The sequence below is a fragment of the Haliotis cracherodii genome, unplaced genomic scaffold (genome assembly GCF_022045235.1).
Source record: "Haliotis cracherodii isolate W230 unplaced genomic scaffold, xgHalCrac1.p SCAF_7, whole genome shotgun sequence".
Lineage (NCBI taxonomy): Eukaryota > Metazoa > Mollusca > Gastropoda > Lepetellida > Haliotidae > Haliotis > Haliotis cracherodii.
In genome coordinates, this window is record NW_027266330.1 from 37,792,945 (window position 1) to 37,853,892 (window position 60,948).

At 42.9% G+C, this 60,948-nt stretch overlaps 1 protein-coding gene across 8 annotated transcripts; it reads left to right on the forward strand.

Moving 5' to 3' along the window:
- Positions 1-6,478: 6,478 nt before the first annotated feature.
- LOC139448276 (uncharacterized) lies at positions 6,479-60,692 on the forward strand. Of its 8 annotated transcripts, none has more exons than XM_071229817.1 (12): positions 6,479-6,677; positions 18,661-22,701; positions 24,074-24,181; positions 24,982-25,027; positions 25,909-26,007; positions 27,485-27,966; positions 28,410-28,571; positions 38,297-38,463; positions 48,329-48,474; positions 50,448-50,528; positions 56,529-56,664; positions 58,020-60,692. In XM_071229817.1, exons 2-12 carry the CDS (start codon positions 18,673-18,675, stop codon positions 59,143-59,145), a joined length of 6,582 nt encoding a protein of 2,193 aa, XP_071085918.1. In that variant the 5' UTR covers positions 6,479-6,677; positions 18,661-18,672; the 3' UTR covers positions 59,146-60,692. The 8 variants fall into 8 exon arrangements, with proteins under 8 accessions (XP_071085918.1, XP_071085917.1, XP_071085912.1 ...); XM_071229816.1 differs by lacking the exon at positions 6,479-6,677 and adding an exon at positions 6,866-7,044; XM_071229811.1 differs by lacking the exon at positions 6,479-6,677 and adding an exon at positions 7,154-7,258.
- The last annotated feature ends 256 nt before the right edge of the window (positions 60,693-60,948 follow it).

Here is a 60,948-nt window from a genome sequence, read left to right on the forward strand (position 1 = left end):
GATGCGATGCTACATGGTGGCCCAACTCGAGGTCATTGACGGGCGTTAACAGATGCAATGCTACATGGTGACCCAACTCGAGGTCATTGACGGGCATTAACGGATGCGATGCTACATGGTGACCCAACTCCAGGTCATTGACAGGGGTTAACGGATGCGATGCTACATGGTGACCGAACTCTAGGTCACTGACGGGCGTAAACGGATGCGATGCTACATGGCGACCCATATCTAGGTCACCGACAGGCGTTCACGTATGCAATGCTACATGGTGACCCATCTCTAGGTCATTGACGGGCGTTAAAGGATGCGATGCTACATGGTGACCCAACTCTAGGTCATTGACAGGCGTTAACTGATTCGATGCTCCTTAGTGACCCAACTCTAGGTCATTGACGGGCGTTAACAGATGCGATGCTACATGGTGACCCAACTCGAGGTCATTGACGGGCGTTAACAGATTCGATGCTCCTTAGTGACCCAACTCGAGGTCATTGACGGGCGTTAACGGATACGATGCTAGATGGTGACCCAACTCGAGGTCATTGACGGGCGTTAACGGATGCGATGCTACATGGTGACCCAACTCTAGGTCATTGACGGACGTAAACGGATGCGATGCTACATGGTGACCCAACTCGAGGTCATTGACGGGCGTTAACGGATGCGATGCTACATGGTGGCCCAACTCGAGGTCATTGACGGGCGTTAACGGATGCAATGCTACATGGTGACCCAACTCGAGGTCATTGACGGGCGTTAACGGATTCGATGCTCCTTAGTGACCCAACTCAAGGTCATTGACGGGCGTTAACGGATGCGATGCTACATGGTGACCCAACTCTAGGTCATTGACGGGCGTAAACGGATGCGATGCTACATGGTGACCCAACTCTAGGTCATTGTCGGGCGTTAACGAATGCGATGCTACATGGTGACCCAACTCTAGGTCATTGTCGGGCGTTAACGAATGCAATGCTACATGTTGACCCAACTCGAGGTCATTGACGGGCGTTAACGGATGCGATGCTACATGGTGACCCAACTCGAGGTCATTGACGGGCGTAAACGGATGCAATGCTACATGGTGACCCAACTCGAGGTCATTGTTGGGCGTTAACGGATGCCATGCTACATGGTGACCCAACTCGAGGTCATTGACGGGCGTTAACAGATGCGATGCTACATGGCAACCCAACTCGAGGTCATTGACGGGCGTTAACGGATGCGATGCTACATGGTGACCCAACTCGAGGTCATTGACGGGCGTTAACGGATGCGATGCTACATGGTGGCCCAACTCGAGGTCATTGACGGGCGTTAACGGATGCAATGCTACATGGTGACCCAACTCTAGGTCATTGACGGGCGTTAACGGATGCGATGCTACATGGTGACCCAACTTCAGGTCATTGACAGGCGTTAACGGATGCGATGCTACATGGTGACCCAACTCTAGGTCACTGACGGGCGTAAACGGATGCGATGCTACATGGCGACCCATATCTAGGTCACCGACAGGCGTTCACGTATGCAATGCTACATGGTGACCCATCTCTAGGTCACTTACGGGCGTTAAAGGATGCAATGCTACATGGTGACCCAACTCTAGGTCATTGACAGGCGTTAACGGATTCGATGCTCCTTAGTGACCCAACTCTAGGTCATTGACGGGCGTTAACGAATGCGATGCTACATGGTGACCCAACTCGAGGTCATTGACGGGCGTTAACGGATGCGATGCAACATGGTGACCAAACTCCAGGTCATTGACGGGCGTTAACGGATGCGATGCTACATGGTGACCCATTTCTAGGTCACTGACGGGCGTTAACGGATTCGATGCTCCTTAGTGACCCAACTCTAGGTCACTGACGGGCGTTAACGGATGCGATGCCACATGGTGACCCAACTCTAGGTCATTGACGGGCGTAAACGGATGCGATGCTACATGTTGACCCAACTCGAGGTCATTGACGGGCGTTAACGGATACGATGCTACATGGTGACCCAACTCGAGGTCATTGACGGGCGTTAACGGATGCGATGCTACATGGTGACCCAACTCGAGGTCATTGACGGGCGTTAACGGATACGATGCTACATGGTGACCCAACTCGAGGTCATTGACGGGCGTTAACGGATGCGATGCAACATGGTGACCAAACTCCAGGTCATTGACGGGCGTTAACGGATGCGATGCTACATGGTGACCCATTTCTAGGTCACTGACGGGCGTTAACGGATGCGATGCTACATGGTGACCCATATCTAGGTCACCAACAGTCGTTCACGTATGCAATGCTACATGGTGACCCATTTCTAGGTCACTTACGGGCGTTAACGGATGCGATGCTACATGGTGACCCAACTCTAGGTCATTGACTGGCGTTAATTAACTCAGCGTCATGTTGTAGTTAAATTTCTGTTCAAGTTCATTCAAACGAAAAACAGTCTAGAGTTGGATTGATCCAAAGTAGCTAATGCACACTGTGTAAGGTGACTTTAATTACTCGGGTTGTCGGTATTGGTTAATCGCATGTCAACGTGTACCGACGGCGTGTGACGTTGTTCAAAATATCAATCACTTGTATGTCCGTTCGGTTATTTGTTGGGCGATTCAGGCGAAAACTGTGCTCTTTTGATTAAAAGCACCAAACTTGGCACACTTATGCATTGAACCATTCCAAACATTGCTGGATATTGATCCACCTCTAAGATGGCGGCCAACATGACTGAAATATCTAATGATATCAGTCTATACTCAAGAAACCATAGGTATCTGATCAATTTATGCAGATATCCTTAGTAATGTATATATGCAGGCAGCTGTGATATAGCCCAGATGTTGCTGACTGTAGCTTTAAGCACAATTTACTCACACATTTGCAAGAAATGTAAAGGCTCTTGTGTATCAGCCTGACGGCGTTCATGCTTATGCTGTCAATCACTGCTTTGCTTACAAATACGGACGTAGTTATCACTAATATAAACATATGAACATGTTTTTGTCCAAATGTGCCAGGAATTTAACATGCAATCGGAACTTTTACCATTTCAAAGTTAACCAAATGCAATCCGTTGAATATTTACAAACATTGGGTCAGCTGCACTTGTATTTTCAATATATGATGTACAATTTATTTGAAAAACATATTTTAGATTTGGATATTGTTTAAAGCTAGGTTCTTCCTTTGCATAAGTTCTCTTTGTAGACACTTTAGTGGTGCTCTAATCCGTTTAGTTCCATGTCAGAACTGGGTGGGCTTCAGCAACCCATGCTTGTCATAAAAAGGTGACTAACATGATCGGATGGACGGGCAGATGCATGTCATCGTATCCCAATGGCGTGGGGCGATGTTCATGATGTCAATCACTGGATTGTCTGGTCCAGAAGCCATTATTTACTGCCGTCATTTGGTGAAATATTGTTGAGTGCAGTGTTGAACAACCACCAAACTGGTGCTCTGTGCACAAACGGAATTCAATTGTTACGTACTTATATGTAGGTCACGTGTTACTGTGGGACGTTCACCCCCTGGATATCGCTCGATGACTTCCTGTATAATGTAGTCAGGGAAGTCATCTATCGATTTCCCTGGTAGACATAAATGTATAATGTTTTATAAGGGTAATATGATAAATAGAGAATCTCACCCGAGTGTCTTTTGACATCAAATATATCAACACGAGTTGATAAAAGTGGGAAAACTCCGAGGCTTGCCGACCATTGTGACATCACTGGTTACCAGGACGTCACAATCAAATGACATCACTAATGGCTCTGCTACTGAAGCTGTTAGCATTACTTTTTACACTGAAGTCACTGCTAATTACTGTCTACAAATTGAAAAAGTTGGAAGAATGATATTGGATGATAAAGACAATCTCACCCTCATGTCTTTTGATATCAAATATATCAACACTCGTTGATAAAAGTGGCAAAAATCTTCGGCAAGCCTCGGAATTTTTCCATTTTTATCAACTCGTGTTGATATATTTGATATCAAAGGACACTCGGGTGAGATTCTCTATTTCACCCCACGAAGTATGTGGCTACTCCAGCACCATGACTAAGGAATATACATGGCTGGTGAATATGAGGAATATAAGGAATGTTTGAATTTATGAAACCAAAACCAATGAATTTATAAAAAAGCAAGCCAGCTCTGTTCCACATATGAAAAATAATGTGTTTATTGTGTAATAAAATTTTAACAGGCTATATGTTTTTTCAGTCTGACATCTGGCACAGTAGAACGACTGCGGCGATCCGACACGCCTTGGTAATCAGATCGTACCACGTTAAGGCTATCTGTATGTTTTCTATGATTCCCAGCTTAAGCCCGCCCTGAATGTTCCTTCCGACCCGAGAAAGTAAAAAAAGGTTAGCTTGGCTCCATTTTCCCCGCCGCTTTAGAAATTTGTGGCCCGCTGTGATACAAAAATACCGTAGCACACTAAGAAAAATAACCCAGGTCAGCTACATGTTTCTTCAGTTATATTTATTAAAAAATAATTTCCGAAGTTTTGTTGTTGTTGTTTAACGCCGCACTAAGCAATATTCCAGCTGTATGACGGCGGTCTGTAAACATTCAAGTCTAGACCAGACAATCCAGTGATTGATATCATGAGCATCGGTCCACGCTATTGCGATACGATGACATGAATCAACCAAGTTAGCTTACCTGACCTTCCGATCCCGTTCGTCGCCTTTTACAAGCTTAGTCGCTTTTTACGGCAAGCAAGGGTTGCTGAAAACCTATTCTACCCCGGATCTTCACGAGTCCGTTTCCGAAGTGAAGCGACTCGACCTACATCATAAATAAGATTAAAGACTATTTCCAAGTGTTCTAAACTTTAATATGTCATAAAACAATAAACATTTTTTTTTAATTTCGCCGGACCGCTCTTCTTTTGGTGGAGGGTTTAGATGAGAAACATATTAACACTATGGATGGCCTCACAAGGCGAGAAGACAGACACTCAACTCCATCACTGGGATCGAGATACAGATTAACACGAACTGACCGCAGGACAGGGATTTCCGTGTTACGGTTGGTTACGTGGACTCGACACTAAAGCGTAATGTTACGTGTGAGGGTCACGGCTACAGGGAGCCCCGTTACATCATTGAGAGAACAACAATAGCATGTTTCCTTTCCTCTATATATGCTTTGTTGGAGCGTTGTGATATTAATGACGGGGCTATCTGAGGGACAATGCGTGTATCAACCATAAACACGGGAAAAGTGTGCGTCTTTCAGAAAACAAACAACGAATTATGACCTCCCGTGATAACCATATATTCTACCGCATTAAAGCTATATTTGGACATTCAATGTATGTATGGCCAGGTCTCTGGCGTGAGTGACTGTAGTTTATAATCGTTTGACATGGGTTTGAATGTTAATGAGGCATTTATTCATATTAATAATTTATTCGAAATTGAAACTTTGTTTTAATGCAATTTTATTTTGCAAATTAAATGACATGTTATACGGGTGCCACTGGTAAGGCGGGATACGATTTCCATCTTTTCGCGGACACCTGGTGTCATCACAGTTTGATAGGGGCGGTCGGGTGGCCTAGTGGTTAAAGCGTTCGCTCGTCCGGCCGAATACACGGGTTCGATTCCGGGGTACAATGTGTGAAGCCCATTTCTGGTGTCCCCCGCCGTTATATTGCTGGAATATTGCTAAAATCGGTGTAAAACCATACTCACTCACTAACTCACTATTTTATAGCGATTTATAGACACATGCTTATGATGGATTAGGAACGGTACAAACGACTCTGTTTTGCTCAGAGATTTCTTATGAATATGAAAAGGGGTTTGTCGGTTATTATTATTATTATTATTATTATTATTATTATTATTATTATTATTATTTTCTGCGAAAAAATGCTAAGTTACATCTTCCTCAAGCCCAGTTAGCTCGTATTTTATGTCACGCAAAATAATTATTAATATTATCGAGTATGTAATTAATGGCAACGCATTATGTAATGAAAACTAAAGGTAATCATTTTAAATATATTTGTGCATCCAAGACTTTCGAAAATAAGAAAGTGATAAGACAGGATAAATTAAAACCCATTTTCGGTCAAGCAGAAAATGCTTCTCGCAGTAGGGCTTGATGCTAAATGTCAAGCATCAAATGAAAAAATGAGCCGTTATATCGTTTTGCTTCTTTGAAACGTAGCCGACAATGAGCCGTAAATATCACACATACAAAGTTCAAAAGCCAGAATTGGCTATCAAATATCATTTTAAATTCTTTAAATATTTAAATTCCTCTCCAAAATATTTATTCAATCATTAAGTGCCTCAGCAATCCCGCAACAGTAAATGCGATCAGTTCCGTTTTGCGTCACGAGAAATCGTCGGCTGGATCGGTTCTTTATCGATTAGCAAGAAAAACACAGAGCTGCAGAAGCGTCTCAGCATCCGATGTAAGTTAATCTATACACGCCGCCTAATGCCAGAGACTGGTGTCAACGTGCGTAATCTATTACGCCACTAGCACTGGTGATGTCAGCGTTTGTTAAAAGACCGAACGTGACCATACAGTAAATCTACCCAATGACATGGAGCCAAGTCAAGCCCGAATCCATTACCCAGATATGCACTCCACGAGCAGACGATCGGGGCTGTTTGGTCGTTACGTGTTAAGGTGAGTAACATTTTTTCATGCAATACCAATCAAAGATACGCTCCAGCCTCGCGTAATCAGACTAAATCATCACGGACCGTATATAAAGCCTCGGGGCCATTACGCTGCTTCGCATTCAGGTTCATTGACCGCATTACACGACAAATTCAGGGTCGCGCTTCGTCCGGAGGTGAATGTGTGTGTTTGGTGTTTCGCCAGCGAGCCTGCCCCGACACCACAAGTTATTATGGGCTCGTGGAGCCAGATTCGGGTCAAGCGAGATGGCTGCTTGTGAAACAAGGACTAAATGTGTGTGGAGTATGTACAGTCGGATGTCGTCTGCGCCGGGCGCCATGGCCCGTTGGTCGGTGTTTTGCAGTGAGTAAAGGTCAGTTCAACGCACAGCTTTTCCCATCTTCATGTTTGACCCCATTCTGCTGAATCATCTCGCTGCGAGAGACGAGGATACGACCGACCGCCTTGCTAGCATGCTTCTGTGTTTGTATTTGCGAGGCGGAAATAGCAGCAGACAGTGAATCGGGAGTTTACAGTTGAGAGTCTCGGCTCGCAGTTGTTGTGAGGATGACGACATACTCACCACGGTAAGCAATACATGCGCGTTGTCGTTGTCTACACCTTCTTGACGTATGTTTTCGTTGGACTTTGTAGTGAGTGCTATTCCGCGCTTCGTACACATCTATGGGCGTGTTTCTAAGAGTCATAGGAGCGAGGTGAAAATGAGGCCATGTGACGAATCGCTCGCCCACGATAATATTTGATGGTATTTTAAGTCATGCTCACGTACCACTAAACAGCCGTAGTGTATGTATGTCTATTAATGGCGTGCCTTCCTTCTACTGATATGAAGTCAACATGTCACTCTAGGAATATATTCCTCACAACTGGATATCATATCTGAGGTTAACGGACGTTCCCAATCTCATATTAATGTCCTGGGTATTCAAACCACTGCTACCAAAAGGTAAGTTTATTCATATCTTTGTAAATGTACTGATCAAGTGGTTCACCATGTGCCTAACACTTCTGTGACCGCCAAACCATCTTGTATATTATTCAAACATCCGGTAAAGATATCAAATTTACTCTGTTATGGGCAAGTGGCATTGTGACATCGCTACAGTCTTAACCATCCTTTTCAACCCCCTTTTCATTCTTATGATAAACCTATGGTTTCATTTATATATATGTATACAGTTTTTCTCATATAGTATCATTTCATAAATCTATATTTTTACAAGGAAATAATCTGTGCTAAAACTGATAATTTAAAACCATAAGAAATAAATCTGCGCAATATCATACTTCAATAACATAGCGGTGAATGTCAAGTGTAGAGGAGGAATCTCATTGTGTTGCCGTTATGATACTATTAAAACGAGAGCCATGTGTTTGTGAACAGGGTGTGCTCTTTGTTTGAAGGACATCGGCCATACCATGACAATTTACTGATATATGGGAGACACGTATGCATTTAACGGGATATTTATGATTTATGTGTCTGCGCGTCAACTGAAAGCGTGACTGTTTATTTCTTTGTCTGAAAGCGATGATGAGTAGCAAATATCAGTCTGTCTATGAATATTCTCCATACTCAAGCTGAACAAGCATTCAACAAAACATACACGTATGTACATATATCATTAATTCATTAATTCTCTACTTATATGTTTTGAATTAAATCACATCAATAATAAATTAGTGTCTTAACCCAAGTCTGTATGTCTATTTATTAATGTCGCCAATGCTTCACGTAGAACAGTTTCAACTTGATGTAATGCTAGTCTGTCTTACAGACCCTGATACAAATATATCAAAAACAGCCGATGCAAGTCTATAATGTTTGGCAAGTCTAGATAACTGCAGTAGCAGTATCTGAAAATGAAGAGAGTCTCTGGGCTCCTTTCTATTATAACTTTAAGTTAACAGCTGTTTTTTTTCTGTAAAGTATGTTCATTTCAGAGACTAGATGTAAGTCTAGTAATGTTCTACGCATGTTGTTATCGTACATGGGATTGTCAACTCTATGTCGACAGTTTCATGAGACGCGTGAAAGGAGGCGTTAAAGGGCGTAAGGGCGGTGGGGTAAAAGCGTACGTGTCCGCCCGTCACGCCGAGAACCCGAGTTCGATTCCCCACTTGGGAAGTCCAATTATGGTGTCCCCACCGTGATACTGCTAGAAGATTGCTAAAAGCGGCGTTAAACAACACTCACTCACAAACATACCATCAGTTTGATATGAGTGGGTGCATCCATGTTTGTTCACAAACGTAACATAAGTTTCATGTGGGTGTACCCATGTGGAGAATCCATACTTGTTTACAAACGTGACATCATATAAGAGTATGTGATAAATCTATAATTCAGCGGTCTTCATTTTCCGAATATCAAATATTTTATGGAATATGTATTGCCATTAGAGCGAACACCAGCACAAGCGGGCAAACGTGTCTTATAATAATATCTTGTAAAAGGTTATTCTGTAGTAATCAACGTATGACAAAACGGATTCTTCTCTAAATCAAATGCAAACGATATGTAATATTTAGACGCAATAGGTTTGTGTGTTTGTTTCTGTGCTTGTTTAACGCCACACTCAGAAATATTCCAGCTATGTGAGGGCGGTATGTAAATAATCGAGTCTTGGGCAGATGATCCAGTGATTGACATCATGAGCATCGATCTAGGCGATTGGGATACGATGACATGTATTAAACCAAATCAGCGAGTCTGACCACACGGTTCCGTTAGTTGTCTCTTATATTACGATAAGCATAGACGCCTCTTTACGGCAAGAATGAGTTGTTTAAGACCTATTCTCTACCCGGATGTTGTCGGGCCAGATGCTATAGTTGGCTAATTAAGTAAACGTGTCTGAAAAATACATTTACGTTACAACTAACAAATAAGCCGTACCAGAAATACGAATAAACACTAATAGTAATCTTTTCTATCAGAATTAAGAACACACAAGCAAGCTACATGCCTAACCTTTCCTAACTGTGAAATGTGACTGAAAGTGTCGAGAGTGACTCCTCTCCCTCTCTCTCTCCCTCCCTCTCCCCCCCCCCCCCCCCCCTCTCTATCTACCTCTCTCTCTGTCTCTCTCTCTGCATGCACACCCAGCTGCCAAGCGTTGCCATCGTACGATGTTGCGTGAGCCGACTGCCAGACATGCATGCCGGCAGTTAGTATCTTCAAACTTTATCTGGGGCGTTGTACAAGCTACACCGCTATACATGCAAGCAGGATTAAGGTAAAACACGTGGCATTATGCGTTGCGGTTACCGTGTTGCACAAGGCTCTCGCTCAACGTCCGGTTGCGTTTTGTAAATAGACGCTTCGCCTCCTTACCAGCGATGACGTAATGCCTCAGCCTCCGTATCAAGTAACCGCATCGCCTTGATTGCTTTAACCGCATGAATGGGAATCACATTGACTGATGTCAGTTGCATTAATCCCCTAACTTACATTCAGCCGGAGACAATCAGCGGTGATGGCGTTCATCTGCAGTGAAGTGTGAGTTAGATGCGGGAGCTGGGTCTGGCGGAACAGCTTACTAATGTTGACAACTGTAAAGAAGTTATCACTCTAAGACATAACTTGAGTTGTAAACCCTTGTAAATTACTTACAAAAAGGATTTTACAACTTTATCGAATCGTATTATGAATGCTTATATATTTGTGTTATTTCAACCCTAACCCGCTCGCCCGTATCTAGTTCTGATTCCTAAGGGCGAGTGTGACATACAAGGCTACTAGACCTCGGATCTATTTTAGTTATCCAACTCCGTGACTAGACCTGCAATAAGTGTCAGGTTTTTATTAGTCACGGTGGATTGGTTTGAGTAAATAATATATACAATGAACGTTGGAAAATTCACTTAAGCCTGCAACAATATATGGTAATTGTTCGGTAGACTTGCACAAGTCTCTAAGGCAAAAAGTATTAGTTTCAATCATAATTTCTAGATTATATAAATAATAAGAACAAGGTGTCCTTTATGAGAGACTGGCGTCTTATCTAGACTTGCCTATTTATAAAGATAGAATCACTACACACCCACGGACTTATCATTCAGTATAGCCTTGGAGCAAGGTTAATTGTTCACTATCAGGCTATGTTTACGGCTATGCGCTAGTCTGTCTCCCAGACCTTGGAGCAAAATATTATACCTATCTAACTCAAGTCAATAACTCAAGTCTAGATTGCCTCAGCTCTAAGCATTGTTCTGGGCTCCATTTGGATTTCACTTTTATTTTTGAGATATATATTTTTAAATACGATAACCTTCTGGGACTAAATCGTCAATTCTGGATAAATAAACATGTGTAACTTTTGAGAGACAGATATGCGTCTACGTGTCATAGGGTTCATATTCAGTGTCTCTATTACATTGATGTGATAAAAATATCAATACAAACATGAGCTATTGATAGGAAACCCGACGGATATATTTGTCAATGCGTGTACGCAAAGGCGGTGATCCTTAGAGAGGTGACGTGGAAAGTAGTGCTTTCTAATTGGTGTTGAGCGATGCGTGTTACATGCATATTGCTAGACCCATTCATCTGAGGTCTGTTTATGAGCGGGGTGGGTTTGGAACTGACGCATATGTACTCTCTCGAGACGTCATGAGTACATGTCATTACATAATTATCCGTTAACCATATTCCGTCATGCATGAGCCAGGCTTAGACAATGGTGCCTTACATTCACATGGCCAAAATAAGTGGTTTTATAGTCATGTTGGTCGTGGGAAGTTGATAATAACAACATGCTTGTCCTTCCATTGGATAACGATGGCGCATGTCTATCCACAGTGTTTATTTGCAAGAGTGAAAGTTTTGGATTTGACACCGCTTTGAAGAGTATTTCAGTTGGCAACCTTTCAGTTATATCAGGGATGTCACCTTAGTGTGGACTGTTTGTTGTTTAACGCCACACCCAGCAATATTCCAGCTGTATGACGGCGGTAAAAAAATCGAGACTGGACCAGACAACCCAGTGATTGATGTGAGCAGCGATCCACACAATTGGGATACGATGACATGCATCAACCAAGTCAGCGAGACTGACAACCCGATCCCGTTAGTCGCCTCTTACGGCAAGCATAGTCGCCTCTTACGGCAAGCATGGGATGCTAAAGACCTGTTCCAACCCGGATCTTCACCGGTCTCATCTTGTTGTAGAAAGACAAGTGATGCAGGTTTTAGACTTATATTTGTCGAAACATACGAGTAGGGCTGACATTAATCCGACTAAACTCGAGACCCAAGAGACTCAAATCAGCGAATTGCAGCGCCTGTGATCACCCCACCTCCCCTTAAATTCAATACGTTATTATGACAGTAAACTACGGTTATAACGAACGCGCTTATTTTTAGTACCAGCCGTTTGTTGTACATATGCTGTATATATGCTTTTAACAAACTACGGTTATAACGAACTAAAATTAGTACGAGTTCGTTATAACCGTAGTGTACTGTATCATCAAGTTGTTAAAATTTCAAGATCATCAAAAGTTTGATATACAAATTCTAGTTCCTACATCGTTGAAGTGATAAAATTCATGTTCCGGCGGGCCAGACCGGCGATAATTGCTGCAGTGGAAAGAGTGTTAAATATACATGACCCATGTGTCTTGACGGTGACCCATGTTGCAGTGAGATTGAACCAGGAAGTAAACGTAATGACGGTTAGAGGGACAGGCTGCTATTCTATCAGCAACGCATTACCGGGCCAGTGTGTACTACTAGGAAGTGGCGGGTTACAACACATGATACTGGGGATGTTAGTTAACGACACCGGAGGCAGTTGAACGTTGGCGTTACGACAGCCATGGTACCTCTTCATATAACGATCTTCAGGTCTACATGACTCCCGAAATCAAACTAATTGCAGATAATGGTTTACAGATGTTCTTTAGTGCATATCGTCTATGTTACTATTTTATAGACACAAAGAAAAAAGTTAAGCACCCCTTAAGCATCCCTAATGACCCCTAATGGTCGTACGAGCGTTGCCACTGAAACCCTAGCAACATCGCCTCGTAAAAACGAATGCGATTTGCAAGAAACTAAGAAAACATTAAATGTTATCCTGTTTTAATTTTTAATCATGATTCTAACAAAAACTTGGTGGCACTGTATCTGTGCAAAAATGGAGGCACAGTAAGTATATGGGCGCTGTCAGGAACACAATTCCACATCATGACTGATGATGAAAAATGTCATTTTCTTTCCAAAGATGACATTCATCACACAAGTCATCAATAGCGGGTAAGCCCGCCACGCGCCCGGATGACAGCTTCCAGCCTCCGTCTCATCCCTCTTGTAAGTGGCCTGATCTTCTGGATGGGCAGCAGCAGCCATTCGCGATGAAAAGCTGTCAGCAATTGGGCCAGAATCTGTAACGTTGGTTCCCGTGCATCTGCTTGATATATGCTCCAGTGGGTTCAGGTCAGGACTCGACAGGCCACTGCACTGTCGTCACAGCGTCATTCTGGAGAAAAGCTGTTTCTGCTCGGGAACAAGGTGGCCTAAAATCGTCAGTCCATGTATACAGATCAGGTGGACTTCATTCCTACCGATTTGAGTCGATTCCCCACAACGTAGAGCATCCACCCGGAGAGCGGAAGGTCCGGGGTTCGAACCCCGGCGGCGTCATACGAAAAGACGTTAAAAGATGGTACTTGTTGTTACCCTGTCTGGCGCTCGGCATTTACTGTGGCCTCGGAGTCAGTATACTTCGTCTGAGTGGGGTATTCATGTTAAACTTGCGGCATGGTATTTCAGTGAGCTAGCACTATAAATCGGCATCAGTCCGGACTTGTACAAGCAGCCACACACACACGTACATGCACATTGCTATATAAGTGCGATAATCTTGGACGCGACGTTAAACCCCATTTCGCCTCACCGATTCCTCACAGTTCTGGTTGACATCCGTATATTGGGTAACAGGGGCGGTCGGGTTGCTTAGTGGTTAAAGCGTTCGCTCGTCGCGCCGAAAACCCGGGTTCGATTCCCGACATGGGTACAATGTGTGAAGCCCATTTCTGGTGTCCCCCGCCCTGATATTGCTGGAATATTGCTAAAAGCGGCGTTAAACCATACTCACTCACTGACTATTGGGTAACCATTGGCGCTCTAGGTAACATGTTACACATGGTTGACGACGTACAAGCTGAAACAGGGCCAGGTCCTCACGCCCTGATGTTATGCGAGGTCTCCATGACCTGTACTGCAATAGCTTGCCCGTGATTTCGTACCAGTCTGCTGATTATGGCTACCCGAGTTGACGTCATATACTTGTGTAGGTCATGCCTGTCGAATGCACCTCTTATAACCTTCTTCGTGACATGTTCACAGATAATGCTTCAACAGTGCAAGACAGTGAGATTAAATACCAACAATTGCGGTGGACATTTTGAAAACTACATGGGTGGCATCCCGCACGTGCATGGCGTGCTGCAATGTGACGTCATTGTTGCCATTGTACTATCCTATCATTTCGATGGAACACCATTCGTGACATTTCATCACGAAATTTGCAGTTGTTGCAAATGGGGAGATTTCAGCATTAATCGTTTCCAGGGAAACGAATTGATTTTACGGTCCCAAGAGTTCATTATACCCGTTCTTGAATGTATGTTCGTTATATCCGGGGTTGAATTCATATTCGTTATATCTGGATTTTAATGTATGTTCGTTATATCCGGAGTTGAATAAATATTCGTTATAACATGATTTTAATGTATATTCGTTATATCCGGAGTTGAATATATATTCGTTATAACATGATTTGAATGGATATTCTTATATCCAGAGGTACATGTGCATTCGTTTATACCCGTTGCTGAATGTATATTTGTCATATCAGTTGCGGAATGTATATACGTTATATCCAGAGTTAAATTTATAATGGTTATGCGCAGAGATGAATATATAATCGTTATAGCCTCAAAAAGGGTATCAACACTAACCTGTTATTAATTGCCAGACTGCTTGTCTTACTTCGATTTATTCTAAATTAATCTGAAGGTTATCTCACTGATGTAACAAAGTTGCTGTTAGTACACACGTACAGACATCAACAGATTGTATGAATATGGGTTGACCCTTGCTACATGCCGCGCGGTTAAGTCTACTTTGGATTAAACGAAGTTAGAATAAACTGTTCCCCGGTTTCAACGGAACCATCTGAAAAGTTTACTTCATATCCAGACAATGTTTCACACTTGCGGCATCGACTCTGATATCTACCGTTGCAACTCACAGCATTTTATCGATGCGGTCAAAGACGAAATCGAGAATGGGAACATGGAGACAACCGTTCGAGTTAAAGGGAGTCAGTTCCGATAAAAAGCTAGCTACGTGTATATTTACTTCGATAGGTACGGTATTCGGTGATAGTGGTCGGTATTTCATCTCACGTGTACATCCAATCTGTCCTCTAACAGAGGTCGTGGTAGCCATGTAGTTAAAGCGTTTGCTAGCCTAGCTGATGATGCTGGTTCGATTCCCAAATGGGTGTAATTTGTGAAGTTCATTCAAGGTGTTCCCCAGCCCTGATAATACATGAAAATTGGTAAAACTATTCTCACTCGCTCTTTTAATAGCACACCTATTGACATCAGTTTATGCATATACTACTCAAAAGAAGTTAAGGAAAACCCACTTTTATCCTTGACTAGAGTTAATCTGTCAAGCATATGGCAATAACTATCGTCATATGAACAAACGGCGTTCTTCAGAATCATGGGAGTAGCATATACGTGTATGTCTATGCACTCATATTCACTCGAAACATCCCTCATTATCTATTTATGTTTACAGACAATAGCAACGATATATAAACAATACTTTCTTTAATCTCTTGGACATATATAAATATTGCCGCCAGAACATTCTCTGTACAGGAATGGCAAACTTTGACTGCAACCAGAGTGTGAAACGAACGTCCGCTGAACACCCGGCGGCAACAAAGCTGACAACATTATTATTAATAAATTCTGTTAACAGCGGTTCAGGAACAAAGGAATCGTAATAATGGGTCAACATTCATATATTGATAATAAATCCACACACCGCGGTCGTGCCAGTATCGTGCAGCATGGCAGTGAGCAATAATCAATTAAAAGACCAGACATATGAAATATACACATATATATATACACACACATATATATATATGGTGAGCCTGCGCCTCGAGTGGCTGCGAGAATGTGGGACACTCGCTGACCTCTGAAACGGAAACGACGCGGCAGAAAGATTACAGTGGTGTGTGTATTGTTGATAGACTGAGCAGGTTACTTATGCGTGGTAAGGGACACTGCACATTCTCGCGCGCCATGTCGCACGGACAACACGCTCCCTACGGTGGTTGACGCAGGTGAGCTGTATGACTATTTCTTACGAGCGTTCGTCCGCTTTCCCTTCTCAATTGACGGGAATGTGGTCGACTGTTTGTGGTTTGATAGGCGTTGGTCGCGGGTAGTGACGTATCGCCGTATTACGCGTCATCATAATCAGCATTTACTGGCGCTAGACTTGGAAGACATTCTCCGTGTCGTAATGGGTAGCTAGGGGATGTGATGGCGTATCATTGTGTTGAGTGATGGTATTTGACGTTGTGATAGCGAGTGAGGTTATTAATAGTGTCTGATGTCATTTGTAAACCGGAGTACATTCATTGTCATTATGAGGCTGTAAAGTTGAAGTTAATAAACATTAATATATTTACAGAACCGTGGTTTAATAAAGTTTGTGATGTGTGCCATTTTTATTAATAATTTAATGTTGAATCGGGTGTGTAAAGATACAAAACCATACGTCTATATGGGTGATTGTGCAGCAATATGGCTTGATGTTCGCCCGTCATGCTATATCCGGTGTCCATTCCCATATGAATATAAAATGTGAATCTATCCTCTCTCGTAATATTGCAGGTTTGAATCAATACTGAATCTATTATTTTTATATGTCTTTTTATTCGTCTTTTATAACCAGATCGTTTCGCGTAAAGCGTTTAAAAAATATACCAAATACACAGTACACACCTAATACGTTCCATCATTAAAACGTAATCATTGCTAATTTGCAATATAAATGACCAATTTCAATGACCTTCACCTTCTTGGCATGAAATGACGAGTTTCGATCATTTGTGAATAATGAATATTAATTAAACATTATATCCATCCAACGATGCGATCCGATCCCGTTTGATTATTCACGCCTCTTTAGTTCCATTTCTATCTTCACGCTGTACGAATGGTATGTCGTCTGTTGACAAAACCGTCACGTCTGCCCCCTACATCTATCGTCTGCTATCGGTCCCATGTGTAGGATGTGACGTAAGCGATGTAACGGTTCTCAAGCGAGAGTCGTCTGCTATTTGTTCATTCCCTCGATAGCGGCGATATGTTTTGACGTAATACAGTTCGCTTTGGGCCTCTAGCTAAGAACATTATGAGACTCCGAGCCGTTCTGTAGGCTTCTAGCCCAATCGATTTCCAAAAGGTCACGGCTAGCATTTTGTAGCACGAGTGTGAAGAGTCTTCCCCAGATGTATGCGATTTGGACACAGTGGGATGGCCGGATCTGTAATGAGAGGGCGACTAGGCTTGAAACGTGCTATGCGATAAGTTGGCGGAGAACTATTACTGTTCGAGTTGAGGCGTATTCAAGCCGTGTATAGTAACTGTTCCACACGGAGGAGTTTCAAGTTGTCGTCATAACCGCATTGCGTTGGTGGCGATATGGGAAATGTTTCCTTGTTGGACCAGTAAACATTCTTCTCGGTAAGGGATTAATTCCGAGTCGCTTTACAAGCCGGAACTATGTCAAACTTGAATCTTGAATATTCTTGAGCTACTTTCTGTGGCGTTATTATCCTTTGGCGTGATCTCGGTGAGTAGGCTGTGTTTTGAGTCCAGGTGTTTCGTGCGTTGTTCTGAATTATATGTTGTAAATTGTACTGATCAAACCTATTGATAATGATAACAAATTATCATTTTCAAATTTAACAAGTTTTTTTATATCAGAATTAAATAGCTGAAAATGGGTTAATTGTTAGATGAAAACGTGGTGCGGGTGTTGATATTCGACACACATAGATGATGTAGGATGTCAACTGAGGGCATGATGTGAATATTTCTGTTTTATTTGAATTTCAAGTAACTTCCGCATTGTTCAATTGACTTAACGGTCACGAACTGTATACATACATCCGACATTTGGGATCGTGCGAGATCGTTTATAGAATGTAAATAGTGTATGTATGTGCTGGGTGTGTCCGCGAACAGCTCTCTCTCTGTGTGTCTGTCTGTCTCTCTCTTTCTCTCTGTCTCTCTCTTTTTCTCTCTCTCTCTCTCTCTCTCTCTCTCTCTCTCTCTATATATATATATATATATATATTATATATGATATATGATGTATTTAGTTTTGTATCCGTAAGTAACACATCTCGTGCAGGACGCTCTAATAGTATGACGTATGAGAACTCAACGTAACAACTAGATCTACTTTGTGATATGAATCACAGCGTACATGGGAAAAACATTCACATGACGTCATTCATATGATTAACTCCCTGGTGTGAAACCCGGCAACTTCATTTGACCAAACTACGACCGGTTTCGATAACTGACGAAAACAACAGTGACAGCTGCGTTGGGTCTCAGTTGGAAGATCTTGAAATGTTAGAAGCAAGTGTGAAATACTGATTTGAAGGATGTGAGATAAGTTCTTTGACGTATGCAGAGCCATATAAGTTCGATGACTTCGAATCATATGGAAGGTATAGAGCGGTATCAGATTACGTAAATATGGCATGAGGATTTACCGATTTACAAAATGTCATTGAGAAAAGCAAATCTTTTTTAGAATCAATTTGATGATATTTCCTTATCTTCATGTGTTAGATTTATGATCGCGACAAAAACGTTCAAGGACTTACTATCAGTTTCCTTGTTGCAGATAAACGCCACGATGTATAACCACAAGGAACAAGGTAAAGGCATACCGCCATTAGCCATGGGGTTGGTGGATCAGCGGAAAGCTCAATACCCCGGATACCTTCCTGTACAACAGCCCCACCCCGAGACTGCTTCCTTGTCCAGGGGTACGCTTGTTCCCGGGGTGACTCAGTCTAAGATTGTCCCACCACTTGCTTATGCCACAACACAAGGACATAATTCCAGCCTGACGTCACAGAGCAGCTCATTGTATTACTATGGCAACAGTGTATCATCGGAGGCCAGTTCCCGATTCCCGCGATCCCATTCTGGACACTCGGGAACCGTGCAACCCCAAAGTCTTTCTGTGAATAGTGCCATCGCTGCGGAAAGTCAGAAACATGTGTCTTCGTATGCAGGCGGATCTATACAAAATGGTTTACCTTTGACAAGCAGGACTGACAGAGTGCCACCGTTGACGACAGTCGGATACCCATCTCTTAGTCAGCATCGTGTTCAGTCTTCTCAGCTCGGAGCCATCGACTCTGGACTTATTTCAGGATACCCTAGTTCAATACAAACTGGAATACCTCAAAGTGGCGTTCAGAATCGTGGGGGGCTAACTGGCGTGTTTAAGTTAAAACAGTCTCCTGACTATAGGCAGCATATGCACGAAGCTGCAGCTGTGGATAAACACAGCCCCGTTGCTAGCCCGAGGTCTTCTGTGTCAGTGTATCCGGGATCCGTGCCCATGGGCTATCAGACGGGTAGTAGCATACCCCAGTCGCCTAAACAAACTGGATATCCGCATTCTAGTGCAGTGACTCAGGCAAGTCAGACAATGAAAATGCCGATGCCTGTGCAATCTAGTTCCATGCAGAGCGCCATGCATGCCATGAGCAGACATTCCCCTATCAGACAGGGCTACCAGGGTCAGTCAAGCCAATACGGACCTCTACATAGTCCCGTCGGTTCACAACAACGTCAAGTATTAAGTGATAGTGTGTACGGAATCCCGAGATCCACTGTCCCAATGTCTTACAGTCAGACATCTGCAGCTTCTTCTGATGCCCTGAGACGGTCAAATCAAATTCCCAACCCACCCCAATCGTCTCAACATCATTATAATCCAAGCAGCCAACACGCCCCAGTACCACATAGTGTCGACAAGCGTCATAGTGTTTATTCTGTGCCAAGTAACCAGAGTGCTAGACAACTGACTTCATCCCAAGGTGTGAGTGTTCGTGGACATGAATACCCACCGAGAAGGACTGAGACCAAAGATCCACCAGTGAAGCATGTGATGCAGCCTGTTAAAAGTGGATCTATACAGACTGGTATGCCTTTGGATTTGACTAGTGTTGATAACAGTCTGAGTGCTGGGGCTGCTTCTGAAAGCCCCTTAGATTTGTCAGTTAAAACTAGAAAGCGCTGTGCGGATACTTCTTTAGACTATGGATTGTCTGAGACTGATAGTAGAGGAGTTCCTCCCATGAAGAAGCCGTGTGTCAAAACTGATATTCCCGTGGATCTACGGTCTAAAGAGGTTGGAAGTAAGGTCTTAATGACTGCGCCGGCACCTCAAAGACAAAAGTACACATATGATATTGAAACTGATCAAATGTTTGATATCAAGCTCCAGCAGAATATTTGCCAAAGTAATGTGTATATGAAAGGGAACAAGTATGCTTATCAGAGTCAAAGACACGTGCAGCCTAAAGTTGAACATAGTCAGCCAAAGACAGAGCAAATTCAGAATATGTACTATCCGGCACACGAGGCAATTGTTTCCCAGGTTGAAAGTTTCCAGAACCAAGGGCCAGTTAAATCTCCTCTTCGTCAGCAGCCAAAATATGAGGAACAAAAAACATGTTATCCCTCACCTCCTGAAATAAATGCATACCCCAGTCAGACTTCACAGAAGACGACAGTTCCACAACTCCACGTGTCTAGTCAAAGTGTTGTGTATTCCAAGGCTACTGGATCTTATGTTGACGCATCTGATTACAGAAGGGCCATGTCCTATAGCCAGAACACATCTTCATCATATGGATTAAAGAATGATATACATACTACGAACTCCTATCAAAAACCTGTCAGTAGCTATATTTCACCTCAGACCAGTCATCAAAGGCAATCAGGGACTCAGAGTAGTGCCAGTTCCAGTGCTAACCATAAACCGCAGCCGCATCATCAAATATATCCTACGATGCCGAAACAGCAACATCAGCAACAACAGCAACATCAGCAGCAACATCAACAACAGCTGCTTCATCAACGATCGTTGCAGCAACATCAGCTCATGCAACACCCAATGTCACATCATCATCATCAACAGCCGCAGCCGCCGCCGCCTCCTCAGCAGCAGCAGCAGCAACAACTGCAGCAACAGCAACAGAGACCTCCACAGAATCAGTATTACAGTAAACCAATAACAACTTCTCAAAGTACAATATCTGGCTCACTCTATAGTCAGAGCATGATCACAGCCAAGTCTGCGTATTATCCACAGAAGAAGGAAGAGCCGAGATCTGTGGACAATAGATACCATGAACCAATCCGATCTCATCCAAACGTTCCCCAGACTAAGCCTTCCTATGAAATGAAGCTACCCAGTAGTAATGGGTACATTGTTACAACTCATGACAAGAGGAATGTTCCCAAGACTCAGATTATAAGCACGACACTGTACAAGCCGCCAGTATCAGAACAACAGGAAGTGCAGAGACGCGAATCCTCTCAAATAACTCCCGAAATTCAAATCACCGGTGTAACAGCAGCCCCAGCACAGAAGTCCCAATCTCAACCTGCTGCCGAGACCCAGAAGGATGAACAGATGAATATGGCCAAGTACACTGAGCCGCTGACAATAGCTATACCGACATCCACCAGCAATAGTGACCAAAGCCAAAAACCTGCACCGAAATCCGTCCCTCGTCCTGGACCACACAAAATATTGTCCAAAAAGCATAGGATACTAAATGCTTTTGGCCAAGACGAAGATCAGAAACGCGTGGCAACGCACGTACCTAGCTCAATTCCACATCACGTTCATCGTACGATGGATGGTGTGTTCAAGATGCCAACGATTTCACCTTCAAGTCCAGCTTCTCCAAAAATGCCCATTCTTAGCCCACACGATAAGATCCCTCCTCCCGAGGACGCCTCCCTACACAATGAACCACCACAGCTCGATCCACCAGCAACCCCTGTTAAGAATAGGCTTGTTGCGGGCGCCGTTGGTGTCCGTGGTGAGAACATTCAGAGGGCACAGCAAGGAGATAAAGCTGTGAAGGATAAGGATGGAGCAAAGCTTCTTCTGAAACCACCTGCTCCTCCATCAGTTGAAGCAGCAGCTGATGGGCAGGTAAGGCCGGGTGAGAAATATGTACGGCCGGAGATTATGAGAAGGAATTCGTTGCCCGAGAGGCCATCAATGTATCAGAAAAATATCCCCGTTGCCAACGTTGCGCCCTTTGTTCATTCAAATAAGGACCAAATTGGAGCACATTCCGACTCGACCCAAGTTGTTCCAGAGGACAGTCTGAACACGGAATCCTCTTCTAGTCAAGGAGAACGTCAGGACAAAGAGGATTCCACCACAAGGAATGGAAACAAACATCCGCAATCAAAATCCACTCCGACAAAGAAACAAAAGCAGGAAACTACAAAGGCATCGCAAAAGAAATCTAGTCAATATATCAGGAAGATTGCCAAGTTGAGTAAAACGACCCCCCGAAAGAGGGAACTCAAGTTTCTGGCAGCTCCCCTGAAGTACAAGCTTTTGAAGGCTACGACGGAAATTCAGGAAATGGAAGAAGCATCCTTAGCTAGGAACTATAAGAAGCAGGGTCTACGTCCACGACAGAAGCAGGTTCCTGTGAAGAAACCACCAAAGGCTAAGCGTAAGCCTGTGCGGATGACGAAGAAAGAGAAACTGGAAGAAGCAGGAGACTCAGAAGGATTTGAGGTGGAGAAACATAACACACAGAAGGTAGTGATAGCAGAACCGGCCAAAAAGAAAGAGACTACCACCGTTACAAGGCAGGACAGACCACTGCGGGTAAGCATTACATTCAATTAGATCAGTTATGAATGGGGGTTCGGTGAGTGGGTATTGTTTTACGCCGATGTTATCAATATTGCAGCAATATCACGACATCAGAAATAGGCATCACACATTGTACCCTTGTGGGGAATCGGCCAGGGTCTTCGGCGTGACGAGCGAACGCTTTAACCACTAGGCTACCCCACCGACCAGATACGAATGGTTTCATTCCTTTACTCGAGTGGACATCTCGTCTTTGGCGTAAAAACAAAACATTGGCAGGGCTGTATCTTTAAGGCGTGTGTGAATCCTCGGATTGTTGCGTCTCTATGAGGTTTAAAATTAACAGCAGCGAACACGTACACCTGGGTTTCCCGAATGTGGTAGACATCTGTAACATGCATTCCTTCATAAGCTAGCTGGCCGTGATGCAACTGAAATGTTACCCAGCCTTATTATTCATTCATTCCCTCTTCCGTACAACAGTCAAGGGTGATCACATGATGAATGGTATGCTTACTGCTTATGATATACTCAGGGCGGTCGGCTGACCTTGTGGTTCTCTCGTCACGCAAAAGGTCCGGGTTCTATTCCCGACATGGGTGCAATGGGTGAAGCCCATTTCAGGTGTCCCCAGCCGTGACATTGCTGGAATATTGCTACTCCCTTACTTATGCTGTTCTCTACTATCGACTGGCAGTCAGTCTTAAGTTGCTGAAACTCGTTTCCCATTTTGCGTACGTTCTAGTCCTCTATAATGACCCTTCGTGTGTCGGCACCATCTTTGGCGTCACCGAAATTATCAACATTTACCTCAGCCTTGGCTACAATACCGTGAGTGAGTGAGTGAGTGAGTGAGTGATTGAGAGTGATTCAAATTCACTCACTATGCCAAATCATAAACACGATTAACCCAAATTCTTGTAAATAATGTTAACCCGATCATCTCAAAATACAAATGCCTGCAACGTATTTACGCACAGGTCAGTTGTATTTAAGATAAAATGATAAAAGTAAAGTTATCACGACGATATTTACAGCCATTGGTTTGTCTCTGAATTATTATATCACAACTCTCTGTTTAAAAAAACCCTTAGTTTCTGCGTCATAAAACAATATTCACTTACAATTACTCGGTTAGAATTCCTGAGGCTGACGTTAATACCATTGACTTCGCAAAGACTATTTATGTGCTGCTCATGTTGTGTGGTTTCTAGGCTAAGCACACCTCGTGGAGATGAATCATGTGCTATATATCATATCAAGCACACTTGCTCTCATAACCAACCATGAAAATGCCACCCAATTGGATGCAGTCATTTGATTCAGGCACCGCATCTTTATGTATTTGTCAGCTCAGCCTTTTAAGTACAAATATTAATTTCAGCGAGCAGTCATAAAGATTGACAGGATCGAAGACAGTGCAGAGAGTCGTCTCCGACTTGAACAACCGCCATCCCCAACGAGGAGGACGTTGTCCAACCTGAGCAGAAGGGTTTGTACTGGCTTGGCTTCATCAGAACTATCCCAAATAGTATAAGACGTACATGAGACAGCCCAGACTTTATTAAGCTTATCCAGTAATAGAACAAGAAACTGCCTACCAACATGAGACATACTTGTCAAGGAGCTTGGCGATTGTCTGTTACCGATATGAAACATTAGTGTTTTATGCTAATGCATAGTAGTTGAAGGATCGTTTGGTTTGGAGAAAGGTGATTTTAGGGAATCGAAAGTATGTTTCACGTTCTTGGTGAGTCATCATATGCAAATCACGTGATTCAGCGGCAGAGTAGTTGGAAATGAAAATGAAAACGATACCACTGGCGATGTATAAAGGGATGCATGTCATGTATTGGTCATGCTCATTTACATACAGAACATACGCGCCACGCATACCTCGGTCTCGTCCTGCGCCATGACAGTGGAATTTATATTTATTAGGTTGTTTGTTTTCTAAAAGCCTCGGCAAGTCTAGATCAATCTAACCAAGTCTACTTTGCTTGATTCCACAGCAGAGGAGGAAAGGTTCTTTCGAAAAAAAGAAAAATAATTATTGTAAAGAAATGTCTTCATGTTAGTCTAACCTCGGTTCTATTTTGACAAATATTAAGTCACATAAACCAGCGAACGAATTAGCAATACATCGCTTATACCAACTTAACTATATTTACACCGACACGAGACTTACCATTTGAAAAGGAAGTATAACTATCTACAAACTTAGTAACACAACGAGAGAGGATCATTTGGTACCTTTGATTAAAAGTTATCAAGTATCATTGTATTTTGTAGGCTCAAGAGTTGAAGAGGAAAGCTATCGATGGCCCTCGCAGACGAGGTAAGACCGGTGGTGGTTGACGACCTGTTTTATATGTGGTGTCTGGATTGTGAAAAACACTCAAACTATTGCTTGGTTTGCAGTGTGGTATACTATCCCTGTATACTATCCAATCTATCCCTGTAGCGTATTACATAACAAATACGTTTAAACGTTGATTACATAAGTGTGTTTTATTGCGAACACTTAATAAATATAATAAATCTGTTTTTATTTCTATTCAGTGTGAACCGCTTCAAAAATAATGCGGATGTTTATGAGAAATGAATATAAATAAAATCGTCTGGTCAATACGTATATCTAATTTCATGCAATACGTGAATAGACTTCGCCAACACTAATCTGAATTCTGGAATGGCTATTAGTATTTTCAACCTGAATTTTATAACTATATAATTGTATATATTACGAACTGGTGCTAGATGTGATGTGCTTATTGTTATTGCAAGTAACCCCAGGTTTATATGTGCCCAACTCACGCCTCCCTGTTATGTCTGTTCATTCTATTATGGGTATTCATAATGTGTGTAATCCCATTTGCTAGTGCTTGCATGTTCTTGGCAAAATGTGTCTGCATCCTCGATCAGAGCACGCTGTGTTTTCAATACTCCACGAGTCATGGATGATAATATATGATTTCAAATTCCGTCACATACCATTCCAGACAGTGTAGAAACCCCAGCAGCCCTGATCGTGGATTATCCTGTCATTGTAGCCGGCTGTGCATGCTTTACTGTCCTATATCACGATCACGTTTTCCTAACACCAACATACACAAACAAAGATAACGAAAGTAATCCTCCTGCTTTTAATATAGGTATGAGTGTTATTAAGTAGGTACGTGGACTTAGGGTCACAAACACAATACATATCCTTTGCAGGCACTAGAAGGAGGCCTTTACGTGCCCCGTTGGTTCACTGTGGTTTTACAGATTTTCAGCCTCTGATTCTACAGACAAGAACACGTAATCAGTGCACAGGTAAGCCTTGGGCACATCTCTTGCTGATGATGTTGGTGAGATGAGTTTCGACGCCGTTGTCAGCAATACGAGAACTAGCGTATCACGGCGGTACCAGAGAGTGGATGAATGTCGTTTTAAGCCGCAGGTAGCCATATTGCAGTCGCATCACGGTGCTCGTAATTAAGTTCCGAGTGATTGATACCATGAACATGGATCCACGCTATCAGGATGTGATGACAGTCAGCTATTGTGACCATCTGATCTCCCTTTTAGGGATTCGCCAATGGAATACTGTTTTTCCCTCACCTTGCATTCCACAATGTACAAAGCCGTGACACTGAATCAATGCTCGAGAGGGGCACAGGTGGCCCAGTCGTCTAAGGCGCCGCAATTCGCTGTGCAGAGTTGCGTCCCTTGGGCACGCCAGAAACCTATGATTGTGGGTTCGAATCCCGGTTCGCCCCGATTATGTTTCTAGGTTTGTCAGCACCATACCCGTGCTCGTGGGTTTCACCGAAGTTGTAAACGTCTGAGACCTGCATCACTTCGGGCTTTCCTCCCACATCAAGCTGACACGCCGTGATATGACTGGAATACTGTTAAAAGCGGCGTTAAACACAACTCACTCACTCAATACTCGAGAGGTCAGCTTCAACTCTGTAAGGGTACATCGACACGTTTTCAACCAGAACACAAATATCCAAAATGTAGTCATTATTGTCATCCAGTCAGCATTAGCCGTCTTTCGATAATAACATAAAACTGCCATAACCCTCGACTTGGATCCCTACTGGGCAAAATTATGGAGGTACTTCTGGGAGAGCTATAAATGTTTAGGTTGATGTTAGTGTTTGGAAATGGGACATTACCGTTGAAACGAACAGCATGTTGGCATTCAAGCACTTCCTGTGACGTCATACGATCATTCGCCTATTGCCATCAGGTATTCGTCATGTATGTCAAAATGGTTTAGGCTAAGACAAGCTCGACACAGTTAGAAGCTCCATGGAGATACCGAAGCCAGAACACATAGTCATAACGTCCAATTCATTTTTCAACACTCATGTTAGGCATGGTTTTGTGTGTGCATTTACAAATTGTGTTCGGGTGCATGTGGTTTATGGGCTGTTGGTAATCGTGTAGACATACGTTCCGATTATCCTGTCTGTCATTCATGTTAATGCTGTGTTTTTTTAAGTTCACAGTTACACAACTTTTTGTGTTCCGTGATGTATCCCTGCATGCCAAGGTGTATTGGTATTAAGTGGTAATGTGTGTGTGACCCCCATTCGATGTTGTTTCACATTGAGAAAAATCAATTCATTTTTTTTTAATTTCAAGTTTTGTTACACAGGTATTAGCTACTTGGTCATTGTAAAAAATATGTCATGTGCAATATTTTTCAAAACAACATTTTATCAGGATATTTTGTTTTTTATATTATCGTGAAATTTGAAATGGTTGTATTACTTGTATTTATTATTGTATGTTCCAGGCAGGAGACGTGTCACGCAATACAACAGAAATGCCGCGTATGAGAAGGAGCTCCGGAAGGATGAATCTCGAAGGGCGTTGAACCGAGCCAAGCGACGGGCGCGCCTGCGCAGAGTGACTAGACAAGATGCGTCATATCCGGAAGACGAGGAGTATGACGACGAAGATGACGACGACACTGATGGATGCTGGGAAATCTCGAAGTCGAGTCAACGTCAGGCCGTTGGTCGAAGTAAGGGTGGTCTGATGATGAAACTGTATTACAGAAGTGGACAAGATACCCTGCCCACGAGAGGCCGTCGTACGAGACATGCGCAAGAATTCATTGGCCCTGAATGTGAACGTCAGTCGCCGAAGCCGCCGCGAGGCAAAGCTAGACCCCGCGGGAAGATGAAGAACAAAGGCAAATTTCAAAGTCAGTTCGAACAGTTCTTGAGGCAGGACCTAGGATCAGAAGGAGATCTGTTGGACGATTCTTTCGCAGTAAGTCCTTTTTTCACACCGGTCCCAACTCAAAATGCTTCCGCATTACATGTACTTTTTAATCAAATGAAACTAATATTCACACTTGGTTCGATCCCCGGTCGCGTCACACCAAAAAGACGTGAAAAGATGGTAATTGTTGTTACCCTGCCTGACGTTTGACACCAAGGAGATACAGCAAGGACTGGTCGGCTACGAGTCAGTGTACTGTGTCTGAGTGGGGTATCCGTGTTAAACTGCGGCATGGTATCTCAGTGGGCAAGCACTTTTAAACCGGCATTGGCCTGGACTAGTACAAGCAGCCACAGACACTCACACACAGACACACATACATAGGTGCTATATGGTGCAATAATCTTTAACGCAAAGTTAAACCTCATTTCACCTCAACCAACCTCACCTCACCTCACCTCACCTGACTTCACCTCAAACTCATGTTACAGCATTTTGGCGATGACGAGGAATCGACAATGTATCTTGTTCAGTCCGACGATGGAAACGGAAGTGTGATGTCGTATCCTATTCCGCCGGAAATGAAGAAATTGGCGATCAACAAGAATTCCGGCGAGACTCTGTTACACCGCGCAGCCCGCTTGGGATATGAGGTTTGTGAATATATCTATATATACTGCATTCCCAACACTAAGAGTGAAGAAAACGAGTCAGAGAACGTTCGGCTAAAATACCTCCACATGTAAATAGCTTAGTCTGACCAAGGCAAACCGCTGATTGAAAACATGAACATCGAACCACGTCATCGATCCGAGTCGTCGGGGCACGATGACACGTCTTTAGCCAAAGCACCCTATCCGTGTTATTCACCACTTACAAAAACATAAGTTACGTATGATCTATTATGACCACGTGTTGAATAAAAAGACTCAAATTTGAAAATATATTTTCAGTTTGAGAGGAGTTAAAAACTAAAGGAGACTGATAGTAACAATTAACGTACGCAGTTGGTCACACTTTTCTCTCGATAACGTTTTCCTTGCTCGCTAGTACCAGGAATTATGACATTCCAGATAACCTATTAAGCCTACGATAGCGTGTTGGCACAAAGCCAAGCCCCCAACATTTAGATAACGCCAGAGTTAAATCAGAATATCACTCACGAGTGACTCGGTGCAAAGGATAGTGTACGTCGACACGTACACATGTCCATGTACATAAGACACTGATTACAGGTTTACCGTTGGTACACTTTTAGCTGACACACTACACTGTACCAGTAGATTTACGTAGGACGAGCCACACATGTGTACAATCAGTAGAATGATAGTCTGATCACTGTAGATGACTCTGGGGTATAAATATCCAGCCTCCTGGATGTTGTGATCATGTCGGATAACAAAACAGAGGAAATTACACAAAGGACGTCACCACATGACTTGAGTTACAATTGTCGATTTCCCGTATATTCCAATTGCACAATAGCAATTACTATATGACATTTAGTCTGCTGTGGAATTGTATATATTTACATTCAGTAAAGTTGTAACTTGTGGGAAATCTTATTTGGTTTAATGAATGACCACTTTATGACTTGGAGGATCGTTATTTGATATAATTTTAAGTGTAAGGTGAGCTCCAAAACGTGTAGCTGTATTTTCGTAACCGACAACGGATAAGGCAGAGTTAATGTAGAATGCTATCCTCTGACCAGCACAATGTGGACATTAACCGTGATTGTTGCGACCAAATATCAGTCATCTGAAGCTATAAAGTGCATGATGAGCGTTTCATCCGTGTTCTTTGTGTTCATTGTTACACTGCAACGTGTAACCTGACCACTGCCACATGAACCCTGAATATCCGGGTTAGAATAGGTCTTCAGCACCCCACGTTTGTTATAAGAGGCGATTATGCTTGTCGTAAGAGGCGACTAACGGGATCGGGTGGTCAGGCTTGCTGACTTGGTTGATGCATGTCATCGTATCCCAATGGCGTAGATCGATGCTCATGATATCAATCACTGGATTGTCTTGTCCAGACTCGATTATTTACAGACCGCCGTTATACAGCTAGAATATTTTGGAGTGCTGCGCTAAACAACAAACAAACAAACAACATGAAAGCGTACACGGTTAAGTACAGTAAAGTACGGTTATAACGAACTCAAAGAGTCTACTTATTTTAGTTCGTTATAACCGTAGTTCGTTATAAGCATATATACAGCATAACTACAGCCAATAGTCGGGACCAATAAAGTAAGTTCGTTATATCCGTCAGTTCGTTATAAGCGTGTTCGTTATAACCGTACTTTACTGTATGCCATTTTTTAAGGTTTCATATTAAGGGTACAGGTGACTATTACATCTACACCCCACCACAACAATGGCCCCTGTGTAGCGGTAGTTGAGATACGCTGTCGCCATATGTGTTGAAAATGTTTTCGATTTTCTGAATAACGGTACATTATACTGCTAGAAACGAGTGGCACGTCTGCAGGCTTCAGACCGTTTGACATGTGTCGACGGTTTATGGGCATTTTATTGCGCATATCTACAGACAGCTTGAATAACGCCTTCCTTAACATAAATGCTAAACGTTTCACATGCCAATGGCAAGGTCAGAATATATATAGCCCTCTGCTTCATGACTGGTGGCGTCGATGACACGCGCTGGCCGACCGCGAGGAAGGCCTGAGTTACTAGACAACACATGAAATTGAGCGATTATCAATTTTGTATGATAAAACGACGATAAAAGTGAACATTGCTTGAAACGGGATACCGATATGTGTCCGTTGACTTCATGTCTCGTGATAACAGACCCATTTGTATAATGAAATATACATCTAGGTCACACCATCAGCATGAAATAGATTACAGTTGAGCGTACACCTTCGCGTGAGTGGGAGATGCGACATCGGCTGATATGCACCGGAGATTCATCTATCGTTGAAAAAAGCTCGTATTTATCGTTCCGTCGCGATAATTTGCTATTGTACCGGAAGTCTCTGCACTTTTTAATATGTGCAATATTTAATATAAATAAACTCTAAAAACAAAATAAACCCATTTTCGCAGATCTGTTTTATTAAATATGAACATGGGCCTGCTGTGTCGTTTTAACCTGGATCAAACGTCCTTTTCACCACACGCATTCACCGCATTAAGCTTCAGATAAAAAAATCCTATTAGTCATTCAAAAGGAAGTCACGTGATACCTGTTACCGTTTTCTGTTGACCTATATTTGCTATGAATACGACAAACAACAAAACGTAGCGACCACCTCGTCAGTCGCGATGGCATGTTTTCGTCCGGTGCTCCATTGTCAGTGGTAACGCTTCAAAGCCTCTCCCAGCCATATCTGCAGTGACGGTCTTGTGAGTTTGAATAGCGACGTGAATAAACCTAGTCAGGGACAATGATAGAGCGTTCTATGCAGAAATAGGACACCTAGGTTAAACGATTGTCACGGGTTTTTTTTACTCTACGCATTGTTAATTTGAATTAAGCAGCCCAAACCTAAGAGAGTTGTGATTATTAAACACATTGTATTGTCTATAACACAAATGGGTCGGAATACAGAGGATTGGTTTAAAAACCTACGTGATTATTCCGGAATATGTCTTTCTGGCGCATATAAATCTCCATCACATTAAATTTTTTTGATGAATGAAACCCCGCTAAACCAAACAGAAACATCATCGCTGAAATCGTCCGGATGAACAAATGTCCGTATTGACGAGTAAAAAGTAAGGTAAAATCATGTGTACAGAATCCATGCTTGTCGTAAGTGGCGACTAACGGGATCGGGTGGTCAGGCTTTCTGACTTGGCTGATGTCATCGTATCCCAATTACGTGGATCGATGCTCGTGATGTTAGTCACTGAATTGTCTGGTCCAGACTTGATTATTTACAGACCGCCGTTATACAGCTAGAATACTCCTGAGTGCGGCGTTAAACAAGAAAACACGAGTACAGAGCACTTTCACAAATCTTATCTGCCTCCGCAGTCCGAATGTTGAGATTTCCGGATTATCGAGGTCTTGGCCCAAAAGGTTTCACTGCAAACAAATGCAGGTCGATTTAATCACATGAAGCATATGCAGATGGTGTTTCGCAAACACCACATACTATTTTAGTTCTTCAGGACAGAAATTATTGTTTGGACGTGGATAATGTATTCCTCACGCGTTGTCAGGAAATGGTATATGCATGCAAATATCCAACGACGTAATTATGAAACACGAAATTAACACAACACGAAGAATATCGACAGGTGTCAAATGTGCCGTTCAGTCTTCACGAGCTTATCTCAAGCAGGTCACGTGATCTGCTAATGACAACACACTAATCAATACACGCTGCACGAATGCCCTCAAAGTAGGTCACACCGATCGTGCGAAGGATTCAATTAATATGGCAGAAGGAGCGCCGGTACAATCAATATCCCACGCAGCCTAATGTGCAGAACGGCAGCGCATGTTGAACATATATATATATTCAGTATAGTTTACCAACAGATGTCACGCTACACTGGAAATTATTACAACGGCAGCACGTGCAAAGGATGTGGCATACAATGTATGTGTGTGAATCATACTGCGATATTGTGTATGCGTGGTCGCTTATGTTGAAAGCGTAATGTAACGTGCATTTTTTGGAGGACAAAAGTGAATAAGCAATGAATTGCATGTGCTGCTGTAACTCCATGTTCGTTTTATATCGTATTCCGGTATTTGTTACTTGTGCTTAGGATAGGTCGTTACGAAAATTATACTAGGTGCGACACATAAAACGGATGCTGAATAATAACTTAATTCCATTTATTTTGCGCGCAGACAATGATATCCCGCGGCGAATTGAATCGCCATCTTTCCCTCAGTACCTAAAACCTCATGTTGAAAAAATCCATGACCATTAAAGGTGGTTGAAATTCACGTACAATTATCACGAGATCTGGTTAACTCGAACATCATTATCTCGATTTATTGTTTAATACGATGTTTCTCTGTGATCCTAATATGTATCGACACTTCGGTCTGATATCGGTACTCCGCTTAGCTAGAACTACGCTTAACTCGAGATAACTCATGATTATAATGACGTTTGGATTATAATGACGTTTTAAGAACCTCTTTCTCATAGTCAAGCTAAGCAAAATGTCTTTTTTCAAAAACAACGACTTAAATTTTTTTAAAAAGACTTGATTGTTAGCTTTTTTCTCATGTAAGTAGGGGCGGTGGGAAAAAGCTTACGCTCGTCACGCCAAGGACGCCATGGGTACAATGTGTGAAGCTGTGATATTGCTGGAATATTGCTAAAAGTGGCGTAAAACCATACTCATTCACTCACCTACTTCCATGTAAGCATACGTCACTGACATTACGTGTTAGATCCGTTTCAAACATGACATAAGCTTCATCGACGTTCCCTTATGTGTTTATAGATTGGGACAAACTTAGAGTGTGGCGCACTTATTTTGAATATGACATAGTTACTTCGACTGTAACACACTTACTTCGACCGTAGCACATTTATCCCGACTGTGACACACTTACTTGGACTGTGACTGTGACACGCTTACTTTGACTGTAACACACTTATTCCGACTGTAACACACTTATTCCGACTGTAACACACTTATTCCGACTGGTACACACCTACTTCGACTGTAATACACTTATTCCGATTGTAACACACTTAGTTCGACTGTAACACACTTATTCCGACTGTAACACACTTATTCCTACTGGTACACACCTACTTCGACTGTAATACACTTATTTCGACTGTAACACACTTACTTTGACTGTAATACACTTATTCCGACTGTAACATACCTACTTCGACTGTGACACACTCATTTCAACTGTAACACACTTCCTTTGACTGTAACACACTTATTTCGACTGTAATACACTTATTCCGACTGTAACACACTTGGACTGTGAGACACTTATTCCGACTGTTACACCCTTACTTTGACTGTAACACACTTATTCCGACTGTAACACACTAACTTCGACTCAACACACTAATGTTCGACTGAAACCCACTAATTTCGACTGTGACACTTATTTCGAATGTAACACACTCACTTCGGCTGTAACACACTAATTTCGACTTAAAACACTAATTTTCGACTGAAACACACTAGTTTCGACTGTGAGACACTTACAATGTATTTCGAATGTAACGATGTAACTCCTGATGTCACACTTATTTCGACTGACGTTTACTTAGTGACGTAACGATCCTCCGCCCTTCATATTCTCTGTAACTGCATAAAACACGTGCCGTTTGATCGGTATTGACCGGGAAGAAAGCAACGATAACACCAGCGCCATTGCATTTATAATTTCCATGACAAATCAATAACGACGTTGGGGAGCCGGTTACAACTCTACAATTCAACAGCCAGGTGCCATCATTGCGCAACACCAATTCAATCGGGATTTCCATCTGTTGACGGGCTCCCAGTCCAAACTTACCGTTAGGATGATGGGAGGGATCATGTTGCGCGTCAAGGCCAGGACAACGATTAAAGTAATAATTAACAGTAATACATGCTCAGCAACAGACACACGTGTATGTGCGATAACTGAAAAACAGTTATATCATTTATAATGATGGAATGCCTTGAGGGCGACAAAATAGGGACTTGGTTCGCCATAATGATCGTACAACGCAACAAACATGTCCTATCGTGGACACCCCCCTGGGGGCTCTGTTGGGCAATTCGCTGTGACAAATGGGTCTTTTGTGCGCAGCAGAAACCGGTGATAGTGGGTTCGAATCCCAAATTATGTTTCTCTGTCAGGACCATGCCAGTAGGTACCATCAAAATGGTAAACGTTTTCGACCTGCTTCGTTTTGCATTTTTCTTGTTATTTTAAGCTGATATGCTGTGATTTATCTGACACATTGTTCAGTGCGAACCATAATAACACAATTCTTTGATCCCATCGCCCTAAGGCGTCCACGTGACAGGGGGCGAATGGGTAGCCTGGTGATTAAAGCGTTCGCTCGTCACGTAGAAGGCCCGGGTTCGATTCCCCACATGGGTACAATGTGTGGAGCCCATTTCTGGAGTCTCCCATCGTGATATTGCTGGAATATTGATAAAAGCGGCGTAAAACCATACTCACTCACTCCACGTGATAGATCGTGAGTATGTGGCTGATACCAATGTGTGACCAACCAACAAACAACAAACAACCTTATTTATTTATTTATTTATTTATTTACTTATTTATTTATTTATTTATTTATTTATTTATTTATTTATTTATTTATTTAATTAATTACTATGTCAAATCGTTACAATTCAATGCAAGTCGTAAATTGCGAAAAACTACTAATCTAATAAATCTGGATATTTCTGATTAGATGTGATAGTTAAGGGCTTTAAAAAAATGTGCTAGTCATTTTGTCACGATATCTGAATAAACTCTGTATTCTGACGACACGCACGAGTCACACCTTGAACATATTTGCCGTGAGGTTGTGTTATGTATGGGATATTTTATTACATGTAAGCATTGACCCAGTGTGGCCATTTTAAGACACGCCGATACGTAAGTGGCTGAACATTATGTCTCGAAGGCAGATTAAGGAACGCGTGTGGTATCGTCTTTATCTTAAGCAACTTCCGTGGCAGTTCCATTAAAATAAATCGATACAATGGGTATGAACGTGGTGGCGGCGCCCCGAAGGCATATTTTCCAACAATGTGATGCAAAATTCTGACCATATATTGATTAGATACACAACGATATCTCTCATGCGTATAAAACGTTGTTTTTTTAATTCAAAACGGTTCACACGCAAAATCGAACGGTTGGCTTCTGTTCTGCCGTGACAGGTTGATCGGATGATCACAATGTTATTTGTTTTGTTTGTTGTTTAACGCCTTACTCAGCAATATTCCAGCTATGTGACGGCGGTCTGTAAAATAATCGAATCAGGACCAGACAATCCAGTGATTGACATCATAAGCATCGATCCACGCAATTGGGATCGATGACATGTATCAACCAAGTCAGCGAGCCTGACGACCCGATCCCGTTAGTCGCCTTTTACGACAAGCATAGTCGCCTTTTACGGCAAGAATGGGTTGCTGAAGACATATTCTACCCCGGAATCATCACGGGTCTGATCACAATGTAGAATAGTGGGTGTGTATTTACTGCGGAATGTGCATTCTTGACTGTCGTCATAACTGCTTGTGATGATCGGGAGGTCACAATGAATGGACGTGTGGCTATCGATGTGTATATACCGGGCGCAATGTCTTCATGGTTGTTGTAGTAACGGCACATGAGGATCGAGTGGACACAATGTTTGATATGACACACTGTACGTCATCGTGCCCCGATTGCGTGGATCAACCACTGGATTACCTGACAGGTCTAGATTCGGAACTGGCAACGTTGTACAAGAATATCGCCTGATTGTGATCCGGGCGCGTTTTCTGTCATCCCAATTCGTACATGACGTAATGAGCAGTCAGTGTGTCCACCCAATCAACATTTCCGGCAGCCGTGGTTATCATATAACGAAGGAGACAGGCCAACGTGGATGTTGTACCTGCAAGGGATCGTGTGACAGCTGTAACGCCCGTGTGTCCTATTCACTCACTCGTAAGGCAAAAGGGGCAGTGAACGTTTGTGGGGAGCATGGTACTTGTTTTACCAGGTAAACAATCTCCCCCTTCCCTCCGGCGCGCGGAGACTGATTGCCCCCCACCCCCGCACACACGGGATGTTTTTGTGCGACTGTTTGTTTACCCGTGTATCTCCCCAACAGCCGTACGTGACGTCGGGCGGGACACCAAGCCGCGAATGATGTCACCGCGAACTTTGTTGAACGCTAAAAAGTAGGACGACTTGTTTATTTTGGGTGCGGTGTTTAGTCAAGCGGCCGTTGTGACATAAATACCATCGGCTATGAGAGAAGTCAGGTGGATTGTGAAGGATTGAGAGAGCGGGCGTTACAGGTTTTAGAGGGGACTCGCTTTGTCACGTACACGTAACATGGATTACGAATGCATACATACGCATGCACGCACGCACGCACGCACGCACGCACGCACACACATACTTTGGATTTGTGACCCTCTCTGTGTGTATATATACGCATATACACACATATAGCACATCGTTTTTACACAATAAGCAAATATATCGGTAAAATCACCACGTCGTGATTAACTATAATTTAAAACAGCCTTTGCAGCGACCCCTAAGCTGGTACGTTGCAGATATTGACGTCGTTATATCGGTGATATAGTGAACATTTAGAAGGAAGGAAGAAACGTCGCTCCCTAAATGATTCGGTTACAACTTTTGAATAAGCTCGGTTTCATTCAATGTAAAACAGACTTTCAAATTTAGCAAGAATGCAGGCAACGCTCGAGGCCAGATTGAAATTTGAGAATGTCAAGACACGCGAATAATACAATCATAGCTGCAGCGGGGAGGTTTTGAATTCATAAAAATGGAGAGTACAAACAGCCGTTGCTGAAATGATCTGCTGATTTTCACAGATTTCGTCTAAACTGTGCCCATCTCTTCACACCCCGCTTTCTATTCGCACCCCACCTACTGTGACCCCCCTCCCCTTGTCTCCCCCTCCCCTGAACGCATTAGTCAGCACGGCCGGAAATCAAGGCTTGAGGCAGCTCGCTCGCCAGGCGTGACCCCTCGCCCGATGTTGTCATAGCAACCGTCCTGACGCATGCATGCCGAGATTACCTAAGTTTAGATTACGTAAATTAATATGTTTTCCGTGGAAGGCCTGTCTTATAAATCGGTCATCCTACTTAATGCCACGAAGAATTAATGGACGTACCCTTCCCAAAGTAAGCTGGGGGATAAAATACTACCGTGCCATGTACCGTAGATAATCTAAAATACCACATCTCAGTGTCTACATATTGATATGTTATGCGTGGAGTTACAAGTTTAAGTCGATGTGGTATTTCCGATCAGAGCGGCTAGACGATATATTCTAATGGTTTCATATTAAATTTAGATATACAGCTCCGATGCTTTTTCGCGAAGGAATGTGTTCACATTGATCAATTATATTTTTAAATTAGCTATTTTGTTACATTAGCATAAGCTAAACGTCTGCTACATGAAAAAGCATAAACGCCAGCTGTGTCATTTTCGTGATATTAGTCATTAATATTTGCACATTATTAACATATTACTTGATGATAAAGGATCGTATCGATATAAGGCAATGAATACACATGAACTCATTATGTGCGTGCAGAATAAAGTATTTATATAAATTAAAAGTTATACTGGTTTAGAAGCCGATTTGTTTGTGTACTGTTTGTGTTACAGTTGTCTCCCCTTGTTTTAGGACGTGGCCTTGTACTGCATACGTACGCACACAGTCCAAGTAAACGCGCGAGACAATGCGGGATACACCTCACTGCACGAGAGTTGCGTGAAGGGCAACATCAACGTCGCACGTCATCTCATAGAACATGGTGCCGACGTCAATTGCTGTTCTCAGGATGGTATCAGGTGAGGAACGTCATCACTTCATGTGTAAACGTCACCAGGTTTGGGGAAGAACGTCACTACATCCTACGCACCCGAAGTAGAAATGAGTACCGTTGTCCTTAAATAAAAGACAGGTTACACTCCCCAATGACACGTTTCAATCAAAGAAGACTCACCCCTGTTTATAATGTGGCTGTACAAACTCTCATTAACAAACATTTATGACGTCATTGCTTCGTGTGTACAGTAAACTACGGTTACAACGAACTCAAAGGGACTACTATTTTTAGTTCGTTAAAACCGTAGTTCGTTATGAGCATATATACAGCATAACTACAGCAAATAGTCGGGACTAAAAAGTTAAGCGTGTTCGTTATAACCGTAGTTTACTGTACATTGATTTCCCTAATCTGCACACAGGACGCGCTGCGATGTTTACCTCAGTTTGATTCAAGGTAGTTTCTGTGTAGCGTCACCTTTAAACAGGCACATTCATGTCATAAATAAGATATGCTTTTATCATCCACCCAAGATATGAAATTCGAGATATCTTGCAAATCTGGACAGATTGTGTAATGCATACTGATATTCCAATGAATAATCGCCTTCCTCATCAATATGACATCAGATTTTTGTCAACTGAATGGTGATTACAAATGTATAACAACAGTATATTCCGCACGCGTACCGATCCGTGCTCAGCCTAAGTTAGGATCAGGTAAACATGGCGGTGAGTCTGTTGAACAAGCTCGTCGTTGAAACCTACTTCACATCAGCATAGAATATACGCGATAGTCGTTCTGCACACAAGCAAGCCCCTAGCGACAAGTACATCGCATTCCCATAGCCCATTGTCAGTCGGCATGGCTTAGCGTATCCTGGGTCATCGAGTACATTACATTTTAATCTCGCAACAACCGGGTCATTTGTAAAGATAAGGGATTTTTTTTTCGAAGTCAGCGTAACCTAAATATTTCAGAACTTAAATCGTTTCGCGTTGCGAGCTAAACCTAAAAGAATTGTTGATGTTTTATCAAATATATGTGAAAGCGGGCAACCATATCTCGAGACATGCCAGATCTTGCTCACATCAATCAATTACCGTTTTCAAAATATGTTTTAAAGCATTCCGACTGGAGATGGATTTTTTTCACCGCGCGCAAAATACCAGCGGATAATGAATGTGCTCATTCTTCTAAGAAGGCTTTCCCGCCGCCATTACCTTTTGATGTATAGATAAGTAAGAGCCAGGAGAAGGCGCATAGAGTGGTTCTCGCAATGTCATCTTGGCAGCTTGATTTATTGGAACTTGACGCGTGTGCAGTCGAACATGAAATACACGTTATGTATTAAATACAACAAAAAACATTCATGTCATAGCCTTCTCCCGCGTACACGCCTACCTGATGCATTTATCTACATGTTGCCTCGACTGCATTGGCTCGTTGTCGCCAGCCTCTCCCCGATTCAGTGTTTACAACAGAGTGGGGGGATGATTTCGACATGTTTACGCGTATTTGAAGATACATATTGCTATCGCTTGTGTCAGCCTTCGACTGTGTAACTGCGTATATGATTACACGGCACACAGAGGACGGGAGCCGTGTAGGTAAACACGGTATCGACTTTCCGCCGAGTTGTTTGTTTTCTACATATGCCATTCCGGTGTAGCCAACGCTACATTCGTGACCGCCTCCGTGGTCTAGTGGTAGAGCGTCCGCCCGAAGAGCGGAAGGTCCGGGGCTCGATCCCCGGCCGCGTCATACCGTTAAAAGACTGGTCGGCTCGGAGTCAGTATACTGTGTCTGAGTAGGGTATTCATGTTAAACTGCGGCATGGCATCTCAGTGAGCTGGCGCTATAAATCGGAATCAGTCTGGACTTGTACAAGCAGCCACACACACACACACACACGTACATGCTCGTCGCTATATAAGTGCAATAATCTTGGAGGCGACGTTAAACCCCATTTCACCTCAGCTCAATGCATTCGTATTCGCGTTTATTGTGTCGTTTTTAAACACATAGGCCAAGGGACAGCGGGAAGAAATACCTTGGGGTTTAATTTTGGACATTTTGGTTCGAATCGGAGTTTGTGTGGATGTTGGTTTACGTCAATGAATGAAGGAGTTGTATTTTACGCTGCTTTTAGCAATATTCCAGCAGTATCACGGCGGGGACCCCAGAAATTGGCTTCACACATAGTACCCATGTGGGGAATCGAACCTGGATCTTCGGTGTGAAGAGCGAACGCTTTAGCCACATTACGACCCACTGTACCTTACGTCAGAGAAACCTATTCCAGTTATGCTCGATAGACGGAGCCTGCGGGAATTCTTGTTTTAGTGGGTCTCAAGCAAGATAGGTTTGTCCTTATGTGTAACATAATGGGTCGGGAGAGCAGTCTCGGTGTCTCGGTTGACTGCCTAACCCGACGTAATGGGGCGATGCTCATTATGTCAATCATTGGTTTGATGGATTCAGACACTATTCACAAACGCTGATCAACAACAAGTAGGACGAACTATTTTCATCTGCCAGCTCCAAGGACCTGTTAATGACAATATAGTACAAACAAACATATGGAATTCGAATTCTGTGAACAATTATTGAACTGGAGTACATGAAGCGAATTAGAGAAAAAGTTTTATGTCTCCATTGCTGGTGAGATAAGCATTTGGTACTATCATCCCCTCCCTAAGGCCCCCCCCCCCCCCCCCCCCCCCCCCCCCCACACACACACACACACACACACACACTCTATGCCCAGCAAAACCAAACGCATTTATCGATTCACGTTGTCAAAACACCCGGGCCAGATGTAACAGATTATGAAATTAGATAATATCATAATTCGATATTCTTTGTCACATCGCGCCTGTCTGATCGGGTCCTACTGCGCGCATTCAGTCTCCTTCACGTAACCATTCCCTCTTTAAGTTGCTGCATATATAGACCACATATAATAACACAACAATACGTCCTGCTTGGTGCAAGATTAACGTGGCGGCTGTGTGATATTCAGAACGGGGCCAAGGTTAACGTTAATGATGTCAAAGGTCAAGTACCTTTTCAGAGAATCACTTAATCAATGTGCGTACTGCATCACGCAGCCTTGCGCCAAGACTGTACTCAATGATAAGTCCAAGGGCGTACAGTAATCTTATCCTTATAATAAGCAAGTCTAGATAGGACGCCAGTCTTTTCTGGGGACAACTTGCTCTTATTATAATATATAATCTAGAACTTTTTATTTAAACTATGAATTATTTCCTTAGAGATTTAGGCAAGTCTATGCGTCAAGACGAGAAACGGTTTTGTATGAGCGAGTTGATGAAACGAAAAATTGCGAATTTCCGTTGTAATACGTTTGGCACTAAAATACGTGAGTTTCTATGCAGTGAAGTATAAATGAATATGATTTATTAATAATAATAGCCCCGAGTGCAATTCTCATTTAGCATGACACGTTCGTAGGAAAACAAAACTCTACGTCCCAAAATAATAGCTCCGCAAGGCATATCAAGCTGGATCAATACAGTAATAGGGATTTGTTTTCGTGAAAGTGACATCTTCACCACTAGGTGTCGCTTCGATTAATGAAAGCTTGTATTTAATGCATGCGTGGAGCAAATGCGGTGATTAATGGTGTCTTTTTTTCTGAATCCTGCCTCGGTTGGTGTGTTTAATCTAATCAAATTTTCTATCAGTAACCATTTGTCTGAAAGTATTAACGCTTAAAATGACATTATGTTGTTTTTCAACTTTTCTTGAGAACGTGTCATTGTTTGACTGCAACCGGACTTGAACAATATGTTCACCATCTTGTTAAGCCGTACACGAACGAGCTTTCACGTGTTGTATTTTTAAACCGACCCAACCGGTTTGCGTACGTCATGAAATGCAGATGCACTTTAAGAAAGATCTTACAACATTCTAGCCAAATATTTTATATGACAACACGCTAGCTCAGCTGACGGAGCACACACACACAACATGTCGGCGGTATGCCACAAGTGACCCCAGCTCATGCTTGCTGGTAATTCGATAGCCTTTCGTGGCCCGTTGCAGCGTACTCCTATCGACAAACCCACGCTATGGTCTGTTTTATAATTTGATTGTTTGGCCGACTCCTATGATAGCTTCACAACGCAGGCTCGCATTCCAATGATATTCCGTAAACAGCATTCAGTGATTATCATTCCGGTGAACTCGACGATAAATTAAAATTGTGTTTTGATATTCACGGAGGCAACCACGTTATATTATGAATTCATACGAGATATGCAACGTACTTTTGGGGCACGCGTGGCCCCGTCGTCTCAGGCCCCGCAATTCGCTGTGCAGAGTTGCGTTTCTTGGGCAGTCAAGAAGCCTATTATTGTGGGTTCGAATCCCGGTTCGCCCTTATTATGATTCAAGTCGTGCTCGTGGGTTTCACTAAAGTGATAAATGTCTTAGACCTACACCAAGCCTGGCTTTCCTGTCCCATTAAGGTGTTAACGCAGTTATAAAAAATACTTCTGTTCAAAGCGGAGTTAGAACCAACTCGCTCACTCACAATATGACCGCCTCCGTGGTCTAGTGGTAGAGCGTCTGCCCGGAGAGCTGAAGGTCGGGGCTTCAATCCCCGGCCACGTCATACCAAAAGACGGTAAAAGATCGTACTTGTTGTTAACCCGCCTGACGCTCGGCATTAAGGGGCTAAAACATGGACAGGTCGGAGACAGTATATTGTACGTATATGTATCTAAGAGGGCTAGCACTATAAAATCGGCATAAGTCCGGACAAGTACAAACAGTCACACACACACACACACACACACACACACACACACACACACACACACACACACACGTGCATGGAGGTCGCTATTCATATAAGTGCGTGTCAGCACCATACCCGTGCTCGTGGGTTTCACCGAAGTGGTAAACGTCTGAGACCTGCATCACTTCAGGCTTTCCTCCCTCATCAAGCTGACACGCCGTGATATAACTGGATTACTGTTAAAAACGGCGTTCAACCCAACTTACTCACTCACCATATAAGTGCAGTGATATGGACGGGACGTCGAACTCTATTTCTACTCACAAGACCAGATTATTTACAGACCGCCGTCATACGGCTGGAATATTGCTGAGTGCGGCGTTAAACAACAAACCAACCAACCAACTATTTCACCTCACCTCACCACAACTCACAATCTACACTGAATTTTCTTTGTACCGACGCTAACTCGCTAAACAGGCTGTATAAAGTTATGTATTTTGTAACAACCACCTAGTCTCTGTCACTAGCAGATATGGGGTCACGGGTGGCCCAGTCGTCTTTGGCGCCGTGATTCGCTGTGCAGAGTTGCGTCCCTTAGGCATGCCAGAAACCTATGATTGTGGGTTCGAATCCCGGTTCGCCCCGATCATTGTCCCCCGCCGCGCGAAAGCGCGAAGCGGGGGATTTAGTATTCACGACCGTCCGTACGTACGTCTGTACGTCCGTACGTCCGTCCGTCCGTCCCACCTGTTTGTTGCCGCGATATCTCAAGAACTAAACACTGGATTGTCTTCATATTTGGAATTATGGTGTATAAACAGACTCCGCAGACACCAGTCGGTTTTGGTGACCTTGACCCCATTTTCAAGGTCACAGCAGGCAAATCTGCTTTTGGAGTTGGAAAACGGTGTTGCCGCGATATCTCAAGAACTAATCGCAGGATTGTCTTCATATTTGGAACTATGGTGTATATACAGACACCGCAGACACCAGTCGGTTTTGGTGACCTTGACCCCATTTTCAAGGTCACAGCAGGCAAATCTGCTTTTGGAGTTGGAAAACGGTGTTGCCGCGATATCTCAAGAACTAATCGCAGGATTGTCTTCATATTTGGTACTATGGTGTATATACAGGCGGGGGACATTTTGTCACTTTGTGACAAATACTTGTGTTTCTAGGTTTGTCAGCACCATACCCGTGCTCGTAGGTTTCACCGAAGTGGTAAACGTCTGAGACCTGCATCACTTCGGGCTTTCCTCCCACATTAAGCTGACACGCCGTGATATAACTGGAATACTGTTAAAAGCTGCGTTAAACCTAACTCACTCACTCACTCACTCACTCACTAGGGGATATGTGAGACGATTGATTTATTTGATCGATTCAATCATTCGCCAACTTCTTCATCAATACAGCTAACGACATGATAAATATTTTACACAAAAAAGAGCATTGCCCGAACAGCGAGGAATGTCAGGTTCGTTAATATTATTAATCAATCATTCATTAGGATGCAAAGAGATTCTTTTTTATGTCTCGTCAATATCTTTCAAGGTCACATTATCTCTTCAGTCGAACTTGTGTCTGAACGCGCGTGTCGAAGCATGACGTCAGCTTAATTTTGGCCTACTGACCTAGATGTCTGCCCGCACAAAGCCCCCAACACATGCCATGGTGTGAAAGTCATGCACGCTGCCCATGTCTGTTATTATCATAAATCAGCGCTCAGCTGTCATTCTAACTGAAATTGATTTGATCACGTGATTAGCCCGACAGCTGACCTTTTCACGTGTAATTGATGGCGGGCTCACGTGGCAACGTTCACAATTCTCCACCGCGCTCGGTTTTGTGAAACTCATTAGCTTGTTTCTAACCGAATATTTTATGATCTAAAACCAGTCTTTTTAAACGTCAGTAAGGAATTAGCAGTAATTGGATATCAATGAATAACATGAACGTGTGATACAATTGTTCCTGAATCGTTTGTGTTCGATCACGTCAGCGAGGATTGTGGTTGCCAAGATTCACAGCGCTTTCATCCGCTTTCAGTTTTATACGTGAATGCTTTTGTACACAAAGTACATGATATATGGTGTCGCGACGACCTGTAAAATAATTGATGGCATACAATCAGCCGGATCATGCATATACACACAATTCCCATCGAGTCAGTGGCTCGAAACTCGGGTAATTGCTCTGACTTTGCCATGCAATACCTGAAGGGCAATTTGGGAAAATCAGCTACGGGATTATCTAGATTGCACTCATTACGAGATATCTCGGCTCATCCCGTTACGAACACAACCCTTGAAGCAGAAATAAGTCCACTTGAGACTCTGCCGAAAGAGCCTTGGTTGGCAAATGACAAAGTCAATGGCTGTTCATGGTTAACAGAAATACGTTTGTACACTGATATGTAGACATTTAATCCCAGAAATAAAGTTATCTTACTTCGTAATATAAATGTACAAAAAATAAATCAATCCAAATGGAGCTTCAAAAATCCTGAAGTTCCTAGAGCTGAGTGAGTGAGTGAGTATGGTTTTACGCCGCTTTTAGCAATATTCCAGCAATGTCACGGCGGGGGACACCAGAAATGGGCTTCACACATTGTACACATGTCGGGAATCGAACCCGGGTCTTCGGCATGACGAGACAACGCTTTAACCACTAGGCTACCCGACCGCCCCCCCCTAGAGCTGAGGCAATCTTGACTTACCAAATCATCTAGACTTAAATTGAACTCGTTTTTAACAGTTTTCTCTTGGTCGAGGTGGCAGACAGATATTGAGCAACATGTATTTAATGGTCAAATTTGCAGTGGAAACATATTCTGTGATAGTCACGTGCACTATTGAAACTAGTGACTCCTGTTCAACCATAGTCAGAACATTTAGTTTTGAATGAGAGACTGGTCCAAGTCTATGAGCTTCCGGGTAGGCTTACTGAAATGAATGTAATGAAAATAAAAAGTTTCCATACACTTTGAGCATTCGAGATTATGTCAAATACTATTTATGTAAAAGAAACTGATTTTGTTTGTAAAATTTTGAGTTCACTTCACGGCCATTCAGAAGATGATATTAATAATGTTAATTCTTAATTGCGAATTGTATGTGAGGGACAGAACATTTTATGACGGAGGGGGAGGGTTGGGAGTGTCTTGCTCGGGCCGTCATTTCATTGGTCTCCGGGGGGCACGGGGGGCCCAGTCGTCTAAGGCGCCGCGAATCGCTGTGCAGAGTTGCGTCCCTTGGGCACGCCAGAAAGCTATGATTGTGGGTTCGAATCCCGGTTCGCCCCGATGATGTTTCTAGGTTTGTCAGCACCATACCCGTGCTCGTGGGTTTCACCGAAGTGGTAAACGTCTCAGACCTGCATCACACCCCGTGATAAACTGGAATAATGTTAAAAGCGGCGTTAAACCCGACTCACTCACTCATTGGTCACCGCACCAATTACTTTTAGCCTATATTTTCACATCACATGACACTAAAAACAGATCTCTCTACTTCACCCACCCACAGCCCCACCTCATAATGTCCAATAGCTGGTCCCTTACCCACCGACATTCTATTAGTAGTTTTATCTTATTTCTACATTAGTATGTATGTAGTTATCGCAGTAGGAACGAATCTATTTCTGGAACTTCTATAAACAGAAAATCAGATTAGAGTTGCGCGGAGAGAGCTATTCCCCAACATATGGTAATCTGGCGGATCTCAGTCGTCGTCGCTGTTTCCGCACATCGATGTAGGTCTACGTTACAAGTTTAATGAATATATAGCATTTCATTCATTTTTGTAATAACGGTAATGGTAGTTGAAACATAACGTTGTATCAGCAGTTCTTTTGAAATCCATTAAGGTTTTGTTTCACGTAATTCTCAATCATCATCATCATCATCACCTCCCCTAGTGGTTGGTTGTTTTGGGTTCTTTTTGCGCCGCACTCAACAATATTCCAGCTATCATCGAGTCTGGACCAGACAATCCAGTGACTGATATCATGAGCATCGATCCACGCAATTGGGATCAATGACATGCTTCAAACCAAGTCAGCGAGCCTGACCACCCGATCCCGTTAGTCGCCTCTTACGACAAGCATGGTCGCCTTTTACGGTTGTCCGTATTATTTTCAGCCCCCCCCCGTTTGGTATAATAAAAAAAATCTGTATTTCAATTCTCCACGTCGCTATGAAAATAAATATACGACTACAAATGCACACTCAGGTCAGCTTGATCACTCTTCAGCTATGTTTATTTAAAATTCGTTTCCGTGGGAAAGCTTCTCGATGTACGTCATAAATCAATTTATAGATTGATACCAAACGTTTTAGATTTTAAAATGTGATTTTTTTTATTTGATTTATCATTTTCGCCTCCCCATTCACTTACTGGTCGAGGTTGGAGATGAGAAACTAATAGAACTATTTAGATGGCCTTTGAATTGGTATTCAGTGCCCCATTTTTGTCTTACGAGATGACTAACGGGATCGGGTTGTCAGGCCTTTAACTGTTCTTCTCTACGACTTAAGGAAATGCAGTTTTACCATAGGCTGAGTTGATTTATCAGTGCGCGGGGACGGATTTAAAAGATTACCAATTTTGTATACACAAGGCGTATTTGATTCCAGTAGTATATATATGTACACATATGCATAAGTATAGATTAGTATATAAAGTTACATAGTCTAATACAGATAATGCGGTAATTGTGGAGTGTGTCCTGGAATCAAATACATATACAAATAATATATATATTTAGTCACATACATACACACACGGAGAGAGAGAGAGAGAGAGAGAGAGAGAGAGAGAGAGAGAGTCGCCATTCAGTCTATGTTTCCGAATATAAACTTCTATCCATCTCTATATTTCTTACAAAAAAAACCTTAAATGCCCTTTGAAAATAAATTCCTTGAAAGTTTTCCGATGGTGATATACTTTGTATTTGTTTGGAGGTATTATGGAACATGTTTAACCGTTACACCGACAGTAGATCAGAATGCCATATATGATAAGATTCTATGCATTGCTTTAAAGTTGATCCTGAGATTGCCTGTATCACAATCGGAAAATGTTAGAAATTAAACATTCGTATTTCTTTTCTTCAGACCAATTCACGATGCTGTTGAAAACGACCACGTAGAAATTGTCCGCCTTCTCCTGTCGTGTGGCGCCGACCCAAGCATAGCTACGTATGGCGGCAAGACCCCGATAAAGATATCTCACTCGCCCGCCATGACAACCCTGCTCAAAGGTTTGTGACCCTGTGTACATTCTGACCTTGACGAAACATGTATAACCTTTGACCTTTTTATGACGTCATAGGAAATTTATGCGAATTCCGGTGTGAGGTTGTTTATTTCCCCCTTCAGAGCGAACATGTACCGGTTTGCACCGAAATGAAACAGGCACTTAAATACAAACGCGGATAATAGATATCGCGTGTTGATAAAAAAACACGTCATAGTTGAATGCGTGCACAACCCCAGGCTGTTTAATATTACATTAAATAGTGATTGCATGTTCGGATTACAAAATGAAGACTCGGCACGATAACATTCCAAAACATGGCGTTAGATTATCTCTAATTGAAACACAAGTTAAACATCATCTATGTTATTGAGTAACGCGACTTTCAGACCTTGTTGAAGGAGCCGTATTGTGTCCCACTTTCACGACAACAGCAGTCCACGACGCTACAATGTCCCATGGGACGAGCAGCAAGGAATTTGTTTTGCGACACTGCGTCCGCTTGTCTTGGGGGTGTGGGTCACTCGCCAGCTTGCGGTCAGCGTTTAAGTGGCCAGAGCCCTTGTGATTAATTAGATACTGTGACCTATAGCTAGGAAGGATGGCGAGACGCTAATGAGCTTTGGACCTGACGCGAGATGGATCGGTCAGGTTTACGACATAATCAATAAATTGATCTAGAATTGGCTGAGTGCATGGAGGCTCGACTGAGAAGCCCCGATGCGTAAACGCTGTATCATTTGTTAATACAGTTGCAGAGGGTCACGGTATGATATTAGCAGTTATAAAAAAATCTTATTGATATTCTTCATGTACAAGTGCATCTCGTTATTAATTCGATATTTAGACTCGATCGATATTTTTGAATGCTTTTCGAAATGAATTCAGTATGCATTATTTTCGGTTGTATACTTTTGTAGTTTTCGATATTTGGAACATCTGCCCCAGGCAATGGAGGTGAGGTTAAATGGAGTTTAACGTCGCGTCCAAGATTATTGCACTTGTGGCTGCTTGTACTAGTCCGGACTGATGCCGATTTATAGTGCTAGCTCACTGAGATACCATGCCGCAGTTTAACATGAATATCCCACTCAGACACAGTATACTGACTCCGAGCCGACCAGTCCTTGTTTTAGCCCCTTAATGCCGAGCGCCAGACAGGGTAACAACAAGTACCATCTTTTAACGTCTTTTGGATCGAACACCGGACCTTCCGCTCTCCGGGCGGACGCTCGACCACTAGACCACGGAGGCGGTCCCCCAGGCAATGGGGTTAACTGGCTTTAAGAGTTCTGTTTCCACCATTGCCGAACTAGGCTGGAATTATGGAGTTATATATTGGCTGGTCCAACGAGTCTATGCATAGTCCAATCAAAATCCCGAAAGATATCCACATCCGGTTCATAAACAACATGGCATCTGCCGTGTCGAATTCGTTCGATTGCATGATAATGCAGAACATGTGTTCCTTCAACTGGGCATCGTAACATATTTTCCCAATCTGTTCATGTTTTAAATCAGGGTGCTTAAGTGATTTGATGCACTTTGCGAGGTAAAGCCCGTTTCATTACAGTAAAGATCTTTATAATTGATAATATCGTCTTGACTGGGCGCCGCTGTTGTGTTTGAAGCAAATGCAAATGATATGAGAGGTGGAATCTGATTGGCTAATAGGAAGGACATAGAAGGGACATAACTGGTAATATCCACCTGTGGCCCTTTGATCGAGCCACGAAATTTCAGCCAAGTTCGGCTGGGATGGAAACTGGACTTTTTAAGTCAGTTAAAAACCCTTGCCTCGCGAAGATGCAAATCAAGTTGTATTATTGTTTTAATATTATACGTCATCATGATTCATGTCGCAAAGTAATCTGAAACACGGTTATTAAACCAAACATGTCATGATGTAATATATCATATTTTCAAAAATATCAATATCAACAGGTGTTAATAATAATAATTGTCTTTTCGTGATAGGATACTTTGGAGACATCAATGGCTTTGATACTGAGAACGAAGAAACACCATGGGAATTCAACGGTACATCCGTATCATGCGGTGAGTTGACAACCCAGGGTCACATAATCTCCCAACAGATCTGGACCCGTGAAGATCCGGGTTGGAATATGTCTTCAGCAACGCATGCTTGCCGTAAAAGGTGACTATGCGTGTCGTAACAGGCGACTAACGGGATCGGGTGGTCAGCCTCGCTGACTTGGTTGATGCCTGCCATCGATACCAATTGCGTGGATCGATGCTCATGATGTCAATCACTGGATTGTCTGGTCCAGGCTCGATTATTTACAGACCGCCGTCATATAGCTGGAATATTGCTGAGTGCGGCGTTAAACAACAAGCCCAACACGGTAGAATGACACAGCTACCCATGTAAGAAGTCAAATCCATGTAATGCACGTCTGTTCACTCAATATTGAACCAATTCACTTATGACGTCAATCAAGCTAACATTGAGGCATAGTTTTTTTTATTTGATAATAATTTCAACGCAATAAGGATATACTCAAAAAGCATTATCTGTATATAGATACATACATCATTCAAAATAAGCATTATAAAAACAGGGGCGGTCGGGTAGCCTAGTGGTTAAAGCGTTCGCTCGTCACGCCAAAGACCCGGGTTCGAATCCCGACATGGGTACAATGTGTGAAGCCCATTTCTGGTGTCCCCCGCCGTGATATTGCTGGAATATTGCTAAAAGCCGCGTAAAACCAAACTCACTCACTCATTATAAAAACAAATCCATTCTCATACTTTAGAAGACCGCCTACGTGGTCTAGTGGTAGAGCGTCCGCGCGGAGAGCGGAAGGTCCGGGGTTCGATCCCCGACCGCGTCATACCAAAAGACGTTTAAAGATGGTACTTGTTGTTACCCTGTCTGGCGCTCGGCATTAAAGGGCTAAAACAGGGACTGGTCGGCTCGGAGTCAGTATACTGTGTCTGAGTGGGGTATTCATGTTAAACTGCGGCATGGTATCTCAGTATCCACTATAAATCGGCACCAGTCCGGCAAGCAGTCACAAACACACACACACACACACACACACACACACACACACACGTGCATGCACGCACGTAGCTGTATAAGTGCAATAATCTTGGACGCGACGTTAAACCCCATTTCACCTCACCTCACCTCATAGTTCAGAAAAATGCCTTTCCCTCATCGCGGAATAACTGTAACTGGAAAAAAAGAGATTCATTATATGAAGACCAGCTCCTAGTTTATCGTTTTGTGGGAATCTCCAAGGAATGTGAGGAGAGCAACGTGGCGTGGAGTACTTCACATTCCGCGATCACCTGTACGACGCGCAGACGAGACGAGCAACACGTGCTGCTCGTGCTTGTAGAACGCATGCGCATCACGTATTCGATATCGTTATATCTGACGTTTCACTGGTGAGGTGTACCGTAAATAATCTTGGACTGGTATACAGATTAACATATTGTACAATATTTGCCGACTTACCGATTGTAATAGTCATTATCCCTAAAAACGAGCTGCTTTTTCAAGGGGGAAGCTACTTTTTCAAGGGGGAAGCTACTTTGGATTCATAAAGCACGTACGATATTTTCTGTTATTTTAATCATTAACTTAAATATGATTATATGATATATGTGGGATCAACATAAAAAAAATATTTCATTTCGGGTTTTATGCACCTTCCCGAGGCAAGAGAGTTAACTGACTATTAAAGTCCAGTTTCCACCCTTGCCGAACTAGGCCGGAATTATGGAGTTATATTTTGGCTGGACTAACGAGTCTATGCATAGTCCAATCAAAATCGCGTAGTGAAATCAACATCCGGTTCGTAAACTGCCGTGCAGATTTCGGTTGATTGCAGGAATTACAAAACATGTATACCATCAATTCGGCGTTAACAGATATTTTCCCAATCTGTTCATGTTTTTAATAAAGGTGCTCACAAGATTTGATGAACTTCGCAAAGTAAGACCCGTTCACATATTGTGTGTCCAAGACCCGTTTTATGACAATATAAGTCTTGATTATCAATCAGATCGTCTTGACAGGGCGCCGCCATTTTGTTCGAAGCAAGTGCAAGTCATATAACAGGTGGAATCTGCTTAGTCAATAGGGGGGCGTGATAGCCACTGGTGGCGCTACGATCGAACCCGGAAATTCCGGCCTCGTTCGGCAAGGGTGCTACCTTGACTTTTCAAGTCAGTTAACCCCCTTGCGTCGGGAAGATGGGATTTATGTTTCGCAATGTGGTTGCGTCAAGTGCGAAACGCCAGTACAATAGGCCTAGGTTTTTCCAGCGTGTATTGTGTGCGAGCACAAGCATGGCGACCGGTGAACTGTGTACAGTTTATGGAAATGAGGTTCACAAGCATTTTATGCGAAACCAGGCTCAGGGCCTTGGCTTGACTAAACACTGTTTGTGACACATTATCCTTGCTATTTTATTGTATGTGATATACACGAACATTATGAAATGAAATAATTTTTGAAGATCTTTTGCGCGAAGTTAAGTTGTCTTTTAAGATGTAATTAAAAGAATGTCAGAAAACTGAAGTGAGTGAGTGAGTATGGTTTTACGCCGCTTTTAGCAATATTCAAGCCCCACCGCCATTTGGGGAAGTACGTCTGAAAGTGAATTAGTGAGTATGGTTTTACGCCGCTTTTAGCAATATTCCAGCAATATCACGACGGGGGACACCAGAAATGGGCTTCACACATTGTACCCATCTCGGGAATCGAACCCGGATCTTCGGCGTGAAGAGCGAACGCTTTAACCACTGGGCTACCCGACCGCCACTTGACATTGAATGCGGCAATTATGTCCGATTGGAGTGCTTTCTTAAGGGGCGGTGGTTTCTCCTTACTTCATTATCGTGTTAATACCGATTTAGTTTACTAATATGTTTTTGTGATTCTGACTAAACATATTTGAAAGAGAGAAAGTGATGTCAATATTTCTAGGCAACGGAGTCGTATCACAAACTGCGCGCACTTGATGAATATCGTGTTATGTTTATATGTCAAAGGAAGACAGCTTTTATGAACAGGTGGGGCAGGATGACTAATGACATTTGTCTGCTGCGATACAAGTCAAAGATAGGATTTCGAAAACGATATGTCATGCACATGTGAGTCAGCGAAATGAAATCACGAAACAAGAAAGTTAATTGGAGTTTCGTGTCTCACGGGATGAAATGGCACTGTACTGAATATTGCTTAATCACGGTTATAAGAAAACCGTGTACGGTATACGCCCTAAGCATACCTAACAACGTCGACCTGGCAACCATACGATGATAGGCAATGTTTCCATGGATACGATCGAATTTCATTTTCAGAGCGACTGAATGGCGTTTTCCGCCGCACTCTGAAATGTCTATCAATAACTGTTTATCAAAGATCAAATCCGGGCTAATTACGCAAGTCAACTGCCGACAGCAGGGGTAACGGGCCATGTCGTTGGGGTAGATGTCGCATTTGGCAACCATCCGATCCCCCTTTTTTTGTCGGCTCTTACGGAGCACATGATGTACTATATCCCCCTATAGACAATTATAAGGGAATACATTTTTCTATAAACTCTGTTGTGAATTTTTAGAAATATTACAGCCACGTCAGATCAGGGCCCACTTGCACAAAACGATCTTAGCGCTAAGATGATTGTAACTCCCATACTTTAGCATAGGCTTACAATAGTCTTAGCGCTGAGATCGTTTTATGCAAGTTGGCTCAGGAATGTTCTGGGTTTAACACGTGTTAGGGGTGAGGAGCGAACGACTTACCCATGGGGCAATTTCATCGCCTCTAGAAGAATGACGCTGGTCGGCGTGGCTTGGGTAGGATGACACACCAGTTCAGCAAGCAAAGCAAGGGGAAATATATTAATGACAGTATACATTTGGTCATACTGCATATATCACCTTGCCTGCGGGTATCTCTAGATGCATCTTTTCATCAGTTGTCTTTATTAATAGAACATATAGCTTGAAATCTTGTCATGCCATCAACAAACACAACAGTCATGGAAAGAGTTACAATTGGGTTGAGACAGAGCTGTCCAGCTCTCAAATTAATTTCGACCGCCTCCGTGGTGTAGTGGTAGAGCGTTAGCCCGGAGAACGGCAGGTCCGGGGTTCGATCCCCGGCCGCGTCATATCAAAGTACGTTAAAAGATGTTACGCTGTCTGGTGCTAAAACAGGGACTGGTCGGCTCGGAGTTGGTATACTGTGTCTGCATGGGGTATTCATGTTAAACTGGGACATGGTATCTCAGTGGGCTATAAATCGGCATCAATCCGGACTAGTATAAGCAGCCACACACACACACACACACACACACACACGTGCGTGCACGTCGCTATATAAGTGCAATAATCGTGGACACGACGTTAAACCTAATTTCACCAATTTCAGATTAATGTGTACCATACAAGGTCAAAATGAAATGGGACCTGACGTCGCTTTTTAAAAATAATTACACTTATATAGCAACGTCCATACGTGTCCCGACGTGATATTGCTGGAATATTGTTAAAAGCGGCGTAAAACCATAGTTACTCATTCACTCACTCACTCACTCCATACGTGTCTGTGTGCGTGCGAATAAGCGTACGGGCGTGTGAGTGTGTGATTGTACTGTTCCCAGATACCAAGCCGTGGTTTTAACACAGACAGACACAGTGTACTGACTCCGAGCCGACCAATCCTTGTTAGCCCCTCGAGCCGACGACCAGGAAGGCTAACGAAAAGTACAACATTTAAACCTCTTTTAGTTTGACGCGGCTAGGAGATCGAATCACGACCTACCAGTCTCGGCAGTGTACCGTACAGCATATTCAAGATCGTGCAGAATCGATTACATACTTATTTCCATCGAATCATTACGTCCGTATCATTTGATTACATGTGCAAATATCCAGTTTGTGGTCAGCCATCAAAGCGAAATGAATCAGCATCTGTATGGCCCCCTCATCTGAAATGAGCATATTACTATGAATTATACCCTCGACATATAAGAATATAATTATATTCCCCAGGGAAATGAATGTCTGCTATGAAACTCTTCTGTTTGCTAATTACAGAGTTGTGTGTTATTTATGCATGCTCGTTCTATTTCCCAATCATGTTGTGGAGTCATAAGGTGTTTATGCCCAAACGCCAAATAAAAGTCGCCGTTTTAGCTTGTCAATTTCTTCAGCGGCAAGAACTCGCCACACGTGTTGCCGTGACGTCAGTTGGCTGTTTGCCAATTTTTGTGATTGATTGCTTCGCCTTATGTCAAATTGCCCTCGTACGCTGAAGAAAACAAGTTTAGATCACTGAAATAGCTTTCTCGTCGTTGCTATTGAAACAGCGGGAAAAAGTTGTTTTTCATTTATTAGGCTTGCTGCAGTCTTACTGAAGATAAAAATATTTTAAAAATAATTTGTATATTGTTCATCGTAAACCAGTTGACAAACAGTCATGAAATATTTTCCCGATTAAAATCAATTCAATGGGATTAGGGTTCGTTTGTTTGGCGATTCGAAATAACTGGAGCGTGTAAGAGGAATTAAAAGACGTAACGCCCTTTTATCGTGTGTAAATACATTTCATTCATATTTTCGAGGAAGCCGGCGTCTTGTAGTTAATACCGTGTACAGACTGCAGGTTCGAAAAGTACAAGAATTCTGCTCAACAATATAAAAAAAATCCCTTCACCACATTTGGGTTTCGCAGTGGTGCATGAAATGACAGCATTTCTCACTGAACCAAAGCAACGCGTGCTGGTCGGCAGATAAACGGGACCGATATTATCATTCTCCGTAAATAGCATGCTCCGAAATACTGAAATACTCATCTCGGAAAACCTCTCGCATCTTGGCACGGAAGTTACCTCGAAGATGCGCTCGCAGGACCCGACTGAATCAACACGTCCTAAACATCAGCAAACTTCTCCGCGCAGAAAGGCAAACGACCTATTTCGACCAACCTGAGCTAAAAATACACCTCATCTGAAATTGGCATTTCTTTGTTGGCTCGGCAGCTGCGTATAATCCTGATTATCCATGTTTCAGATGCTGCGGAGGGCAAGGGGTTTGACATTTTTGCTGACGTGCCCTCTGACCCGGAAGACGAGACGGACGACCTCTTTGACGTGGAGATGACGTCAGCGATCCGAACCTATGACCTCCACCTTGAAAGCGCAGACAGGTGGGTTGTTTACTCAGACACATGATGCTTGTCTGTCAGTTTTTCACGGATGACGTTTGACACTGACTGCTGAGGAAGACAGTTAGATGTAATCATGTCTCACACCCATGTCACGAGTTGTAGAAGACGAACGAAACTAGCAGATTTAACTCGAGAAGTAGCAATAGGCGTACGTGTAGTTTTGTTTATTTGACGTTTAACGCCGCACTCAGAACTATTCCAGCTTTTAGACGGCTGTCTCCAAATGATCGAATCTGGACCAGACAATCCAGTGACTGACATCATGAGCATCTATCTGCTCATTGGGTTACGGTGACACGCACCCACCCAGTCAATGAGCCTGACAACCCAGTCCCGTTAGTCGCCCCTTACGACAAGCATAGTCGCGTCTAACGACAGGCATAGCTGCCTCTTACGACAAGCATAGTCGCTGCTTACGACAAGCATAGTCGCTTCTTACGACAAGCACGGATTGCTGAAAACTCCAGACTCAGTTATTTACAGACCGCCGCCAAACGTGCTAATCAAAATCAAAATAGTGGGTAGTAGAAACTGCAGTACTACTCGTAGTAGCCAGCGAATTATTACAAGATGTTTGTATATGTCAGAGTAGGAGACAAATAATTAAAGCGGTAGTTTCATCAGTAGATTCGTGAATGTGTCAGATTAGTTTTTTTCGGCTCTGTGAAGTCATATGACGACCTGTCATTTTGAAGGGACTGAGATGCAGGCCATAGATAGTGCTATAGTACTGGGAAAGTCGAAGTACAGGAACCAGTAGTAGTAGTAGTAGTAGTAGTAGTGAGTGAGTTCGGGAGTCGAACCCGGGTCCTCGGCGTGACGAGCGAACGCTTTAATCACTAGGCTACCCGACCGCCCCTGTAGTAGTAGCAGCAGCAGCAGCATCAGTAGTAGTAGTAGTACTAGTAGTAGTAGTAGTAGCAGTAGTAGTAGTAGTAGTAGTAGTAGTAGTAGTAGTAGTAGTAGTAAGCAATTCATAAAGGGAGGTTAGTTTTAGTGTTGTAGAGATCTGAAACAGATGTGTTAACATTAGTGTTTTTGCAGCACTTGGTGCAAACCTTATTTTCATCTTCAGAGTGGGTTATGTCATCCGTGTAATAGACTAACGAAAGTAGCACATGCAATTGTAAATGTAGAAAGTCGAAGCAGATACAGATGCGGCTCCTCTTACCATCCTCAACATAATGATCACCACAGACTTGTCTGATCGTTCCTAAATAAATATTCATTATGACAGAACGTTCTGTTTTATTGTCTTGTTGCGGAAAAGAATATCCTTCCTTGCAAAGATAGTATGTTGTTGTGGTGTGTTTTAACAGTTGTTCTATTTTCAGACTGGACCGCTATGTATGTGTTCGAGACGCTATGGCCGATTTCCGTATGTCCAAGGATGACATGAAGAAGATATGTGGGAACACGGTTCAGCTGCACAAGATTTCAGCTGGAGCTCTGTGTAAATCGGCAGAACACAACGTACTAACATTCTGCCACCAGAACGTGTCGCCAGTCGAGCTCATGAACTTCCGAGATTACAAAACGCTGGAGCCAAAAATGATCGAGCATTTGAAGAGGTCTGGGGACAGCACGAAAGTCAAAAAGGCCAAACCGAAAAAGAGGCCATCGACGCCATCGAAGAAGCCGCGCAAATCGAAACAGTTGGTCGAATCCTCCGATAACGAGAGCGATGCGACGATAGACTTCGGTAGCCCTTTTAACAGCGACGACGAGAGCGTCGATTATATGGATCTGTACTCATTTAATGACTTTGAACATGAAACCACAAACACGGAACAGAAGAAGCCCGTGAAATTCTCGTGGAAACAGGAGTTATGCGTTCAGTTGAAGAAGGAAACGTTTCCTCGAGTAGAGACTCCTAAGGCTCGACGGAAATCAACGGAGAACACGAAAAACGAGAAACACGAACCAAACAGTGCCGGAAAACCGGAAGCGCGTCATCCCTTGAAACCTTCACTGAGTCATGCGTCCAAGTCGGATTCCAACGTTTTGTTCAAGACGAAACTAAGTAACTCGTCAAAATCTAAAAGTGACCCAAACCAGTTCAGTGGGAAAAGTCTACACTCATCTAAAATGCGAATTCGTGAAAATGCGTCAATTGACGCGACCAAAGCTTCTATTAAGGCTCAAAGTGAACACATTTATTCGTTTGACGAACATGACAATATGTTAGCGGCCGGAGAGGATCAAGAGATCAGTTTTCCACGCATGGACCGCCTGCTCTCTGAAAGGGGTGACAAACACGGCCTCCGTAAGGAACGGAGTGTGGACTGCAAGAAAGGGCTGGAGAAATCATTTAGGACTATTATGAGCAATTCCAAGGAGGACCACTTCCGTTTCAAAATTGGGGCGGTCTCACAAGACTCTCACGAGAACTCGCGAGGTTCTCACACCGGAAGTGACACATCCGATACGATACAAGCGCCCAACAACTTTAAAACGTGAGATCGCAAGCAGCGATGTGATTAAGCATTTAGAAACACAAGCACAATTGCCCGTTTGAATATAATTGCATTTCAAGACCGTTTCGGCCGAATTGATCATTCCCTTGTCGCGGAATCAATACATTTCTGGTCGCCATGGAAACGGTCGTCGTCCTAGCGTTTTGCGATGGCGACTGCCTGTGAGGATATTAATACCGGCGCTCGGTGATCGACGAGTAATAAATGAAATAGATGCTTTTAATCGATATCTTGGCATTCGATATTGTTTGCTCTTGACAGGTGATTGACAGCAATATGTGATTATTGTTCCGCTTGTGAATAGCCGCCAACTGGATATATATCTGTGAAATTGGACATCTTGTGATCTCATAATGGTATTACCTATAGCATGTGTGAAAGAAACTTAAGCAGTGTAATGTGACTATCAGCATCTGTACTGATTGTTTGGTATGTTCATTCCTATTGTGGTGAATGCTTTCGATGCAAATGTCACTCTAGTTCGTTGACAACGATTCGTAGTTTATCCTCCGTTTCTTTCAAATAAGGATTACAATTGAGTTTTGCGAAAAATATACATCTTGTTGCTGCCTGTAAGAGAGATTCAATTGTGATTTCATGTCAAATATATTGAAGTATTATGATTGTTGAATTCTATGATATGATGCATTTCAATTGTTAATTTCACATTTGAAATGGAGATCTCTTCACACCGGCCACAAGAGGGCTCGGTGGATAATTTTGTCGTTGTTTTGATAAGTTTTTATTGAATCTGTTATATTAAATGGCATAATGTTCATGACATAATCCGTTGACACTTTCAAAATGGTCGTTATAAGGATGCTGGCCATATCATTCACATCTGGTGGACGCATATTTATAATTGACGTTAAGAACGAAGTCGAAATGTTACGCACCTAAATACATTGTGTTCCGTTTTAACATTCAGGGTTTATCGCCGCGATCACTGTTATCAGTAAAACAGAAAAAACACTGTTTGAGTATGTCTAACTTATTTCATTTAGAGTTCATCGTGAACCGTGTTTTATCTTGTTACGATATGTTTCATTTGTTAATATTGTGCTAAAGAAGTCTGAGTTACCTCCCTTGTTTTTGGCGTCAGTTGCTATGTAGTGAATATTGATGGGATTATCCTAAGTACACGAGTTGATATACTTTTCAAGAATTCATTCCAAACATATTGTCTTCTGATGAGAATCAATTTATGGTTGAGGGCATTTAAAGCTATCGACCAGAACGTCGTTTCGTCAACGCGCTGTGTGGAGCTTGGTGTTGTTTTGTTACTATGACCTTGCACTGTTCGGAGTTTGTCAGTTTGATGAATATATAGACGGATGCCACGACCCAATGTTCTGGATGATCAACGAATGGGAAAAAAGGATTAGAGTAGCTAGTGCCGTCCATTTTGTTTGTTTTACGTGCTCATATGCGATACTATATTCTGAATGGTAACCCTGTTTGCATATGTGTTCAATGTCACGTTACAAAGTGTTAAGTATGGCAGTGAAAATAAACCGATTTGTTCTAGTCCTCTGTGCGTGTTGTGTCAACAAGCAGACAATTAATGAGCTTCCTTTTTATATAACCATTTAGGCCTTGGATGTCTTGAACAACAGCTGCCTTTGAACTGAGATCAATTTAACACGTTCACATGGCGTGTGTGTTATAAGAAGCGAAGTTATTTCCGAGCAAACCCGTCAAGATCCGGATTAGAATAGGTCTTCAGCAGCCCATGTTTGTCGTAAGAGGCGACTAACGGGATTGGATGATCAAGCTCGCTGACTTG

Excerpts from the sequence above, each read along its gene's own strand:
- LOC139448276 (XM_071229817.1), top strand. The coding sequence starts at position 18,673 with ATGTATAACCACAAGGAACAAGGTAAAGGCATACCGCCATTAGCCATG. Across the intron at positions 25,028-25,908 it reads CGATGGCCCTCGCAGACGAG|GCACTAGAAGGAGGCCTTTA; the intron begins GTAAGACCGGTG and ends TATCCTTTGCAG. Across the intron at positions 56,665-58,019 it reads CACCTTGAAAGCGCAGACAG|ACTGGACCGCTATGTATGTG; the intron begins GTGGGTTGTTTA and ends TTCTATTTTCAG.